At 36.3% G+C, this 72,089-nt stretch overlaps 2 protein-coding genes, 1 long non-coding RNA gene and 2 pseudogenes across 6 annotated transcripts; 3 read left to right on the forward strand and 2 right to left on the reverse strand.

Moving 5' to 3' along the window:
* Positions 1-3,454: 3,454 nt before the first annotated feature.
* LOC120121558 lies at positions 3,455-11,043 on the forward strand (annotated as a pseudogene).
* A 2,799-nt stretch (positions 11,044-13,842) lies between these two features.
* On the reverse strand, positions 13,843-16,377 carry LOC120121593 (UPF0496 protein At2g18630-like). Of its 3 annotated transcripts, none has more exons than XR_005515999.1 (3): positions 16,078-16,377; positions 14,378-15,628; positions 13,843-13,946 (listed from the first exon to the last, which is right to left on the reverse strand). XR_005515999.1 is itself a non-coding variant. In XM_039140912.1 (2 exons), the coding sequence occupies exon 2, from the start codon at positions 15,624-15,626 to the stop codon at positions 14,454-14,456; it is 1,173 nt and encodes a 390-aa protein (XP_038996843.1). In that variant the 5' UTR covers positions 15,627-15,628; positions 16,078-16,376; the 3' UTR covers positions 14,217-14,453. The 3 variants fall into 3 exon arrangements, 1 of the variants encoding a protein (XP_038996843.1); XR_005515998.1 differs by lacking the exon at positions 13,843-13,946 and adding an exon at positions 14,081-14,196; XM_039140912.1 differs by lacking the exon at positions 13,843-13,946 and having other exon boundaries at positions 14,217-15,628; positions 16,078-16,376.
* On the forward strand, positions 15,591-16,226 carry LOC120121594. Its single transcript, XR_005516000.1, has 3 exons — positions 15,591-15,728; positions 15,975-15,976; positions 16,075-16,226. It is a non-coding gene; the product is annotated as an uncharacterized LOC120121594 (long non-coding RNA).
* Positions 16,378-21,915: 5,538 nt separating the features above from the next.
* On the reverse strand, positions 21,916-55,755 carry LOC120121559 (annotated as a pseudogene).
* Positions 44,054-48,639, forward strand: LOC120121645 (G-box-binding factor 1-like). Of its 2 annotated transcripts, none has more exons than XM_039140963.1 (12): positions 44,054-44,458; positions 45,417-45,584; positions 45,710-45,757; positions 45,860-45,949; positions 46,047-46,184; positions 46,693-46,850; positions 46,958-47,012; positions 47,160-47,208; positions 47,465-47,664; positions 47,869-47,946; positions 48,043-48,168; positions 48,296-48,639. In XM_039140963.1, exons 2-12 carry the CDS (start codon positions 45,522-45,524, stop codon positions 48,365-48,367), a joined length of 1,077 nt encoding a protein of 358 aa, XP_038996894.1. In that variant the 5' UTR covers positions 44,054-44,458; positions 45,417-45,521; the 3' UTR covers positions 48,368-48,639. The 2 variants fall into 2 exon arrangements, with proteins under 2 accessions (XP_038996894.1, XP_038996893.1); XM_039140962.1 differs by having other exon boundaries at positions 45,421-45,584.
* Positions 55,756-72,089: the final 16,334 nt, after the last annotated feature.

Consider the following 72,089-nt stretch of genomic DNA (forward strand, 5'->3'; position numbering starts at 1 on the left):
CGGCTCTATGTAGTGGTGTCGCCGTTGTGATGAATCTTTTCAGAGTTTTAATGGTTAATTCTCTACATCTTTCATGATATTCATTACTTCTTTTTATACATTTTCTTACAAATGAAAACCCACCCAATTTGAATTTAAATAATTAAAGCTAATAATTAGAAACAAGAAGGCTATTGCAATAGAGCATAGATGTCTGAATAAAAAGTGGGGAGAAGATGAGTAATATTGGGGGTTGAGGAGAAAAATATTTAAAAAAATGGGTAAATTGAAATGTTGTCCCTAAACTAATATGAATTTACAAAAAGACTCATAATCAATATTTTATCTAAAGTTTAAGGATTAAAATAAAAATTAAACCATTTTCTACTAACAGATCACATCATCAAACTAGGATCATTCACGTCCAAGTGACAAAAACCTAATAAAATGATAACGTAAGTGACCAAAACTTAATAAAATGATAACGTAAGTGACCAAAACTTAATAAAACAATAACGTAAGTGACCAAAACTTAATAAAACAATAATGTAAGTGACCAAAACATATGCTTTTTGAAATTGGTGAGCAAAAGTGTACAAATATGAAAGGAAAGTGACAAAAACTTAATCTAAGTGGAAATGATGTCATTTTAATTTTATATATTTACTGTGTCATTTCAGCAAACAGTTAAAGGTTTAACGACCGTTAACATTCAGTTATCACATCTTAATTAAAATGAAACAAATGTGATCAAATCTTATGTTTTTTCTAATTCAGTGAGTAAAAGTTTATAAAACTCAAATGAAAATGACAATTTCTGTAATTTACATATAATTGAAAATTACCACATCATCATCTTCGCTAACTTTTTAATTGTGTGTAACAAAAAAAATGTAAGGTTAAGTAAGGTTTCGAAAAAGAATAATAATTGGATGACTAATATTAAAATAAAATAATAGATAAGTGACTAAATAAACAATTTATCCTTTATAATTACATGTGACTTTCATAATTTTGGGATTGAGCAAGCGTCTCTCATGTCCAGACTCAACTACGAGTGGTATGAATAAAGAATTTTGAATTGAATGAGTGGTTTATATAATACCCTTTTATTTTACTTGATACGAATTAGTCCCATCAATAAATGAAATATCTATATATTGATTTATACACTCCATTAAAGATAAAAGAATTCTTATATATATATATGTGCAATAAAATTGATTCCGTAAAAATCCACCGTACTAAAATATATGTTGGGCCATTCCATTTAAATCGTTGAATATGATCCCACAAACTTATCTGCGGTGCATAAACATCCATAATGTTTACTTAAATAATACAATCACCATTCGTGCTTATGTCAACAATCTTATCAATCAGCTTAGTGGTTTAAAACTATGCATACCCCATTGATGTAGTTTTATAGCCGTCCAATTAAATCTCTTTAAAGCACCAGATGTTGAAATTCTTTTGTTCGAATCGTTGGCTTCCTTAGCTCACTAGTTCCATGTGAAAAATAAAATAAAATTAAAGAACATGTGTTAATAGACAAGAATGTACGTAGGGTATATAGACAAGAACATGTGTTAATTCCTTTGTTTCTTGAAATAATTAAAGAACATCAGCGGTGGAACATGTTCATCTAATTACACAATCTTGGATGCTCAACACCTCAGATTTTTGTCTGTCATTTTTCTGGATTACGCTTAACCCAACTTGGTATGATGGTTTTGTTTGATCTTTTTCAATTGGTCAATTTCAGCTCAAAAGGCAGTTGGGAAAGTGCTGTACACAATTGAAATTTTCAAAAAAAAAGATGCAAACATGGATTCCACCAATGTTTAAGAATGGTGAAATTCCCATCATCAACCAAAATGATAACACTGGTTAAACATTTTACGTTCCAAGAAATATCTGGATAAAAAAGTTAAATCTTGGAAAAGACGTGAACCACAAAAGATAACGATGGAACCTGCAAGTTGCTTGCGTCTTGGTAATTCGCTAGGTTTGCTTAGCATTAATGGCTGCGGCAGGCTTTATTGAGTAAGCACGCCAAAAGAGAAAAAATATTACTTGTTTCTTTTATTCTTGAAAGTTGGCATTTTTTTTAAGGTTTAGCTGATAAATGAAGAAATACTCTTCTGAGCTGGCTCAAATTCATTGTATACGTTTGGGTATAAACAATTTGGTTTGCATGTTACAGATCATGAAATGAACTGATAATTTAAGTTTGTTTAGGGATCTTGTCAAGCTCTCCCCATACCTTCCGACATTCATTAAAATATATAATATTTTCATGTCGATAATCTTACCCAACAACATTTTATATCTAAATTATTAGTGATAGCAGGCGTTTTTCTCGAAAAATCATCGGTGATCGGTATATTTATCGATCTAACACCGGTCAGATTATATTTTTCGATCTAACACCCGTAACAGTAAAGCGTGTCCACTGTCCCGCGTTATATGTTGATTTAGCGCCACGTGGGGTATAGCGCGCTCCCTGTACCGCGTTATACGCTAACATGGGTTACACGTGTGTATAGCGCGCCCCCTGATCCGCGCTATACGCCACGTAGGGGTATAGCGCGGATCAGAAGCCACGCTATACCTGGTTATCTGACACGTGAGGTATAGCGCGGTACAGGGGGCACGCTATACCTTTAATTACCCACCCGTTCACATCCCAATCATCCCTATAAATACTTTCATCCTCAATCACTTTCATCACACCAAATTCTCTCAAATTTTTTCAATTTCTCTCAAATACTCTCTCTATTTAAGGTATATTTTATAATATTTTTAATATTATGTATTTAATTTATTTAAGTATTTTACTTTATTTAATATTTTACTAATATAATTTTTTTGCAGATATATAATGGAAGACTGTCTACTACGCTTGGATGGAAATCATATATCTCGACACTTTGTTGATACGGTAACATTTTAACGTTTTAATTTAATTTAAATTATTAGTAATAATTAGTTGATTTATTTAATACATGATTATTAGATTAAGAATTAATTTTTGCAATTATTTATTTTTAGGAGAAGGATCGTGTATTAGATCATTTTATTATGAATCTTAAGTTAGTGATACCTAGCAGTGTCTTGCCGTATTTAGTAGAGGTTGGATTTGGTTATATAGGTAGATATCAGGGTCACTGTAAGATAGAACCAGACCTTATTTCTACCTTAGTAGAGCGGTGGAAGCCGGAGACCCACACATTCCATCTTCCGTGCGGAGAGTGCACGATCACGCTTGAGGATGTTTGTATGCACCTGGGCTTCCGGTGGATGGAGATGTGATATCAGGGATAGCTTCCGGTTCTTGGACTACTTTGTACCGGGATAATCTAGGACGTGTCCCGGAAAGTTTTATCGGAGGTAGGATACCGTTAAATTGGTTAGATGCCAATTTTCGGGAGTTGAGCACATACGCCTCTAAGGATGAGGTTAAGATGTATGCATGGGCATGGATATTGCAGTTGATAGGATGGTTGCTGATGTCAGATAAATCGCGCAACCTAGTTCACTGCATGTGGTTGCGACATCTTAGCGACTTTCGTCTCGCCGGATCATTCAGTTGGGGCTCGGCAGTTTTGGCTTCGCTGTACAGGGAGATGTGTGGAGCCATTGACTACAGGCATAATGCTATCGGCGGATATCTCCTACTGCTGCAGTCTTGGGCATGGTATAGATTGCCTTTTTTATGTCCCGTTGTGAAGAACCCATTCGTATTTCCACTACTTCTGAGGTAATTATAAAATTTATTTTGTATATTAATAATTTTATACAGCGTATAATAAATTTTTTTCCTTGAATAGGTGGTCTACTGATAGGAAAAATCATCAGGAGCTACATGATGATTTAGAAAAAATTAGGGTGCTAATCGATCAGAAGGCTGACACACAGGTATGAATTTTAATGTTTAAAAATCGATTTTAGATTATAGTTATATAATTAGATTATTATTTTGATAAAAATTATATATTATTTGTTTTAGTTTGAATGGGTGTCATATTCTACTGATGATGTGAGGGCGGTGATCCCACCTAAGTTGAGGGGTCCATCAGATGTTTGGATGGCGATGGTCCCTCTGATCTGTTATGCGACCGTCGAGTGGCACTCCACTGATCGCGTGCTCCGACAGTTTGGTTGTTTTCAACCAATTCCGGAAGTACCTCGTAATATGGATGAGTTGCATAGCTTAGATAGACACGGCAAGACAGATACAGATTGGCTGGTGAGGCATCATGAGTGGGTCGTGTTGTGGGAGGATCGACATCGGCGCCTTCCCCGTAGAGAGCCCATTTTTACTGACTTCTTGATGGTTTCTAAGGGTTATTATGAGTGGTTCAATAATAACGGGAAACCGTTTCTACTTCCCGAGGATGCACGAGGGCGGACTTTTCCATGACGTCGACAGAGACGTTAACCGACACAACACCATCGTCCCCCGACCCGTGGACGGAGAGCATGTGCTTCTGGTTCATCCTCAGCTGCACCAGCAGGACCTTCACAGCAGCCACCGCAGCCATTTATCATGCCATAACCATATATGATACCGCCATCGCCTTTCCATTACCAGATGCCGCCGCCGCCGCCTTCACCTGGTTTTATGATCCTGTCGCCGCCACCGTCACAGATGACCCCTCTTGGAGACTATTATGGGTCTATGTTTACAGATCCGACTTGGGGTTCATATGCTAGATATTTGGCAGGTTCAACCCCATTACCCATGGCCACAGCACAGACACCTCCTATACAGTTTTCACACTCAGCGATGTCTGAGTTTTCCCAGTTTTCCTAGTTTTCGTAGGCTGGTGGGATAGTCAGTCATACACCTCCAGGGTCCTTATTCTATGGAGGTGCTTCATCGTCATCAGATCCTCATCAACTTAATGTATCTGCTCAGGACGACGACGACGACGACGATGATGACGACGGTGATGATGATGACAGCGAGGAGTCAGAACCAGTGATACGAAGAAATCCTCCTCGAGACCGACAGCCACCGCCCTGCGGAACACATTCGCGTCGCAGGCATCGATAGATTTTTTTTATTATATTTGTATTTACTTTATTTTGTTAAATTGTAATTTTTTATTATTTCTCATTTAATACTTACTTTATTTTGTTAAATTTGTTGGACTTTTTTTTAATGTATTTCAGTTAATTTTGTTTATTACCATTTAATATCAGTTATTGTAATTTGATTATCATTTAATACTTATTGTAAGTTTATTGTATTTAAAATTATATTCAAATACCAATTTGATTATCATTAACTTAAAGTAAATACAAATTAAAATACAAGAATTATTATTTGATAAACAAATACATCATTTCCTCATCAATTGTTACTTGATGACAACAGAAGTGGACATGTTTTTCTCGTGTGTCCTGGGTTTCTACAATGCCCATATTTTCTGTCTTGTCTAGATCTTTCTCGAATATCCATATCGTAATGAATTTGATTGGATTTTGGACGACCACGCTCCCTTAATAAACTCAAATTTGGTACAATCGGAAGCCAATCTTGAACCTCATCAGGGTCTTTTTCATTACCTATTGGGGGAAACTCAAATTCATATACCTTAAAAACTTCAGATAAGGTATACGGGATCCATAAATGGTTATAGTATTGACGTGTGTGCGAGCAAGCTGCTATCACATGAGAGCATGGATACTTCAGAGCTTGAAAAAACCCACAATCGCACGTTCTGTCCCTTATATTTACTCTTAATGACACAACTTCAATCCCTTGAAGTGGTCGCGGCAACTCTGTGACACGAAACATTTCATGCCTTCTAGAGAAGCTTGTTACAGACATTCCATTTGATGCAACAATTTTTTTCTGTAGATCTGCAACTAATCTAGGGTGATAGACATGACCGCCTTGCATCCAGGTTTGAGCTTGTCCCCCGAGCTTCGCAAAAAGTGCCCCCAAACAAAAATATATAGTTTTTACCAAAGCCGCAATAGGTAAGTGACGTGCACCCTTTAAGGTTGAATTGATTGCCTCAGCCAAGTTGGTCGTCATGTGTCCATATCGATATCCACCATCATATGCGTTCGTCCACATTTCTTTATCGATGAGGCGATGTAATCGTATCCTTCCTCGTTCTTCGTCGCAAATCTTGAAGCATTGATTCAACGTTCGAGGAAGTAGTGCCTCAGCCAAGTTGGTCGTCATGTGTCCATATCGATATCCACCATCATATGCGTTCGTCCACATTTCTTTATCGATGAGGCTGATGTAATCGTATCCTTCCTCGTTCTTCGTCGCAAATCTTGAAGCATTGATTCAAACGTTCGAGGAAGTAGTTCGCAACCTGATCAAAAAATGTATAACTTATTAACTTGCTTTCTTTGCAAAATTAAAATGATCAAAAAATGTATAACTTACTAACTTGCTTTCACTTACCCATGCGCACAATTAATTGACGCTCATCATTCTTCTTGACACAAAGTCTTCATTGCTGCTTTGATCCCAGCTCCGCGATCTGAAATAACACAGATGTTTTCCCTCGTGATAATATGTGCACGTAAATTTCGGAGGAAAAAACCCAAGAATATGTATCTTCTCCTTCGACAAGAGCAAAAGCAACTGGAAGAATGTTGCGATTGCCATCTTGGACAGCTGCCAATAATAAAACTTGCTTGTATTTTCCATACAATAAAGTCCCGTCGATCTGGACCACATGCTTGCAGTATTTGGCAGAATTAACACACTGTGGGTAACTCCAAAAAACCCAGTAGAATTGGCTTCGATCGCGAAGAACTCGATCATTACGGTATGCATAGAAGGTTTCGAAGTCCACAATTATCCAGGATTCAACGTCCGCACCAGCCTAAACCAACCTGGAAGTTCGTTGTAAGATGCATCCCATTCGCCATGAAGTTTGACAATGGCATTTTGTTTTGCCAACCAAGCTTTTTTATAGGAGACAGTGTGCCCATACTACGATTGTATAGCTGAAATCAACACTGCAACAGTTATATGAGAGCTTGCTTTTACCATGAGCATGATTGCTTGGCATATCATTTCAGAGTCCAAGTTGGGATGATCTTGGTTGGCCCCTCCAGCACAATATGTGTGAGGACCATCGTATACTGTTAGTTCCCATATGTTGTTTTTCCTCTTCATTTTCGATACGCGAACCATCCAATTGCATCCATTTTCGCGTCGGGCACAATATCATACATATTTTTCGGTCGTCAATCGGTTGACTCTGGACTGAACAGAATTACGGATATTGTAATTTTTGATAGCCATCATTGCTTTTTCTTTGCTTGAAAACTCCATGCCTAAAGATAACTCACCATTATTTATTGATGAGTAATATCCATAGTCACCGAGATGAGGCATATCCGCAAATTTTGGCCCGTACATTGCACCATAATCAGCTTCATACATGTGTGCAGGAGGGGTTAGTTTGTGTCACATTTCCTGGAACTTCATCTACATCATCATCATCAGAGTTGAATTGCGGTGATTCTGGGTGAATGAATAGTCCAGTCTCAGCACCATCCGCACCAGGCTCACGAAGCGGTTCTTCTGGTGGAGATGATGGTTCCTCCATGTGCTCCACATTTAGGTCGAAGAACCTACTACTTGCATGTCTTCCCCTTGAACTAGAAGGCATATCGACATTGAGATAGAAAAAGCTCGTAGTCGAATGCCTCCCCTGGAGCTTGAAGCCATCGTGTCAAATGGAAACTGCACAGATTGTTGCGTCGATGACATCTCCATATTAAGGTCAAAGAAATTTGCAGATGAATGTCTTCCCCTTGAACTGGACGCGGTGTTGCCATACGGATTGTTCGTGGACCCACCTCGGTACATATCGTAAGGAGTTGCGGATGAATGTTTCCTCATTATGACATTAAAATCATTACACATTACTGTAGTCGGGCTGTCAACTTGATCAACTTGTTCAGCCAGCCCATAGTGGGAGCTTAATGATTGACCCCGAACAACACACACTTGAACAAAATATGCATACATCTCAATAGCGGTGTCTGAATAATTACTTTGAGCTTCAACCATCATTTGAACATCATAATTGTTCGAAAGTTCGAACGTTGTATAAGTTAATAGTAACAATGATGTTGAAAATCTGTACTGCAACGACGACATTCTTCTACTACTTCCAACATGAATCTTCCTCGAAATCTTTGTTATCAGCTCCTCAAGAGTTATGTTTCTATTGAATGATATTTTAACACGCTCATTTGATACGAAAACAACGTCGGTTTCATCTTCTCGAATTTCACCATCATAATAAACAATAGCTGAAAGTCGCGCCATTCTTTGAGTTTAAAAGTGCGACAATATTATATATGTAAAAAAATAACTGAAACAAACCTGATTAAATAAATTATATATGAACGAAAATATAACACAATAAATTTTTTTCACATCAACGTAAATAATTTAAATAATATAATATTATATTATTACCTGTACCGTAAAATTATTTCGACGTATGTTCCCACTTTTCAATTTTACAAACATAAAAATTAATTGAAAATAATTAGTATTATATTTTTTCAAATAATGATAATAAACAATAAGTATAATTAAAAAATTATAACAAAATTACCTTATAACGAAAAATCGCACGAACTTCTAAACAAATATGAGAAGATTGCCTGAATTATTACTCGTTAACGAAATTGTTGTATTAATTTATAAGTTGAGAGGAGAGATGCGAGGAGATGTGAGAAACTTAACCGGCGGATGAGTGTATTTATAACCATATAAGGCGCGGTACCTGCACCGCGCTATATGTAATTATTCATAAAAGATATAGCGCGAACCAGAGACCACATTAAATATAATTCAGGTATAGCGCGACCGTGCTATAGCCCTACGTGGCGTATAGCGCGAATTAGGGGGTGCGCTATACACACGTGTAACCCATGTCAACGTATAGCGCGGTACATGGGGCGCGTTATACCCCACGTGGTGCCAAATCAACATATAGCGCGGGACAGGGGGCACGCTTTACTGTTACGGGTGTTAGATCGAAAAATATAATCTGATCGGTGTTAGATCGATAAATATACTGATCACAGGTCGCCGAGCGATGTGGTCGTGAATTGCAGCGGATCCGCGTCATTGTCGTCAGTAAATCGAAACCCGTCTCCCTCGTTCGCCAAGTGTACGACGCCGGTCATCGATGTTTCGGCGAAAACTACGTCCAAGAACTTGTCGAGAAAGCCCCTCAGGTTCTTCCTCCACTTCATTCAAAAGAAAAAACATCAAACTAGTCAAAAAAATCATTTCTATTTTGAAAATGATAGAGTACCGAAGTAATAATCATTTCCGTGCTTGCAATCGCAGCTTTCGGATGACATAGAGTGGCATTTTATTGGGAATTTGCAGAGCAATAAATTGAAGCCTTTGATTGGTAAGCAAAGCTACGTGTTTTTAGGAACTTTCGATTAAAATGTCTGTGTTTACATCATAGTTTATTATTACTGCTTTTAAGCTGAGCTTTTTTAATGGGTATCTGAAATTGAACTTTTACTTCATTTGGTTTTGCTGGAGGGCAATGTTTGTTGTGTGTTTACTTATTATTCATTGTTATGCAGCTGTTGTGCCGAACCTCGCCATGGTGGAAACTGTAGATGATGAGAAGGTAATTCTGTTCATTTCCATTAGTATAATTGCTATAAACTGTTCCTTTATGTATTGGAGACAGAATTAGACACAACTTTTTTAATTAATTTATACCTAATTTTGAATCTAGTTTTAGCGAGAATGACTTATATGATTTTGTTTTCTTATATCATTAATCATTATGTCAAAGCTTTCAATTGATAGTTTCAATAACAACATTCATAATGTGGCCAAGTATTTGTGTTTTTTACTTATTAAACTGAGCATCTTCCTTATTTTGGGCCAGATTACAAATCATCTTAATAGTGCGGTTGGAAACTTTGAAAGTCTTAGTCCAGGTGAACACCAATGGAGAGGAATATAAGTAAATTTATTTTTATTACAACGAAAATATATTGTTTTTCGTTGAGTTGTGTCAAGGCTTTGCACGTTCAAGCGTGTTGTCATGTATTTGTCTTTAAGTTTGCTAGATAAAACTGATCTTGTTTCTTTAGCTTCTAGTTCCGTACTATGCTCTATCAACATGGCTATTGGAACCTAGTTCATTGGGGCTAAGTACCTAGTTAGATTAGGTCAAGTATATTTGTTGACAAAGAAGCTCCTTTTATCAACACTTGGAGATCGTTTTCATAGTATTTTCCTGCATCATGTTATTGCAGCAAAATTTGGTGTTGAGCCTTTAGGTTGTGTGGAACTTGCAAAACATGTTAGTCTAAATTGCCCGAATCTTCAATTTTGTGGATTGATGACAATCGGGATGCCTGATTATACATCAACTCCGGAGAATTTCAAGGTGGCTGAACTTCTTATCTCGGTTTTCCATCCTTTTCAATCGATTCTTTATTTTTCTAACAATATTTATTTGATACCAAGACATTAACAAATTGCTGAAGTGAAGTCTGCAAGGCTCTTGGAATTCTAGAAGAACAATGTGAACTGTCAATGAGAATGTCTGGCGACTTTGAACTAGCTGTAAGGATTGTTTTCCCGTTACCATCTAGATAAGGAAAACTTTATATTTGTATGCAATTGGCTTTGTCTATGCTTTAGTACTAAAACATTGTTGTGCAATGTATGTGCTCCTGCCACATACCGTGCACAAAACCATGCTATGTTACTCAAATTTGGGTGTGTTAGATATGAGTATACTTAATTTTTTTCGAAGTTTCTCATATATTTCGAGAACTCTTGTAGGGTTGTACCTTTATACTCATGTATCTATTGTGTCATATTCCCTAACCAAACCCCATAGAAGTAGCATTCAATTCTTTTAAAGCTTACGAGAGAACGACTGTCTAACGGATTGTCTCATTGTTTCCGCAGATTGAAATGGGCAGTACCAATGTCAGAGTTGGATCAACCATCTTTGGGGCAAGGGAATATCCAAAGAAGAAATGAAACGCTGCATTGTTATTAAACATAATCATCGGGTTTTTATTTTGTTACACCGGGTTGATGTGGTTTGATCCGAGAGAAAGAATACACTAACTGATAGTAGAATCCATTTAACTTGTTTATTCCTTCTAAATAATGCTAATAAAATTGTAATTGTTTTATATGAAATTCGATTCTTATTGTTCGGTTGGAAAATTAACCTCAAGTACACGAGTTTGAGTCTTTCGTTAAATCAGTTTCTCCTCACAAGGATCCCACAATGAAGTCCTTGCCACCTGCATATCCACGCTCAAATCCAACACACCCAGATTCCCACGCATTCCCTGGCCTCCTCAAAGCTTGCACTTCTCTGTTAGTCTGTTACGCACATCCAAACGAGGTCTCGAGGTCTTTAATTCAATCAATCGAACCAATTCAATTGAGAGTCGGCTGATCTAGTGGTTATAAAATTGGAAATCCAAAAAACTGTACTTAAAAACCAAAATTGAAATAAAAAAGACGGATGAACAAGTTATTTTATGGCTGAGTTAAGTACAAATTAGATTAGGATTGAATATTATTGGCTTGCTTGCTTTTCGTAATCAAGAGTTAAGTACAAATCAGATTTGAACCGAGTATTAATAATTTTATTAAAATATTAGCAAAGATAATGATGAATGACGGTGAAATATAGAATTATAGACAATATGATTTTTAGTGTTATATTTTCTTACTTATTTGAAATATGTTTTTGCAATATAAATTAATGAGATAAATAATAATGATAAAGTATGCAGAATTAAGTATAAATATAAAAGATAAATAAATAAATTATTGTATATAGAAGATATAATAAATATTATATCTTAGATAACAAAAATAATTTACATTTTTTATTATTATGAATATCTATGAAGAATTTCCACAATATAAACATTTAGTTAAATGTTGATGTAAAATTTTAATATATTTTTACATAAATTATATAAAATTTAATATTAATTAAAATTAAAATCATACATGATATATTTAAATACTCAAGTAATATACTATCAACAAATAGAATTTTTAGATAAATAATTTTTATTTAAATATTTAGAATTTCACTTGTTAAAAAAACAAATATAGAACAAGGACAATTTGGTAAAATATACATTATAGTAATCTTTTATTCCTTCAACCAAACACTGTAATCTTACATTCCTGTCATACCAACCAAACACAGTAATGTAACATTATCAGTAATCTTATTCTCTGGTAATCTTTTATTCCCACTGGTAATCTTACATTCCGTGAACCAAACGCACCCTTATGGTTCCTCATAAAACTTCATGGAATCCGAAAATGCCTAAACAATAGAGGTTTTCAAGGAACAAATACCTAATGCACCCCTAATTGAAGACAATCGATCATGTGTTGTGAAAGTGAACAACAACAACAAAACCCAATTCCCATATGTAATGGGGTAAGTGAGAGGTAGGGTAGTAGGCTGCCCCCAACGCCAGGTTGAGAGTAGCTTCCGTGGAAGACCTCCAACAGTCAGAAAATTAAAAATATAGATAAAATGATATTAATAACAACGTCACTGAAAAATATTTTACAGGCCACTGTCTTTTTGTTCTTTTCATTTATATTCAATCATGTCATGTGTAAGTGCAATAATAAATTTAATAGTTTTCTGTGCCAGACATCATATTCATATACCATTCATTGGGTATATATCTAAGATTTTGAAAAGGCATCTTTCAAGCAAATCCAGTCATTTTAAATTAAAAAATACATACAACATTTTGGATTCTCAGCAGAGGGAAGGGATAATGCTGTACTTAAATTTGGACAGTAAAGGCCGATGTAGGAAGCATCCCAAAGTATTTGCATTCCTTTCTTTTATCAAATTATGATTTTCGACTAAACAATCTTTTAATGTAATCATTATATTTTAATTGCTATAATTTGATGGTATTGTTATGTCTTAATCTAAATCATTAACACTTTTTATTCTGTAAAATAGATAAATATAAATTTTGGTACTTAATTTAGCATTTATGTGTAATGTTATATCTAACTGTTTTAATCAATGTCAATAGAGAAATTGTATATTTTGATCATACTACTTTTATTTTATTGTTAAATCATAATAAAATAAATATTGATATATTATATAATAATATAATGTGATATAAATAACAATGAATGTTAAATTTAACTATAATAATTTGAAATATACAAACAATTATCAATATTAATTAGTACTTATATCACATCATATTATTATATAATACATAGTGTTTATATAACTATTAATAATGGTCTTACATTTTATCAAAAAAAATAATATTTTTAAATAATCTTATTAATAAAAGACGAGATACACATAACTATAGTTTGAGAATGAAATTGAAATATTTACAAATTTAAAAATCAATTTAAATTGAAGGTCATAATTTGAAAATAAAATTGAAATGTTTAAAAGTTTGAAAACTAATTTAAAATAATGATCATAGTTTGAGGATGAATGATACAATTAACTCATAGTTTAACGATAGAATGACGGTGACTAAAATGTGCAACGTCCTTAACAATGTTGACCATATTGTAAACTTTTATGACTAAAATAAAAACTTACTAAAGTTATCATTTTTTATAAAAAAATTACACATCAATTGACTAACAATATTTTGGTGACTTGAATTTAATCATCACGATGACTTAGAATATAATTTTTTATAATAATTATAACAGTTGATATCCTAATTCAAACCGATCAAGTTCAGCAACTGGAATCCAGATCACAAGCGAATGTTCCAATGCTGTCAACAATTCAGTATGAACAACTTTTACAACTTTATTACTATAACAGTGCCTCTCTCTTTTCGTCCCCCGCAAGGTAACAAAGAGTTCCGATTCATGATGGAATACCCATAGCACTGAACAGAGTGAAGCACAGCACCACCTGCTAGGACACGAAACAAACATGGAATTCAAGTGGCAATCAACCCTAAGCACATAAGAGCATTACATCACATATATGTTTTCTCACAGCTGAGTGCACACGTCACACCCTATATATAATCATATAGCATCGACTACAACACCAGCTAGGAACCAAGCGTGGTGATCAATGAGTAATGATTCAATCAACCCTATGTTCGTATATTAAATATCACCGAAACATCAATTATAACATCGGAATGGCGACTACACCGCAGAGTCGGCATGTTTGGGGTAAAAGCAGGGAAGTTTAATAAAATAAGCAAACGAATTCCCAACTGAATGTTTTTCATTCAACCAAATGACCCAATTAAGTCTAGTCCAAGGATGAAACAAAATTAGATCGGTTGAATAAGATAGTTACTATATAGGATCAATTTCACATATACTCACCTGATGAATAGAGGTGGAATTCCATTACCTGGAGCATAAAATCGGTACAACATGAGCACGGTGAGGTATGTCATTGTTAGAGTTCCCAAGGGCCTTCTCCAGTTGTCGATGTGCTAGAATGTCCCATCATCCGCTGCAAAATCACTGCCCTCGCCATCCTAATATCGTGGCTACACTTATCAGCTTGTTGACCCAATTTCTCGATGATTTCCATAAATTCTCCCAGCTTTCTCTTGATCTCATCCATTGCAAGCTTCAAAGAATCTTCTTGTCCAAGTACAAAATCAGCAGTCTGCAACAGTGACTCAATCTTGATCTCCAATCGGCTAACAAGCACCCTTATGTCATCTATATCATAGATTGTAATACGAGTAAAGAAATCCATTGTAGTTGTTATTTCCATCTGCTCTTTCACCTCTTTCTCATAGCGCTTCCAAAGCGAGTTGCACCATCTTCCAACTGAACCTATAGGAACTGACAATGCCCCTGCCAAAGCTGTCACAACAGGTGGTGCAGCTATGGCTGCTGCCACCACAGAAAATATCAACACAGAGACAAACGTAGCTACAAACAACACATTTGATACCCTCCTCCATGTTTTCATTGATTTCCATTTCTTATCGAGCTTTCTCTTCCGTGCCAGCAACTTCCCCAGCATTGATTCCTGCTGTCTACCGACCGAGTCTAACAGTAAAAAGAACTCCTTGGGGAATGGCTCTTCAGCAGCTTTGAATTTCCTTAGTTCTTCCAACGTCTTCACAAATTTCTTCCCCTCAAGCCCAACTCCTAATCCTACCTCTTCATCAAAACAATTAACAGCTAACTGAATAATTAACTGATTGTTTCGAGCACGTTTGAGACAATTCTCAAGGGCAGTACAAAAGTCTAAAGTCTTTTTGCTGTTCTCAAAGTATTCCTCCACCAAAGAAAACAAGTCCGGATTGTTCCATATATCTCTCTGACTTTCTAAAATGATTTTGGCCACTCCCTGGTTGGTTTCAAGAAGACTGCCAGTAACCACTTTGAGTGAGTTAAAGGACATGGACTGAACACCCGAACCGGCTGCAAGTGTGCTGATGACGTGGCTAGTACGTTCCTGGAGTAATGCATCGAAATTTTGCAGAGTTGAATCATGTCTACAAGCAGCCTCGTAGGAGCTCAAGTCAGCTTCCAACTGCAAATCTGGTTTGACTTGGGATGATGGTTCTGGACTACCCCCTTTCGTTTTGCTAGACTGACGTCCCATCATGGCTGATAAAGATTCAAATGGTAATGGCAAAGATTTTAGAAACCCAGAAGCACTTTTGACTTGTATCAATCGGTTTACATAGCTAAAATAACTTTCTTTTCAGTACCAGGGATCAATTCTAGGTAAAATGGCAGAGGAATGACAATCTTATAGGTTTCAGTAATCTATAGAGTACCAAAATCTCAAATCTAAGTGGAACCCAGTAACAAAGTGGTCTAAGATGGTGATCTCAAATTAAAATTTCAAAAAAAAAAAAAAAGAACACAAGAAAATCCATAAAATATGTCCCTGAAGTTCAACAAATGACCAAAATAAACAAGATTGAGTAACATCTTAAAACACCCATAGGCGTATACCCCAATGAGATCCGGGAAATAAAACCAATAATCCCGAAATTAAAAAAATGATTAAAGTTTTCAAATATCCTAGAAATTTATGAGATTAAAAGTACCTGAATTCCAGCTGGAAAGTTAAAGACCGACGGTTTCCCGATTTCAATTTCTTCTCAGTTGAAATCCTTAGCAGAATAAGCTCAAAACTCTAAGCTGACGACCAACAAGATATAACCCAGCCACTCAAGGAGCAATCTTGACAAAAAAAAATTAAGAATAAGAAAAGAAATGCACTGAGGTAATGCAAGATACGGGGTTGAAGGAGCGAGAAAATGGAATCACTTCTGTTTCATCGTCTCTTTCAACTACGCGTCTTCTGGAGGGTTCAAGGTCAAGCCTTGAGGGTAAAGCTTTGATTTTTCTCGGGATTGATGAGTTTTAAGAGTCGAATAAAGCGAGCAAATTTTGTAAAAATGAATGTTTGGCCCAAAGGCAACTTCCTACAGTAGTTGAATATCGGGTGGAACCCTGGGAGAAAATTTATAAAAGGGTATTTTTAATAAATGTATACGACAATAACCTAATACACCGACAATTACAGTTTCTAAACGTGTTCACCAACCCTTTTAGAATTTAGATTCTTTTATGAATTTGAAGTAATTATAATATATATTTGAATCTAAAATTTTAAAAAAATATTAATTATTTAACTATTAAAATCGTTTAACTAATCTAAATATTTTTTTATATGATTTGGACATTGTTTTCAAACTTTAATTTTTCGCTGCTTCTTTATTTCTTCGCCAACATTGTTTCCCTCTTATAAAAATTTGGCTTAATAATATACATTCTCAATTTTATTAAAAAATTAATTGGCCCTTAAATATTTTTACAGTCAATATAATTTTTAAATTAATAAATAATAATAATTTGATCTTTTAACCTATGAAACTGAATACTAATCGTTACAATATTAATGTGATAGTCTATAGTGCTAACGTGTTGATCCATGATGACTGATGACGATATGATAGATAAATTAAATTATTTTTTAAATTCGAAGGTTAAATTATTTTTTTAATTTCAACAACTTATTTATTTTTAAATAAAAAAATATTTTAAATTTTTTTTTAAACAATTAAATATTAAATATTAAAAATAAAAATAAAAATATTAAAATTTAAAAATACTAAAAACACTATTAAGAATATAAAAGCATAACACAACTATAAAATTATAAATTAATCAATCATATATTATACATAATATATACATATACCATATAGACACAAAAATAAATTAATCATATTCACATAGTCGAATTAACAAACTCAATATTCTTTTTAATTTTATATAAATATTAACTATCATTAAAATAACGTACACTTTTATATCATACACGTACTTATGTTAAACATAATTTTATTACCATACAAATATGTTATCAACAATTATACAATGTATTATTACTGGATGTTGAGACTTACAAATTTTGCAGCTAAATATAATTAAGAAACATTGTAAGTTACTCATATCAATACACAAATAATCATCTCGCATACAATTTTTAGATATTATTTTATATGTTAGGTTATTTTATAATGCGCAAGGGTTTGCAAAAAAACCTTTAGAATTACTCAAAATATGATTAGATACGTGTTTTGATACGAATAACTTATATTATCGTAAAACAAAAGAACTTGTGTTTTTTTTAAAGAAAAACTTTTCATTTAATTGATTTTAATTACTGAATAATTTTTCTTATATTTTAATTGCTTATATCAGCTTATTTCGATCGTCTTCAAGGACACTAGGTTTATTTTGACTTATAATTTTTTTCCTTTCAATTTTATACTACAAAGATGAATAAAAGGCCTTTCTACTCCAAGTGGATTGAAAGCTAAGCTATTCAATTAGTTAACGTAATTCATAATTTTAAAGATTGCTTTATTCATGTTTTAAAGTTTGAAAATTTCAAATAAAATGCATGTTTTATGTATAAATAATTTATGATTCAATACTATTACAATTTGAATGTATAAAAAGATTAATTTGAATTTACCAACAAATAAACATTGACGACATTTTAAAACTTAATGTGTAGTACAAGCAATGGTTCGACTGTTTAAAGTGAAGGAAACACAGAAAGAAGTTGCCCGAACCCCAAGCAAAAAGCAATCTGCAGGAGAGCTGCGTTTACACAAAGGTTAAGCTCAATTGAGTTATTTTTCTTGTTTGTTGCTCCATATAATTTCCTTGTTTCTGCAGACATTGCAGAGCTGAACCTGCCACAGTGTTGTACCATATCATTTCCTAATGGAAAGGATGATCTGATGAACTTTGAGGTTACCATTTCCCATGGAGATGGATACTATGTGTAAGGAAGTGTTTGCTTTTCATAAGTCTTTTATACGTATATATACAAACACATGGAGAAACTTGAAGTTATAAAATTTTAAAAAATGAAAACAATTTTTTAATAGAAAATACATAGAAAAAAATATAAAATATATAATAATTTTAAATTTTTAGGGGTGCGACTGCCCCACTCACCCTGTCTAAGTCCATCCATGCATCGATGGCAAGAAGACATGGGCACCAGATCTCAACTAGTACAATTTCAAGTTTTTGTCACGGCCTGCGAGTTGGGATCCGACGCATGTGTACTGAAAGCTGCCCAAGAGATTTTGTGGGGGGTTTTTTTTTTGAGCTTATCTAAGTTACTTAATTTGGCCCGATTCTTGAGAAATGCTGATAAATCATGTGTCTATCTATTTGAGTTGCATTCCAACTCTAGTATTTGCCTTATAGAATAATTGTGATAGTAGATAGGATAGGAAACTAATCTTAACCGCCCATGTAATTAGATTTAAGCCGTCAAATATAAAAAGAATTCATTATAAAAAAGGCTTTCCCCACCTCATTGTACATACTCATTTGTGAATAAATTTTAGACATTCACACTAAATTTTCCCTCATTTTTTTGTGTGCCACCAATTTCTCTCCTGTATTTTAACTTTCGCCTCATTTTAAGTAATCAAAATTAACGTTTTAGGCTGACTTAGCCGTCTACGCAACAACGAAACATCTAAAGCTACATGGACCAACTAGATGCACTTTAACCTCATGACACTTTTGCATAGAATAAGCGATACTAAGGCAGTCATAAGATTCTACTAGTTACAAATGTAAACTAAATCACACATAGCGAATGAGAACAATACTTCAGTTGCTCTTAGAGTTTGAAGAAGTGTTCATTGCACCAAAGGGTTTACCACCAAGGAAGGATACCGATTACACTATTCATTTATCACTTAAAAGTTCATTTTCTAATAGGTCAAGCTTTACGATCTAACATCGTAAAAAATTATTAGACAAGTTAAAGGCTATAAGATTAGTACAATTCTTGATTCAATCATTAAAAAATTATCATATAAATTGTTGTTAAAAAGATCGAATGAGGAAATCATAAAAAAGAACAACATATGATATCAACATCTACATATTTTTGCATGAAACACAATAATGATATCACTTCATTGTTAGGATTATATTGCCAACGATAGCGTAAAGTTATTGTTTAGGAATATAAAGGGAAAGAGCTAATACCTAAGAAATTTAGATCAATTTTTTTTCTCAGTATGGTGGGTATTGTGTAGTGACAACGACAATTGAAATAATATCATACGATGAAGGTGTAAACGAAAAAGAGGATGATGACTCTTAATTTTGATGAATATGCAGTTGATGACAATGATAGTAACAAAAAATGAATTAATAATTTGGTGATTGAATTGCGGGTTTTAAAAGTTTACTAACCAAATACAGATGTTCTAAAAGTTCAATGATTATTTTTATAGTTTACTATTGAAATATATTAATATATTAATAAACATTATCAATAATTTGTTATAATATATTGATCAATATTATAATTATAAATGTTTTATAAAATATTGTAATTGATGATATACTATTTTATAACATTAATTCAATTATAATATTTTTTTGATAAACTACAATAATATCTTATCTATTAATCAACTAATTCATATTGAGTATTGCATGGATCTATTATGAGATCAATCTTCTCAACCAAATTCGCTCCATTCACACCCTTAGAATTCAAATTTTTAATCTTTGCTCAAAAGATTTAGTACATCATCTCATTAGATTTATTAGTTATTGTTAATTAAAATATGATATTAATTGATATTATAATTAATTTTAACATTAGTTTAAAATTAAATTCAATTATTTTCAACCATATAATAAACCATATAATAAACCCCATCAGTTTGGTAAGGTGATAGTGTGTTGGAGATTATTGGGCTTAATTCTCAAGGTTAAAAAATATTCTTCTTTCATTTTATTACCATTGAAATAATATGTATTATTGTTTTATTAGAAGTTATAGAGATGGTTTGTTGTTAAAATCAGTTAGATAATTAGAAAACCGTTAGGCAAGTAAGTAGACAAGTTGATTAATGTTTGTATATAAAGGGTTACATACTTATTGTACATTTTAACTCAATACAAAAAAAACATTTTTAACATGGTATCGTATGACCATTCTTTCGATCTATTGGAGTTTTAGGCTTGTAAAAATGGGCTTTTCTTCATCGTCCTTGTGTTTGTTTTTTCTCAAATTCTAATTAAGTTTTTCCTATTTCCTCTTTTGCCATTCTTCTCCATTTGGCTAAGGATGAAGTTACTTTTCATCATCCCCTTTACCTTCATCCATCAGACACTCCGGACATTGTTTTGGTCTCTCATCAGTTGACTGGCCTAGATAATTATAATGTTTGGAGTCTTTCAATGTGTATCACTTTTCTTGCCAAGAACAAACTTCTTTTTGTTGATAAAGCTTGCCATCAGGAGAATTATGATGAGGCTCTTCATGCTCAGTGGTACCAATACAATGTTGTTATCCTTTCATGGATTTTCAACACTGTCAATCAAGAGCTCTCTGTCGAAATTGTGTTCGCTTTTGATTTTGCTACCATTTGAGAGGATTTCAAAGAAAGATTCAACAAGGTTAACGGTTCGTGAAGTTTTTTTCTTCACCATAAAATTTCTCTTTCAAATCAAGGTGATTCTTCTATTCCGTCTTACTTTACAAAGCCGAAATTACTTTGGGATAAGTTCACTGCTCTTGTATCGTTTTCAAATTGTGATTGTGAGGTTGTTTAGCAGAATTTGAGGTATTCTAATCAACAACGTCTTCTGTAATTCCTCATGGGTCTCAATGAGACCTATGTTGTTGTTCAGAGTCAAATATTGTTAATACAAGCTTTACAGTCAGTTAATTAAGCTTACTCTATGGTTGTACAAGAAGAGGCTCAAAGGGCGTTGGTGTCTGGTGTTTCTCCAATACCTGATCCGAGTGGTATGCATTCTATGGCTTTTAATTCTCGTAAATGTTTCATTGGCGTTCGTGATTATTGCAAGGTGAAAGGCCATATGAAAGACTCCTACTATTGGTTAATCGAGTTCCCTATTGACTTTAAGTTTGGCAAGAAGAAAGCTCATCGGGTTATTGCTGTTGCTTAGTCTGAATTCGATGATAACCCTCCAGCTGCTCTGGTTGCTCGCATGTTCACTCTTTAATATTATGCTTGTTAAACTTGTAAAAAAGGGTATATTTCATGCATTTTTACAGAGGTTATTGATTGTTATTAATCCCATTTAGTTGCATATAGTTGCATATAGTTCATTCATTTGCATATAGCTCATTCATTTACATATGATGGATTTTGATGGCCTTATTTCATGAAATTATGAAATTGATACTGCTTGAGAAATATTTGTTTCGACGTGGCACCTTGCCAGCTATTCCCTTGAAGGGTATATTCCCTTAATAATTAAGGCACAAAACCCTAGAAACCCTCATTATATAAAGAAAATGACATCATATTTATGGTATAATGGAAATTATGAGATAAGAAAGAGAAAAGTTAGAGGCGACCACTCTTCCTTCTTCTCTTCTTCATTGCTGTAACATCTATTGCTGGAGCTTCAAAGGGATAAAGCTTGATGGCATTCAAGAGAAGAAACAATGCTTGAGGTGGTTCACAGTAGTCCATGGCAATTGTTTTCATCCTCACAGACATTGGAGGGAAATTCAAGTAAAGTTCAAGCACCTAAATATAAAAAATGAATATAAACCGATATAAACAATTGTCAGAAATATTGTGGCAAGATTGAGATATGTGAAATGCTATAACAAAAAGTAAAATAAGAAATGCTCTAGCAAAATTGTGTGATAAAAAATGGTGCACAAGATAAGACAACGGTCTGACCTCACACGTGTAAAACTCTCAATAAGGCTAAACGAGTAAGTTTATCATGGAATCCTATGTCTTGCACTTAATGACTGTTAATGATTTCCAATTAATACAATACTCGATAAATTTTTCTATGTTGTTTCTAAGCTATCTCTAGTAAGAAACCTGACAGTGAAAATGCTAAGACAATACTTCTCAGTGTGAACCTTAGCAAATATTATCGAATAAGCTATACTCTTTTTAGTCGTTGAAAACTCTATCCTTACCTCTAAGGTGAGTTAGAGTTTTGCTATCCAACTCCATTCTATTGTTCACTTAGATTTAAACTTAACTCTCTTGATATCATGCATCAAACATAGGTAAATAATAACTCTCAAAAGCTTTCAACGATCTAAGCGACAAAACAGTGTAAAAACATGCACCTAAATTGGAAATGCTACAACATTCATTAAAGAAAAAACATAATCATCCAAAATAAACCCAAGCCAACTTATGTTAGGTCATGACTGGGTAAGAAACTTCAATATCATTCATTCAATACAACCTATTTTGAAATACAGATGGAAGAAATAACAAACAACAAAGGTAACGAATACTCCTAAGCTGAGAGCTATCGTGGACTACCGTGAACCACCTCAAACGTTACTGATTCTCTCAAAGGCTAACAAGCTTTATTCCCTTGAAGCTCCAGCAATAGAGGTCACCACGATGAAGAAGAGAAGAAGAAAGAGTGGACACCTCTAACTTTTTTCTTTCTTATCTCACACTTTCTATTCTACCATAAATGTACTGTCATTTTCTTTATATAGTGGGGGCTGCTAGGGTTTTGTGCCTTAATTCTTAATGGAATATACCATTCACGTCAGGGCATAGTTGGCAGGTGTCATATTTGGGTTGCTACCAATAAATATTTTTCTCGTTTTTTTCTAGTGCGCCTAGAAATGATGTCCCTTTTTTTTCAACATAAGTGTTCTCTCCAGGAAGTTCACCTTGAGTCACCTGTATATCACCACATCGAAACAAACCCTTTTCAAGCAACAAAAATTTCATAATGTCATGAAATAAGACAAAAAAAAATCCATCATATGCAAATGAATGAGCTATATGCAACTAAAAACACTCAATAACCTCAATAAAAAGACATGAAATATACCCTCTTTACAGGGTTAATAATGCTCAGATTATTGAGTTGCTTAACAAGGATCCTACTAATGAAACGACTATGAATCTGACATGTATTCTCTCTTCTTATTCCAAAGTCAATGGTTTTTTTCTTGAATTTTGGATACTGGGGCAATTGATCATATATCTTTTTGTTTTGGATTGTTTAAATTACTTGCTGCTTATCCTCCAAATTATAGGTTTGTTAGATTACCCAACGATCACTTGTCTTTTATAACACATATTAGTTTTATTTCTTTGACCAATGGTAGTTTCCTAAAAGATGTATTGTATGTACCTAGTTTTAGTCATAACCTTATCTCTGTCCATCGATTAACACATGATTTAAACTATGTTGTTCTTTTTTATCTTGATTTTTGCCTACATGATCTTTACACTGACAAGAGGAAAGATATTGGTAAACACTCCAAAGGCCTTTTTTTTACTCAACTAGAATGTTTTCTTATTTACCTTTGTTTGGCATTTTTGACCAAACTTCTTGTATGTTTTCTATTTCTAATAAAATTCTTTTGTGACATGTTCGTTTGAGGCATGTCATTGTCAATAAATTGAATCATATACCTTTATTTAATGATGTTGTTGTGGATAGTAAATTTCAATGTACCATGTGTCCTATGGCTAGGCAGTTAAGACTTCATTTTCCAATTACTACTTCTAGGGCAAAGGTTCTTTTTCAGCTAATATATAGGATCTTTGGGGGTCCTATAGAGTGTTAACACATAGTGGTCATTATTTTTTTCACCATTGTTGATGACAACATTAGGATGAAACAAGTGTGTTTATTAAAGCCTAAATCTGATAGTTTACTTGCTCTTAAGAAGTTTTTTTCTATGATTCGCACTCAATTTTTTGTTGTCATTAAACTTGTTCATAGTAACAATGGTTCTGAATTCTTTAGTTCTTATTATTCTTCCTTTTTTTTATTCTTTGGAGGTTGTTCATCAAAGTTCTTGTGTTGACTTCCCACAGTAAAATGGGGTTGCCGAACGTAAGCTTAAACACATTTTAAAAATTGCTCGGGCTTTGTATTTTCAATCTAATGTCCCGATTAAATTTTGAGTGAGTGTGTTTTGATAGCTTGTTATATTCGTAATAGGTTACATTCCTTTGTTCTTTCTTGGAAATATCCTTTTGAAGTTTTATATCAAAACCCACCTAATTTTTCTCATTTTTGGGTCTTAAATTGTCTTTACTATGTAGTTCAGTCCCGTTACAGTGATAAATTATCATCGAAATCTATTCTTTCAATTTTTTATGGTTATTCTACTTCTAAAAAAGGGTATCTTTTTTGTAGGTCATGATGTTCAATTTGTTGAGGATGTTTTTCATTTTCACTTGTCTCTATCATCACCTTTTCAAGTTTTGTTTCATCTTACACCTCATGTACCTAATTCTAATTTTTTGGTTATTTCTAATGTTGTGCATCATTTTCCTTCACATGTACACGATAGTTCTACAGCTTCAATAAGCACATCTACTTCTACCTTGGTTCTTTTAGTTGATTCTCCTAAAAGATCCCGTCATGCTATCAAAACACACACATGGTTGAATGATTATGTTCATCCTTATCTACCAACTTGTTCCAATTATAATCCTTCAACATGTGTTTTTTTCATTTCTGTTGATTCTGAACCATAGACTTATTATGGGGCTAGTAAACATCCATGTTGGGTTCAAGCCATACAGGAAGAAATGAAAGCCCTATAATCTAATCATACGTGGTCTTTTGAGCCTTTACCTCCCAGAAAAAGTTCTATCGAATGTAAGTGGGTTTACAAAATCAAGTATCAAGCTTCTAGTGAAATTGATCTTTTTAAAGTTTGCTTGGTTGTTGATCGCTTGTAAATGTATATGCTAAGGCAAGCAAACCTGTGCAAGCATACACAATAGATGCAAGTAATATAGTAGTGAGTGAGTATCGTCTCCACAGGGATTAGATTAGAAATATATTTTCACCACAACTAGAACTAATGTCACAAGCTAAGTCCTACTAAGTATTATCCCAAGAACTAATATTAATGAACTAAGAAAAATGATTCAATGATTTCAGAAAAGTTTGGTCGAGGCAAAATTAATATGCAAACTGATAAAATAAAACAAGTGATTTTTTAAAATATAATGCAAACAACCTCACATATTCAGACGTGTTATAGAGAACTTATGCTAAACTATTGTCTTGACAACAATTATTCTCAGTTTAGAATGAATTATTATGACTCACTAAAGCTGCCCGACATGATTACTAGGTATTCTTAGACGGTTGCTACATCAATACCTCTCAGCGTTAGCTATAGACGTAGTCTCTCTTACTCTAGCATTTATCACTTTTAGTAGTTAAAACTCACTCCTTATCTCTAAGGTAGACAAGTTAGAACTTCACCATCCCGGATTCATTCCATTGCTCACGTTGATCTATCTTAATTCTCTCGAATTTAAGAATCAATTATCTAGACAAAATGCTATCTCTCGATGCTCTTACAGTGCCAAGACATGTTTTAACAAAACCCAAGGCTATCTCTCGATGCTCTTATAGTGCTAAGGTAAAATATTTAAACTATGAGCAAAACAATCATAAGAAAAACATAATTCATTATTCATAAACATAAAAATATTGTTTAGGCAAAACAAAGTTTAACACCAAGTAAAGCATTCATGGTGCTATAAAGATCATCCAAGATTCAACGTTTAATACAACCCCAAATAAAATAAGAGTTAAAAATAAAGGAAGAACAACTCCCAAAACTGGGGGATCTATCGCGACAATCCTGATCAGCACCGCGCCTGCCTTGGTCATCACCCTCTCTCGAGGCCTGATCACCGCTCTGCTATCGTCTGGCTATGGAGGAAACCAAGGAAGGTTGGTGGGTAGACGGTGGGAAAGCACTGCAGTTGGTTGCTCATGCGTTAGGTAAAGCTCTTCTCTCTTCTTCCTTACCTCCTCTTTTTGGCGGCTCCGGCTGGTTATTTATAAGGAAATATATCCTAGGTCTTTGTCTACTTTTGGAGTTTCCTTAACTAGTCGCTATTAATTGCCCAGACTTAAAAAGGAAAGGCGGCTGGAGGGTGTCAGAATAATTAAGGCTTGCTTTCACGTGAAGTATGTTATCCAGCTAGCAAGTGACATAGGTGGTTTCACCACACCTGCTTCAGACTTCCTCAAATAACTCAAATAAATATTACCTCGGCAAGATAAATCTTCTCTTCACGTTCTCATTTGTTCTACTGGCCTTTGCACTTTTTCATTGTCACGATTGAAATGTTCTTCCTCTATAGTATTCTTGCACAAATATAACCCAAACAATACTTTCTCTTCAGCAGCATCAGTCAAACCAAATAAATCTTGCCTAAGCAAAACTTTATCCACCACATGCTAATATAACCTATATGCAACTAAATGCAACTAAAAATTCAGTGCATACTTTGTTTAGACGAACAACAACTTAAGTGAAAAGACTAGGAATTAAGTCTTTTTACGGAGTTATCACACCCCCAAACTTAAGCTATTGCTTGTCCTCAAGCAATGGATAATAGCTAGAAGAGAATTAAAATTGTTATGGCAAAGCAGTATTAAGAAAATCATATGGTTTGAGATTTCAACCCTCAATAAAAATTGTTTGGCCTCAATATGTTGACAGTCATATCAGTCAAGTTCCTTCCCTAGTCAGGATCCCTTGCTATTGTGTGTGCGTGATTGTAACCAGTCTATGCATAGAGGTAATTAGAAAACTTAAAGTAAGCACTCCTAGTTTCTCAAGGCAACAATTATTCATCAGGCTTAGTTTATACTCCTATTTATTTATCAACTTTTATTCTCTTTATTCATTTTTTATAGGGGAGTCAGCTCATCACACCTACTGTTCCACACTCTTGGTGAAAGGGAGCATACCTTCCACCCCCAAGCTAGTCGGGCAGAGTCATCCTGTGACTACTTTCATTCACTCATATGCCTTGGCTACTCTTAATTTCTTTTGGAGTTTTTCTTGATCATGCCTTTGCACAGAGGAGTGTCCATTTGTATTTTCATGTTTTTCAAGTTTTAAACACTAGAGAGTTTTCACTTTACCCTTAGAATATTTTTGAAGTCTCGACAAATAGAAAGTTCTTTCCTAAAAATTTTACAGATTACCTAGAGCAAAAACAACCTACAATCTTGTTTATACATTTCAAGGAATCAAGCCTACGGTTGGTTCTCTTCTTTAGACAATCTTAACAATAATTCTGGCCTAGGCAATAAAATTCTGCATTTATCATTGGGCATCCCTAATTCATTCATAACAATAATCTCAACCTGCTTATGTCATAACAACCAAAATTTTCAACCAATTATCATCAACTGCTTCCTAACAAAGTATGGCAGAATATGATACAATACCTCGCCCAAGCTTGAAGGATGCATTGTCCTCAATGCATGAAATTAAAACTATATGATGTTATGTGTATATATGAAAAAGAAAAATAAAAAATAAAAAAAAAACTAAAGTAAAGACTCACTGTGGTGGGGTGGCTTGACTGGATACCCTCGTTCGGCATCATTTGGGAGGAGAGGGACTATCAGATCCAGAGTCTACTAATGCTGGTGAGGGAGATGGCTGAAGTATACGGCCTGCAGTTCTCTTGTAGCGCTTCTTGCTGGATGAGGCTCGTGCTATACTAGATTACTCAGTCGTAAGAGTTGGTTATGCTGGGACTGGTGCTGGACTAGTAGCTGATGCTGGAACTGTCGATGTTGGTCGAATAGGGGACTGAATAGGATCATGCTCGAGTTGCTTCGGTGTTGGTGTGAAATCTTTATCAGTGAAGAAGTGGGGTGGAGTATCATCACTGCTTTCGGTGGTCGAGAAGGATGGGAAGCTGAAAAATTCTTCTGTGTCACCTTGGCCTTCCTCTGGTACATATGGTACTTGAGTTGCTAGTGGTGGCACATCAACGGGTGCTTTTGGGGGAACGTATGGAGGTGCATGTGATGTCGAGGCATGGAATGTGCTCCCGTATGTATTGTATTTGAGGATAACAGCGGGGAAGGTCGGTAGTCTAATGTTTGTGTTCGGGAGCAACTCCTTGAAGAAGGCGTTGAGTTGCATGTCCCTAGCCTTGACATACTCAAAGTAATTTTCCATGTGCTCCTTTAGGCGACTGATCTTTTCACGTGTTTCTCAAGTGTGCATGACCACAACGACCATTCTAGATGGGCAACCGATTTTGCTCCTAGCTCCCAACTTTCCTGTGGGTCATCGTCATTAAAACTCATTAGCTCGGGGACTTTTTTCTTGGTAATACCCTCTTTTGGTTTAATATAATCCTCAAAGTGATCCTCAGGAACTTTCTTCTTCTTGCATAGTGTGGTTATCATATTTGGAAACAATAAATTACCTCAACTCCTCTTGGCACATTCATGGATCTGCTCGAAGATGATTTCGCCCACATTGATCTTCCTCCCGTAAATAATCAAGTGTAGGAGCATCAATCACTTCACGAGGACAGTGGTGTTGTGAGACGTGGGCATGAGCTTGCCCTTGAGGAAGTGGTTCCATAACTTTACATTTAGATTTAGGGCTCGATGATCAACTCTCTTCATCGTGGGGGTCTTTCCTTCAAACTTGTCCCACCCGAAGCATAGATCTTGTAGTACGCTGTTGTATGTTTCTTGATCGGCCTCTGCCACAAATCGCTTGTGCTGCTCCTCCACTTTTCCCAAATTAAAGTATCGGTTAAGTGTAGAGGGGGAAATCGAATGAGCTTTCCTCGAACATAAATTGTGTGGTTAGACGGATCCTCGAGATGGACATAGAATTCCCGTACCATCGCCGATGCTACGGCTTTGAGATTGCGAGCAAACTTCTCCCAGTTGTTTTTATTTATCACGTCCACCACCTCCGATCCAAACAGATCCTCTTCCTCGGCTGGAACAACGAATCCATCTTCTAAATAGACTTGACGTTTCTGAAAATTTTGAAACGCGCTTCTTCTTTGGCTGTTTGGAAACGTTCGAAACTCTATGTTGGGGCTTTCCTTGTTCTTACCATTTTTCTTGGTTGATATCAATGGTGACAATGGGGAGAGAATAAAAAAATTTCTTGCTTAGTGATGAGAGGTTGAGGCACGATGAAGAAGAATAAGTTATTGAACAGTTTGTTTCTTGGGAAAGTAATGGGTGGTTTCGGGGTAATTTAGTCCTTTCATGGTAGGGAAAAGATTTCTCATTAAATGAGAAATATATGATTGGACATAAAGGGGGAGAAAAGATTTCTTTCCATCTTTATTCTACCGCTAAAACCATATACCCTAGGGCTTTTTCTTTCATGCATGCTTCAACTCCCCATGCTGCCACGTGTTCCTTGCTTGCCTACAATAAGAAAGAAGAAAATAATAAAATAAAACGGATTAAAAAAGAAAATAACTTAACTTATTTATGTACAGAATTCAAATTTTTGTTGCCTAGGCAACGAAATTTTGTTCAAGAAAGTAGAGCAAACTCTTGGGCATCATGTGCCAACGATGTCGGTTTGTCGCGCAAGACTGAGGCTCCTTTGTACTCCTTGAGTCTCTTCCCGTTCACCTTGAAGATGGAACCATCATTTTGGTTTTGAATTTTAATTTCTCCATTGTCATAGACTTGGTGAACGATAAACGATCCTGACCATCTTGATTTAAGCTTGCCTGGGAATAACTTAAGGCGTGAATTATAGAGCAGTACTTCTTGTCCAGAATAAAATTGCCTCAGCAATATTTTTCTGTCATGCCATCGTTTTTTTTGCTCCTTGTATAGGTGGACATTCTCGAATGCATATGCTCTGAATTCATCCATATCGTTAAGCTCTAAAAATCTTCTTTCTCCAGCAAGCTAAGCTTCCATGTTTAGCTTCTTGATGGCCTAGTAGGCTTTATGTTCTAGTTCAACTGGCAGATGACATTCATTTCCATAGACCAGTTTGAATGTTGACATTCCCAATGGTGTCTCGATTGTTGTGCGATAAGCCCATAGTGCTTCATCTAGCTTTGGCGACCAGTCTTTTTGACTTGGGTTGACCACTTTCTCAAGGATCTGTTTAATTTCCTGGTTAGACACTTCGGCTTGTCCATTCGTTTGAGGGTGATACACCATAGCAATCCTATGTCGTACTCCATATCGCTTTAGTGCCTTGGGAATCAATTTATTATCGAAATGAGTGCCTTCATCGCTGATGATAGCTCGTGGTGTTCCAAATCGGGTGAATATAATTTTGTGCAAAAAATTTTAACACCGTTTTGGAATCATTTTTAGGTGTAGCAATGGCTTCAACCCACTTTGATACATAGTCTACTGCCAAGAGGATGTATAAATCCTCAAAAGATGTAGGAAATGGTCCCATGAAGTCTATTCCCCATACGTCGAATAGTTCAATTTCCAGAATATTTTGCCATGGCATCTCATGTCGTTTCGAGATGTTTCCTGTTCGTTGACATCTATTACATGACTTGTAGAATTCATGTGCATCTTTGAACAATGTTGGCCAATAAAATCCAGACTGAAGCACTTTTGCTGCTGTTCTCATTCTACCAAAATGCCCTCCATATAGAGACGAGTGGCATTGGTGTAGGATATCTTACTGCTCTTTTTCTAGAATGCATCTTCAAATTATTTGGTCTCCGTGTTGCTTGAATAGAAACGGTTCATCAGAAGTAATGTCGCACATCATGTCGAAAACTCTTTCTGCCTGGCTAGATAAATCAGGAGGAACAATACCACTAAAAAGAAAGTTAACAATGTCAGCATACCACGAAGCAGCCGTGACAAATAATATTTTCTCGTCAGGGAAATCTTCTTTAATTTATGTGATGTCAGGATAATTAGGTTTGTTATCTAGCCTAGACAAATGGTCTGCCACTTGATTTTCTATACTTTTTATATCCTTGATCTCTAAATCAAATTCTTGTAGAAGTAATATCCATCGAATTAGTCTAGGCCTTGCATCTTTTTTATTAATCAGATATTTAATGGCAGAGTGATATGTGTGCACAATTACCTTAGTGCCTATTAGATATGGCCTAAACTTATCGAATGCAAATACTACTGCTAAGAGTTCTTTTTCAGTGGTGGTATAGTTAACCTGTGCATCATTAAGAGTACGACTTGCATAGCAGATAACATGAAAGATTTTACTTTTTCGTTGCCCTAGCACCGCTCTGACTGCATAGTTACTAGTGTCGTACATGAGCTCAAATGGTTCATTCTAGTCTGGTGGGATAATAATTGGTGCTGTCGAAAGCTTTTTCTTCAAATCTGTGAAGGCATGCAAACAATTATTAGTAAATTCAAATTGATGATTTTGTTGAAGCAAAAGATATAAGGGTTTAGAAATTTGTGAAAAGTCTTTTTATGAACCGCCTGTAGAAGCCTGCATGTCCAAGGAAACTGCGTACACCTCGCACATTAGTAGGTGGGGGAAGATTTACAATTGCATCCACCTTGGCTTTGTCGACTTCGATGCCATGGCATGAAATTTTATGACCCAACAATATTCCTTATGTTACCATAAAATGGCATTTTCCCCAGTTCAATACTAGGTTGGCTTCTTCACAGCGTTTCAACACCTTGGATAAATTGCCGAGACATCGGTCAAAATCATCACCCGATACGGAGAAGTCGTCCATAAATATTTCCATGCACTCTTCCACCATATCCGAAAAGATTGCCATCATGCATCTTTGGAATGTAGCTGGAGCGTTACACAGTCCAAACAACATTCTTCTAAATGAATAGGTACCATACGGGAACGTGAAAGTCATTTTTTCTTGGTCCTCGGGTGCTATGGCAATTTGGTTATACCCCGAGTATCCATCGAGGAAGCAATAAAATGCTTTTCCCGCTAATCTATCCAACATTTGGTCGATAAAAGGGAGGGAAAATGATCATTCTTTGTGGCTTTGTTGAGCTTTCTGTAATCCATGCATATGCGCCATCCCATGACTGTTCTTATGGTGAGGAGCTCGTCATGCTCGCTTTTAAACACGGTCACACCACCTTTCTTTGGTTATCATTGCACCGGGCTAACCCATGAACTATAGGATATAGGATAAATTACTCCCGCATCCAGCCATTTTATAATTTTCTTCATGACTACCTTCTTCATGATTGGGTTGAGCCGTCTTTGGGGTTCTACCGAGGTGTTGTGGCTATCTTCGAGATTGATTTTATGCATGTATATGGTCAGACTGATTCCTTTTAAGTATATCATCTTCCATCCTATAACTTTCATGTGCTGTGACAAAAAATTCAACAAACTACTATCCTGTTCGGAGGTTAGGTTGACAAAAATTATCATTGGTAGGGTTTCATCAACTCCTAGATAAGCATATTTCAAATGTGATGACAAAGTTTTAAGTTCCAATTTCGGTGCATGTTGTGAAGATGACTCATGAGATTTAACTTCCTCATATTCTAAGGGTTCAAATTTCATACCTGATATGTTATGAAGAAGTATCGATTGGTCCCTTGTCTTTCCTCTGCATCTTGCATTGGTATCGTTTTCTGGGTGTTCATTGCTCAGATTTCTGTGGTCGAGGCCATGATTTTCAGGAACGTCTTCTGAAAATAGTTCGTCTGGCCCAAAGTTTTCTACTTTATGTATCTCGGTTGTGGGTTCATGGTACAAAGTATTATATTCATCGAGCCTTAGGGATTTACCTCGTCCAAAGATTGCATTTTCTTCAATCTTGTTAATGCATTGGCATTCCTCTGAATCGTCCACGTATTTCATAGAGTTGAATACATTGATAGTGATGCTTTGCTCGCCTACTCTCATGGTGAATTCTACTTTTTCACAATCTATAAAAATTCTCCGAGTGACTAAGAAGGGGCGTCCGAGAATGATTGGTGCGTTTTCATCGGCTTCGCAATCCAGGATGAGGAAATCAACCGGAAATACAAATTTATCCACCTTTACTATAACGTCTTCTATTATGCCGTCGGGTCGCACATAAGACCGATCAGCCAACTGTAGGATGACCGAGGTGGGATAGGCGTGATACCCGTCCAACTTTATAAATATGGATTTTGGTATCAAGTTTAAACTTGATCCCAAATCAATAAGAGCTCGTCCTATGAAGTCATTACCAATGGAACATGGTATTATAAAACTACCATGGTCTTTTTGTTTTGGTGGGAGTTTGCTTACTGTTGAACATATTTATGTTACCATGGCGACACATTCTACCTTCCTCTTTTTTTGTAACAATTTCCTTAAGATGCTTGGAGTATGAAGGTATTTGCTCGATGGAAGTAAGGGCACATTAATATACAACTGATCCATAACATCAACAAATTTCTTGAACTCGATTTCATCATCATGCTTCTTCAACCGTTGAGGGAATGGTGGTGGAGGTTTCACATCGATTGTTGATGGTGCTGAGTAATCGCTGGCCTTGACCATGAATTTTTTGTTATCCGATCGATGCTCTTCTGAACCTTTACTTTTTTCCTTCTCTTCAGGCACTTTATCTCGATCAACATTCTCGGATTGATCATCCAGTTGTGTTACACCTTGGCAAGGATTGTTCAGGTGTTCTCCCCCAAACTTGTCATCTTGGTCGACTTGTTTTCCACTCCTTAGCGTAAGTACATTGCATTGCTCCTTCCCATGATGCTTAGTGACTGCAGTATCACTAGGGAGATTTCCATGTGGGAGAGAATGTAATGCCGTACTAATTTGTCCTACTTGATTCTCCAACGATCTGAGAGATGAACTATGGCTTTGCAAAAGCGTTGATTGGCTTTGTAACAAATTTCCTTGATTTTTAATTGTTACAGAATGTTCGTGCATCAAGGTTTTTGCGGAAGCCATGAAATATTTTGTCGAGACCATGAATTCCTGCAATGATAACTCCAAAGAATTAGTATTCAAATTAGTGTTAGAGGAAGAAACTATACCTTTATTGTTCTTCCAGGGCTACTGATGATGCTGATTCTGAAAATGTTAATGGTCAGAATTAGTTTGTTGTGGCCTATAATTTGCGGTTTGATTATTACTATTCCATTGATTACTCTATGAAAAATTTGGGTGCTGTCTCCAACCAGTATTATACATGTTCGAATAGGGGTTATTATTATTCTGATAGTAGTTGCCCACAAAATTGATAATCATTATTTGTTATCCTGTCGAGGATGTCAAAAGCTTCCTAGGGTGATTTGTCTAGTAAGGTGCCATTCACTGAGGCATCTAGCATCATTCGAGTTGGTGCATTGACTCAATTGTAAAACATCACCACTTTCGTCCAATTGTGAAATCCATGGTTAACACATTTACAAAGTAGACTTTTGTACATATCCCATCATTCGTATATTGATTCATCATCTCCTTGGCAAAAACTCGCAATGTCGTTCCGAAGCTGTGTATTCATATTGAATGGATTATATCGGAGTAGGAAACTCTTGCATAAATCTACCCATGACTCTATTGAGCCGGAAGGAACTCCGCTGAGCCAAGCTCTTTCTCTATCGCGTAAGGAGTAATGAAAAAGCTTCAGTTTAAGCACATCTTCATGTACTCCATGTTGTTGAAATGAATAGCATACTTCAAGGAAAGCACGCACATGTTGCCTAACATCTTCATTGGGTGTACCACCAAATTGGCCAATAGAGTTCAGCATATTAAACATCACCGGTTTAAGTTCGAAATGAGTGGCTTGTATCTCCTGTGCCACTATGCTTGGATTGAGGTCATCAAGAATAGGGTTTAAATAATCTCATATCTCTCTTGGTCTTGCAACTTAAAGATTAATTATTGCATCTGGATCTCCTAGATCTCCCATGTTGTGTTGTATTTGGAGTTGATTTGATTGTTCTCTGGATTTTTGGGTATGCAACCTTTATCTGAGTGATTGCTCAATTTCAGGGTCGAATGGTTCCAAAGGCTTACCAGAAGATCTCAGGGTCATGCAATAATAAAAACCTACAAAATAAAATAAAAACTACGTTTGACTAAGTAAATATAAAGTGACAAAAAAGAACTTGTTATGGCTAAAAATTTCATCAGTTGCGAATCCCCGGCAACGACGCAAAAAACTTGATCGCTTGTAAATGTATATGGTAAGGCAAGCAAATCTATGCAAGTATACACAATCGATGCAAGTAATATAGTAGTGAGTGAGTATTGTCTCCACATGAATTGGATTAGAAATATATTTTCACCACAACTAGAACTAATGTCACAAGCTAAGTCCTACTAAGTATTATCCCAAGAACTAATATTAATGAACTAAGAAAATGATTCAATGATTTCAGAAAAGTTTGGTCGAGGCAAAATTAATATGCAAACTGATAAAACAAAACAAGTGATGGTTTAAATATAATGCAAACAACATCACATATTCAGACGTGTTATAGAGCACTTATGCTAAACTATTGTCTTGACAACAATTATTCTCAGTTTAGAATGAATTTTTATGACTCACTAAAGTTGTCTGACAGGATTACTAGGTATTCTTAGACGGTTGCTATGACAATACCTCTCGGCATTAACTATAGACGTAGTCTCTCCTACTCTAGCATCTATCCCTTTTAGTCATTGAAACTCACTTCTTATCTCTAAGGTAGACAAGTTAGAACTTCACCATCCCGGATTCATTCCATTGCTCACGTTGATCTATCTTAATTCTCTCGAATTTAAAAATCACTTATATAGACAAAAGGCTATCTCTCGATTCTCTTACAGTGCCAAGACATGTTTTACCAAAACCCAAGGCTATCTCTCGATGCTCTTACAGTGCTAAGGTAAAATATTTAAACTATGAGCAAAACAGACATAAACGAAACATAATTCGTCATTCATAAACATAAAAATATTGTTCAGGTAAAAAAAAGTTTAACACCAAGTAAAGCATTCATGGTACTATCAAAGATCATCCAAGATTCAACACCAAATAAAATAAGAGTTAGAAACAAATGAAGAACGACTCCCAAAACTGGGGGCTCTGTCGCGACAATCCTGATCAGCACCGCGCCTGCCTTGGTGATCACCCTCTCTCGAGGCTTGATCACCGCTCTGCTATCGTCTGGCTATGGAGGTCACCAAGAAAGGTTGGTGGGTAGACGGTGGGAAAACACTGCAGTTGCTTGCTCATGCCTTATATAAAGCTATTCTCTCTTCTTCCTTGCCTCCACTTTTTGGTGGCTACGACTGGTTATTTATAAGGAAATATCTCCTAGGTCTTTGTTTACTTTTGGAATTTCCTTAACTAGCCGTTATTAATTGCCCATACTTAAAAAGGAAAGGTGGCTGGCGGCTGTCAGAATAATTGAGGCTTGCTTGCACGTGAAGTAGGTCATCCAGCTGGCGAGTGACATAGGCGGTTTCACCACACCTGCTTCAGACTTCCTCAAATAAATCTTGCATCGGTGAGACAAATATGCTCTTCACGTTCTCATCTGTTCTGCTGGCCTTTTCACTTTTTCATTTTCACGACTGAAATGTTCTTCCTCTGTAGGATTTCTACACAAACACAACCCAAACAACCCTTTCTCTTCAGCAGCATCAGTCAAACCAAATAAATCTTGCCTAAGCAAAACTTTATCCACCACAGGCTAGTATAACCTATATGTAACTAAATGCAACTAAAAATGCAGTGCATACTTTGTTTAGACGAGCAATAACTTAAGTGAAAAGACTAGGAATTATGTCTTTTTACAGAGTTATCAGTTGCAAAGTGGTATACTCAAAGAGAATGGATTGATTATCAGGACACTTTTTCCTTGATTGCAAAAATGGTTACTATCTGGATAATATTTGCTCTTACTACCTCGCATAATTGGTCTATCAATCAAATGGATGTTTCAAATGCTTTTTTACAGGGAAATATCCATGAAGAGGTTTTCATGACTTTACCTGAGGGGTTTCGCAGTAATGGGGTGCATATGGTTTGTCGATAGCAGAAATCTTTGTATGAGCTTAAGCAAGCATCTAGAACGTGGAATGCGAAACTTACTGAAGCCTTATTACTTGCTGGTTTTGTGCAAAGAATACAAGATTATTCATTTTTCACAAGAAAATAAGGTGATAAGATTGTTATGGTGTTGGTTTGTGTAGATGACTTATTGGTTGTTGGTAGTGATGATAGTATAGTTGTTGACTTGAAGGTTTTTTTTATTAAAAGTTCAAGATGAAGGATTTGGGAGAACTGGGATATTTTCTAGGGATTGAAATTTTAAAATCCTCTCTTTTTTTGTTCATTGTTCTTAAGGTATTAAAATAGGGAAATAAGGGGAAAAACAAGTTAGCTAAAAGTCCTATCTTTTCTTCTTCTTTCCCCGTGGATAACCCTCCTCCATAACCAAAGGTAAAATTTCAATTGGTGAGTTTATTCTTTCATTTTTGGTTTTTTTTGAAGCATTGATTATGTTAGATGCTTAATGAAATATTTCATAGGAGCAAAACTAAGAAATAGATGAAATATTGGTGATTTAAATAAATGAGTTTTTGAATGATATGTTAGAATATGAGTTTTTACTGATGTTTATTAGTAAATTTTACTTGTCAAAGAAGTAAATTAGATATTAGAAGCATTATATGGGTTTAAAAACAAGTTAGAAAAAGTGGTATGGTTCTTAAATTTGAATGTTCTTGGGAGATTTTAGATGTTTTAAGAAGCTAAATGAAGGAAATTTAGTAGGGTTAAGTAAAGAAGAGTTTAGTAGTATTGTTGGGAGTAAACATAAGGAAAATTGACCAAATTTGGGTAAGAATCGAGCTGAAAAATGGTAAATCTGGGTAAGGGTATCGATATTGATAGAACAATACCGATACTATAGGCTTAAATGGGTAGAAATGTGATGAACAGTATCGGTACCGATGCAAGTAGTATCGATACTGATGGGGTATCGATACTAAAAGGGAAAGTATCGATACCATGGATAACAGAATGCTAAAATGGTATCGATACCAAAAGGGAGTATCGGTACCATAATGTAGTAGTATCGATACTGAAAAAAAGGTATCGGTACCATAGTATAGAAGTATTGATACCATGGTAGGGGTATTGATACTATTGAGCCTGGAAATATAAAATAAGCTGAAATTGTTATAGAAATTGAAATAATAGTACTTTTGAGTATTATTAAAGTATAAATGTTAAGGAATATACTAACATTTGGTATGGTATATGTCTTTAATGGATGCTTGTGTAGATCATAACCAAGCTCCTGAATCTAGTAAGAAAAGGGACAAAGATAAAATTTCTAATAGTTAGACATCTCTACATCTTATTAGCGAGGATTAACAGGTGAGTGCATTAATTATTTACTAATATATTATGATAGTTATAAATGTATGTTGATTACTATAAGTATAGTGATTACCAAATGGCACTATGTGTGCAAAACTAATAAATTCATAATAAGTTTATGAATTCTGGTATTGGTAGTGTGTATGCAACTCAAGCAAATTATATAAGACTGTGAATTACTATATTGGTACTACGTGTTCAAACTATAGAACTTATATTGAATTGAAAGAGTTAAGTGATATTATGAATAATTATTAGAGTAAAAACTGTGTTAGAGTAAAAGATTAATGGCCTAGTTGTGCATTTGACAGAAATGTGTCAATTATGCCATTTAGACGAAAGGTTAAATACCTTTGAGTAAAAGATTAATGGCCTAGTTATGCATTTGACAGAAATGTGTCAATTATTCCAGTTAGATGAAAGGTTAAATACCTTTGAGTAAAATATTAATGGTCTAGCTGTGCATTTGACAGAAAGGTGTCAATTATGCTAGTAAGATGAAAGGTTAAATACTTTTGAGAAAAAGATTAATGGCCTAGTTGTGCATTTGACAGAAAGGTGTCAATTATGCCAGTTAGATGAAAGGTTAAATACCTTTGAGCAAAAGATTAATGGCCTAGTTGTGCATTTGACAGAAATGTGTCAATTATGCCATTTAGATGAAAGGTTAAATACCTTTGAGTAAAATATTAATGGCCTAGCTGTGCATTTGACAGAAATGTGTCAATTATTCCAGTTTGATGAAAGGTTAAGTACCTTTGAGTAAAAGATTAATGGCCTAGCTGTGCATTTGACAGAAATGTGTCAATTATGCCAGTTAAATGAAAGGTTAAATATCTTTGAGTAAAAGATTAATGGTCTAGCTGTGCATTTGATATAAAATTTTAATTATGCTAGTTAGATGAAAGGTTAAATGACTTTAGGTAAGAGACTAAATGCTTAACAGTGCAATTTGACATAAATGAAATGTATAACAATGCAGTAAGGGAATGAAAGGATGCCATTAATGAAATTAATGTATAATTACTAAGGAATAATGGGAAATGTAAAGAAAGATATGTATGTTGGACATACTAGGAATGTTTACGAATATAGTATGAAAGAAATTGAGTTTAAATAATAAGGACTTATATAATCCTTATAGATGATACGAAGAAGTTTCGAAACCAAATAAACATGATATACTTATGTATATAGAAATGTTTCTTTACAATGTTATGTCTCACTAAACAAGTATTTAACGTGTGTTGATTTCACGCATATGTAAAAACATAGATTAACCGAGTAAGGAGTGAAGTCGTAGCAGCAGTTATCATCAATTAAGGTTGACTCATCAATAACAATATGACAATCTTATTCATATTGAAAACTTATTTGGCATGTAATCGAATTCAAGTAAATATTTTGTAATGTATTTAAAGCGATAGTTCTGGTATTATGATTATATGAATATTATACTTTTGTGGTTTTAAAATTTAAACAAAATTTTACGGGTTTCCAAATAAGTATGTTTTAAAAGTGATGTGACATCTATATCTTGTGTACGGAAAGGTATACGGGAGATGAGTGTTACACAAAACATACCTCTCTTGAGTAAAACTAAGTTCATACACAAACTTCTTTATCCAAAGCATCTCCTTGTACACTTCGATCACTGCAATGAACTCTGATTTGATGGTGGACAAGGCAACACACTTTTTAATCTCGATTACCATGCTACAACTCCTCTTGCATAAGTGATCAAGTAACCTGAAGTATATCTCCTCAAGTCAATGTCTCCGGCCATATCTGAATCTGTATATCCAACAAGAACAAGTTTCTCATTACCGAAAAAAAGTTTTAAGTTGAAAGTGCCATGAAGATATCTCATAATCCACTTCACTGTATTCCAATACTCTCTACTTGGATTAGAAAGAAACCGACTAATTGTACCAACAATGTAAGCCAAGGCTGATCTTGTGCATACCATCACATACATCAAACTACCCATGAATAAAGAGTAAGGAACTTTCTACATCTCTTCCTTGTCTTTTTCTATAGAAGGACTATGCTTGACACTCAATCTAAAGTGCGTAACAAAGGGAGTGTTCACCGCTTCAGCTCTATCCATACTAAACCTTTGAAGTACTTTCTCAATGTATCTCTCCTATGATAACCACAATTTCTTGACTTTTATATCACGTGTCACACTTATGCCAAGAATTTGTTTTGTTGGCCCCAAATCCTTCGTCGCAAAGGATTTACTCAACTCTTGCTTCAATTTCTCAGTTCTAGTTAGAAATAAAGTGTTTGGGTTAACTTATTGTTTAGTGGAGTATTAGTTTCGAATTTGTTAGTATAATGTTGATAGTCATTCGGTTGTTACGATATGGGCTATAAAAACCAAATATTTCTAAATGGGTCGTACTCTAGTCTTTTGTAATCCATAATCAGTCATTTTCGTATTAATAAAAAAATCAGAGAATTTTTATCTCATTTTAATTTCTTTGTTTTGTTTGTTTCAAAACTTTAACCGCTAAATACAACCGTTAGTTACCCCACACCGGTCGTTCATCAACTTCGGTCACCATAGTTACTTTTTCACATTCTCAATCTCATGTTATGTCCTCGTTGCTCATTTCTATTGCACTTTAGATAGTTCAGATCGGATTGATTCAAGGATGAATTTTTACTTCAAAATAGATGAAGTTTTCAAATGTCAGATCAAATCATATAATCATCTACAATTTTCACGTCAAGATTAAAATAGTCAAAAGTCTAACCCAATTATCCTCTTTAACAGGAATGGATGCATCCAGTCATATTCATTATTTTAGATAAATTATTGATATAATTCAATGTATTAAGAGAAATAGAAATAAAAAAATGTATACAAATTTTATTAAAAAAAAGAGTATTGAAATTTTTTAATTTATTTTTAAATTTCTAGATCTACTATTTCATCGTCCCTAGTTAAAATGTAAAGTCTAGCAATAGTTAAAAAAATCTTCGAGGATCATAACCTTATAATATTTGTATATCGATATACCTTTTAAATAACGTATGTGATGTTGAAATTGTTAATTGGTCAATTGTTCAAGGAAAGAAAGAAATATAGATACTAATCGAGTAATTAATAGATTTTAAAGATGAAACTACACAATTGAAGAATGAAGAAATATGAGAATGAAATAAGTAAAAGATGATCGAGTAAAGATATGTGCTTGTTTAAAGAAGAAAAATTGTAGAGGAAGAAAGTAATAAAAAAAAACTAGTAGCATTTTCTATCGAGTGTCAGCACATCAAATGTTGTTGGAAACTTTTTTCTTTTAAAAGAATCAAAATAAAAAGAAAAGAAAAGCATAGTAAATGTTGGAAGAAATTAAGTAGAAGGGGTTTATTATTTTTTTTATAGATGATTATAGAGTATAGTATTTACTCTAAAATACTTTCTTAATCATTCGTGTTGCAATAGTTAACACTCTAACTCAAAATTTTTAAAAATAACAATCATTTCTTTAATCACTTAGGTAATTTGATTTCTGATATTATTTGATCTATTAAAAGGTTATTAGTGATTATTAGCTTGATCATTATAGGTGTGGTTATATTTATAACAAATTAGGATCCAATCCCTGATCCATTCGTTTATGATCCTTTAAGAAAAATGTTTAATATATTTTTTAGTGCCTAAATTATATTTTAAAATATGATTTGGTGTCTAATTTTTTGTTAACAGTAGGTGCCTAATATTTTTTCTGTTATACTTTTACGAGTCTAACGTTTTCTTCGTTACACTTTTAAGTGTCTAATGTTATATTTTTTATTTTTTAAAAGTTTTAATAAAAAATATTATTTTTGTAAAAAAGGGAAAAATATTAAAAAAAATCAAACCACCGCATCTTCTCTCTCCATCCTTTTACTCCATCGTCGACGACAAAAGGTTACCATCGGTTAGGTTTTGTTCAGAGCAAGATAAGGAACTCAACAATGCCGGCCATGTAATTTATGGACCGTTGTAGCCATCGAAAAACAACAACAGAAACCTAAAAATTCAATGATACTTTGTGACGTTTTTCACGGCGGTCGGCGTAGTTTCATGATGGGTGGGGGATTGGATTTTGGTTGCGGAGGCGAGACGGTTTTGATGGTGTCAATGATGACGACCACTGATCGACGATGGCCGATTGACGACGGAAGATGTAAAATTTAACATTTTTAAAATTTCGTTAATTATAATATTACTTTTTTCTATAATAAAATAATTTTTAAAATTTTATATGTGTGACATGTGTCATATAATGACCAAATTTAACGGTCGTTATGGTCACGATACCTAAAAGTGTAACATTGGAAGTGTTAATGTCTATTGTTAGCAAAAAATTAAATATAAACATCAAATCATATTTTAAGATATAGTTTAAACACTAAAAAATATATTAAGCTTAAGAAAAATATTATACTTTTATTTTTGAAAATTATACTTTATTCTTCATTTTGAAGCTTATATCCTTAACATAAACTACCACGACTACTCACCATCCATCTCTCACATCTCCACCCCCGCTGCCTGCGCCGCCAGTCCCCATTCTCATAGTCCTTAATTTTTGCATTAATTTTTTCCTCTATATTTTTTTGGCTGATCAAAGTAAGGATCAACTTGTATCGAGGAGTGCAGACCGAGTGGTATGGTGGCAATGGGAGGCTGTGTCGGCGGTGTTTAATGACAATTGGTGGAAGTTTGATCAAATTGATTAGTTTTTAGTTATAGATAGTAAAACTAATTAGTTTATTTAGAATTAAAACTAATTCAATTAATTATATAAATATTAAAAATTGAATATAATATTATATCGACTAAAATAAATGTTATAACATTATTTTGTTAATTGTTTATAGTAAAATATTGAGAAATAATTTTTTTTTAAATTAAATGATTTAAATATATAAACTTAAAGTTAAATAAATATTCTTATACTGTATCTTGTATTGTATTCGAATTATCTCTGGTAAGTTATATCTTTAAGAACAAGTTAATAAGTTAATAATTTGTCGTTATTGTAGTATAATGTATACATTAATTTTGTTGTTATGTACAAAATTAGTCATGTTTCAAGTTTCAAGTTTCAAGTTTCAATGATAATGCAGGGCCAATCAGAATGAGATTAAGGACTAAATTACTGGAGGATTACATTTACACAAAACAAATGGATAATATTTCTGTGACGTGGAAGCCACACAAGCCCATAACCAGAAACGTTCAGAACAAAGCCTCAAAACCCAGAAAAGGACATCCAGAAACGGTGTCGTGTGAAACGAGATCTCCATTTTTATCGCTTCTTTAATTTATTGATGAATAATCAATCAGTGATCCAGTTGGATGCTATGTCATAAAACCTAATCCACTCCAACATATCCCACCTGTCTTCCCTTTCCTTCGCACGTGTCACCTGCGAAACCCTAACGCCTCTCTCTCTCTCTCTCTCTCTCTCTTCCCCCCTTCTCTGAACTCACTATTTCCGCTCCACCTACGCACCCGACCACACCGGATTATTCTCCCCCATCTCTTTTTAAGATAACATTAACAACAACGACCTCGTCGTACTTCAAATTTCCGTACGGCGGTTGTTTGTTTCATCCTTAATTCTCAGCCGTCGGATAAGGGAAGTGGAAGTGGAAGAAGAAAGCAAAAACGAATATTTATCTCTCCCTCTCTCTCTCTCTCTTCATTATCTGTTTTTGTAAGTTTTCCGGTTAGACTTCCACCTCACTTCCTTCTTCAACCCCAGGGAAACAGGTCTTTCTTTTTTCCTTCTTATTTTGCTTTGGAATCTTTTTCTTAATTTTAGGTACTTATCTGACCTTTGTTTGTGTTATGGCTATTGAGCATCTGTGTGGGTTTAGGTTTGAAGACTAAGATTAGCTCTTGATATTTGGAGAAAAAAAGTAGTTATTTAGCAATTTATTGATAATTATGGTCTTTTTTCTCTAAAATGTCGGAAAGGAGATTCACTGATTCCAGATTTAATATGTCTACTTTTGGCCAGCCTTAGGTTTTTTATATAATTTATAGTGAAGAATAAGAGGACTAAAAGTTGACTGGCTTTAACTCTGGTCTATTTAAATCAGACACTGTAAATTTTGTTGTGGGGTTTTCCCCATCTATTATTTGTTAAGTTGGATCTTTTATGGCAGGACATTAGAGGGAATATTGTGTTTTGATTTGGGAAAGGTAATTAGGCGAATTGAAGAGTTACTTTCTATTTTAAGGTTGTTTGCGCCGCTTTGTTTTCCATATTAATAAAATCAATTACAATCCTGATGCTTTCACTTGTTTGAACAAGGATGAATGTTTTATATTTTAAGTTAGGTTTATGGAAGATCAAAATAACTGAAGATCTTGATATTAAATGAGTTTATTTCTAAATTTAGCTCTTTTGATGGTTATTAAGGTGTTCCGTGCTGGTATAGGATGTACAGTGTATACAATATTCTTGTGACGGTCTTGTCTGCAGATGGATCATTATCTTTCTATTTTGAAAATGTTTCATGATAATTTGCTGATACTGAAATTTGCATAGATTTATGTTCCATGAATCTTGTTTTGACTCGTATAACATAAAAACCTTGTGAATACTCTGAAGTGGTCACATTTTATCCGCTTCTGCATATCATGAATTCTGAGCTGTAGTTGCTTTTCCCCCTTATTAGCTTCATTGGTTGATATTTTTCTTGTTATCTTTTATTTCTGGAAGACAGGGTTACTTGTAATCAGCTTCTGGGGTGCTTCGTAAAGTTTGTTGAGGATTTACGGATTTCATTCTAATTGAGCTGAAATTCAGAGGTTTACCAAAGTAATTATGGGAACGGAAGAGGAGAGCTCACCTGCCAAGCCTTCTTCCAAACCTACTGTTTCAACACAGGTCTGTCATTGTTGCCACCATCCCACAAATTGGGAAGAACAAACAATTTACCCATTTCATTCTTCCCTTCTCATCACTAACTCATGGATGAGTTTTACTGACATTTTTTTTCTTTGTACTTATAGGAAATGCCTACAACACCTTCATATCCTGATTGGTCATGCCCGGTGCAGGTTTGTATACTTTAGTACATAAATCCTGGAGTTTTATTTAGTTCTTTTAACTGTTGCTCTTGTAAGTGATTATTCAATCTTACAATCCAACTTCTTGTTCAGGCTTATTATGGTGCTGGAGCTGCCCCACCTCCCTTCTTTGCTTCAACTGTTGCTTCGCCAACTCCACATCCATATATGTGGGGAGGCCAGGTGATACCGCTTTTGAAGTCTCCATTGTACACCAATGTGTTGTTTTCTTATATTTGATCAATGTTCTTACTTTCTTTCGATTTTGATGATCTTTTAGCATCCTTTAATGCCTCCATATGGCACCCCAGTTCCATACCCCACTATGTATCCTCCCGGGGGAGTCTATGCACACCCTCCCGGGGGAGTCTATGCACACCCTCCCGGGGGAGTCTATGCACACCCTCATATGGCCCAGGTAATATTCTCTCTCTCTCCCTCTCTCTCCCTCTCTCCCCCTCTCTCCCTCTCCCTCTCTCCCTCTCTCTCTCTCTCTCCTCCTCTCTCTCTCTCTCTTTTCCCTCTCTCCCTCTCTCCCCCTCTCTCTCTCCCTCTCCCTCTCTCTCTCCCTCTCCCCTCTCTCTCTCTCCCCTCCCCCTCTCTCCCTCTCCCTCTCCCTCCCCCTCCCCCCCCCTCTCTCCTCTCTCCCTCTCCCTCTCCCTCCCCCTCCCCCTCCCCCTCCCCCTCCCCCTCTCCCTCTCCCCCCCTCTCCCTCTCTCTCTCTCTCTCTCTCTCTCTCTCTCTTTTTGCCATTTGTATTCCTTTTGATTCACAGTTATAAAATAAATGCCCTTCCTCTTGGCAATTTTTTGTATAGGTCTCTCTCTCTCTCTCTCTCTCTCTCACTCTCTCTTTTTGCCATTTGTATTCCTTTTGATTCACAGTTATAAAATAAATGCCCTTCCTCTTGGCAATTTTTTGTATAGGGTCCAAGCGTTGCACAGAATAATACTGATCATGAAGGGAAAGATGCCAATGGGAAGGATCGAAGTGCCGCCAAAAAGTCGAAGGGAACTTCAGGAAGCAAAGCTGGAGAAAGTTCAAAGGGAGCTTCTGGCTCTGGAAACGATGGTGGCTCTCAAAGGTGCACTAGGCTTTTGATTCACTTTCATTCATAACATGGGTTTTGGATAAGAAGTTTATCCATTTTTTCTGCCATGCCTTTTCTAATTCTAAGCATTTTCTTAACAGCGGTGAAAGTTGTAGTGAGGGTACATCAGATGGAAGTGATGATAATAATAATCAAGTATGTGCACAGATATCATTATTAACTGTTTGCATGGACACCGAATGCTTTCGAAATTCAGTTTCCCTCGTCAACGTTGCTTATCGGCTAGCATGTTAATATGATGAATTGTGTTTTCTAACGAATATGTCTTTTTTTCCCCTTTAGGAACTTGCTACTGGTAAAAAGGGAAGCTTTAACCAGATGCTTGCAGATGGTATATTATGCTTATCGAGTTTCTGCTTTTATTTGTCGGAAAAAAAAGCTTCAGATTACTTTGAAATATGGTTTCAATTTATTGTTTTAAGTCGCAGAAACTTAATTTCTTGTGACTGGGAGTGAGGGACTAAGTTAATGAAAATTGAAAACCAAAATGAAAAAAACAAAAGTTGCCAAGTGTGTTTTTTCAGATGAACTTAGGGTTGATTTTTCTACCGTAATAATTTTCTACTTACAAATCACTCTTGTTACAGCTAATGCACAGAGTAACGACACCGGGGCCATAGTTCCTGGTAAACCAATAGTCCCAATGCCTGCAACCAACCTGAATATAGGGATGGACCTATGGAGTGGACCCTCTGCAGCCACAGGAGCTGCAAAAATGAGACCCAACTCGTCTGGTGCTGTAGCTGCAGTTCCTACCGGAGTTGTGATGCCTGAACAGTGGGTTCAAGTATGAGCTTTTTGCAGCTATTTTTGTTTCTTATTTTACATGTTCATATTACTATTTTCTCTGATTCCGGCCCAATATTCTGTCCCTGAGTTGTTAAAATTCACCTTAGTCCTTTAAGGTCTAACTTTTTTTTTTGCTACATTTTGCATCCTTTCAATCAGCTTGAACATTTTGGATATGACACAAGGTCTAATGATCTTCCAGGATGAACGTGAGTTGAAAAGACAGAAGAGGAAGCAATCTAATCGGGAGTCTGCTAGAAGATCAAGATTACGCAAGCAGGTACACTGGTTATGCCTGTTTGTCTACCAAATGGCTCTAGAACTTATCTCCTTAGTCGAAGCCTGACATCTATAGCTTGTATTGTGTGTTCCATAGGCCGAGTGCGAAGAGCTACAGGCCAGAGTGGAGAGCTTGGCGAACGAAAACCATAATCTGAGAGAGGAACTAAAGAAGCTTTCTGATGAATGTGAGAAACTTGCATCAGAAAATAGTTCTATTAAGGTATAGAACAGCTTGCGCTTGCTATTCTTCATTCGACGATAGTGTATTAATAATGTGTTGAGTTCACCTCTAGTTGCAAATTCTCGAGTGTGTTATTGATAAATATGTTTTGCTGCTTCTATAACAGGACGAGCTTGCACAGATATGTGGACCTGATGCGGTAACTAATCTCAAGCAAGGCGATGAAGGGAAGAGTTAATAGGAAACTACAAGGGGTAACAGGCAGCCAATGCAGCAGTTTCTTGGCATCCAGGAACATAATTTTCACCATGGATTCGGTTTAGTCACTAATTTATACCCTTAACCCGTTATAGCTGTAATGTCTATTTTTACAAACAGAAAAATGTTTTAACCAGATTTGAAATAGCTGTATTGTTTGTAGTTTATTGGGAGCGAAAGAATAATTGGGGATTGATTCAGAATATTTTCCCTTTTATTTGAAATAAAAGGTTAGATTTTTAGTTGCGTTTCTTTACTGAACCAAATCATACCTCAACTATTAAGATTTAGATAAGTATGTTGGATTGGTTTGGGTTTTCTTATCCTTGTTAAATTTAAAAAATTTTAGTAATATATGCTATTACAAGCATGGGTACTGTTCCCTTACACGAAAATCACTGTCCAAACAATATACACTCTTGGTTAGTATATATATATATATATATTATATAATCAGTGTAAATATATATTTACTATAATTGTTGGACGTAGTAGTAAGATATTTTATATTAAAGTTGAATTAAAAAAATGATTTATCAAAAGGCAAGGCAAAAAAGTGAAGAGAATTTACCCCTTGGATACATGAGTTTTTGGTACAAGCATTAAATTACAGGGAAATGGAACACCCAATTATTATACTGTTATATGATAAGAAGAAACTAGGTAAGCCTGATGGTACTCTCCATTCTCGCAGCTCTATTACCTGCCATAATTAATTTACTACAACTGAATTTTAATTACCCAAAATAGAAAAGCCATGAAATCCAGCTAGGCTAATTTCATATCAAACACCTCCATGCTGACATGGCAACCAAGGCGCTCTCGTACCAGCTAAGAACCAACTCAGCCTGTCGCTTAGTCACGTGGAATCCCCGAACTTGCACCCTCCCTAACAAACACTCTGCTTGAAACTCTGCCAACTGACTCAAATGCACCACCCTCATCCCCGCCCCACGAAACCTCTCCCTCCACGGAGGTGCCTTATTCCTCGCCGTCCTCCACGACCGCCAATATCCTCGGCCGCAACAACAACGTCTCAATCTTCCTCACCCATTCCTCGTTTGCCACTGTCGCATCCAATGACTCGAACATCATGGCATAGAACTCCAAACTGTAGACGAAATTCTTTCTAAACGACGTCGTCCCAGACTCCATCCACACCTCACTGTCTACAAATACGACGATGCTCGGGTTCACCCCCCGGAGATCACTCAAGAACGGTGTCACGTCTAAGCTGAGACATCAGAATATAGACAGAGACAAAAGGATCGCCGTTTTCTCTCCGTCTATGAACTTAAAAGCTTTAAATGACAACATTTTAAAGCTTCGAAGCAGAACGAACTCAATCTGGAACCTTAACTTAAGGTCTTGAGCGAACTGAACAAGGTTGTCTTTAATAAGCCCTGTCTCAATTGCATATTCCTCGGGAACCACCACAGTTATACGAATAAACTTGCAAGAGTGATCGTTTCTTTCGACCATTTCTCTCATCAAAGAAGCGTATTGGCTACCCAATCCGATGTCGAAATCAATTATGTGAATCAACGGTGCCGGTCCATCCAGGGATTCCAGGAGAGCTTGATTAGTCGTGAATTGGCTGAACATGGGCATAGGGTTGATCCCAGAGAAGGCCTTGTAGGCTTTGATGGTTTGAACGATTTCATTCCATGAAGACAGACGAGTCGAATGAGTTGGTCCGGAGAGCAGAGGCTGGAGAACTTCCCTGAAGTAAAAAACGGCTCTCTATAATGGCTTCTCGTACGGTGATCGTAGCCGTTGACTGAGCCGCGCCAATATCACCTACGCCAGTTGCAATTCGTGGGTGTCGAAACTGTTAAGATAGAAAATAATCAGTTAGTTTGTTAGAAGTTGGTTAGTAGGCTATTAGAGAATTAGTTAGGACCCGTTATTTTTAACTCTGGTATTATTGCTTGTAAAATGTACTATATATTGTAGTTCAACAGAGTAATAATATACGGGGCATTATTTTAACATGGTATCAGTTACCAGACTTTCTCCTATTGGGTTACTCTACTTGGCCCATTTCTAAACCAAGTAAGTGTGGTTCAGTTTCGTTTCCACACCAGCTCTCTTCTCTCTCGTCTTTCCCCAAATCAGTCTACTAGGGATTTTGTTCGACGATCTTCGTTCCCATGCCTCCAGCGAACGAATCATCTATTGTTGATTTCAATCATCCTCTCTTCTTGCATCCATCAGATACTCTAGGTACTCTGCTAATCTCTCATCAACTCGTTGGATTAGAGAACTACAATGTCTGGAGCAGATCGATGCGCATCACGCTGTTAGCGAAGAACAAACTCAGCTTCGTGATGGTACTTGCCAGAATGAGCACTATGATCTTGATTTACATCCTTAGTGGGAGAGGTGTAATGCCATTGTCTTATCCTGGATTCTCAACGCCGTGAGTAGGGAACTTTTGGCTGGCATAGTTTTCGTCTCAAATGCGGCTTCAGTTTGGAGTGACCTGAAGGAACGCTTTGATAAAGTTCACGATTCAAGAATTTTCTTCCTCCATCATGAAATAGCCACCATTTCTCAAGGTGAGTTGAGTGTTTCGACTTACTTCACTAAATTGAAGATACCGTGGGATGAATATGCTACGCTTGTGTCGATTCCATCATGTGAATGTGTAAGCTTGCAGCAGTACTCCAGGCATCTTGCTCAGCAGCAACTTCTTCAATTTCTGATGAGCTTAAATGAGACCTACTCGTCGGTTCGAAGTCAAATTCTACTGATGCAGCCCCTTCCTTCGGTGAATCAGGCGTACTCCGTGGTTGCTCAAGAGGAGTATCAGCGAGTTCAGTTCTCTGTTGCGCCTTCCAGTATTGATTCGTCGGTGTTTTACTCCAAAATCTCTGGGACTCCTGATCGTCATCGGTTTCAAGGTGTTTGTGACTATTGAAAGATTAAAGGTCACAAACGAGATAGTTGTTATCGTCTTATAGGGTTTCCACCCGATTTCAAGTTCTCTAAACGCAAGAACGCCCAGGCTGCAGTAGTTATCTCTGACCTTGTTGCTGCATTCAACCCTACTGGTGCCTCTGCCAAGTCGCATTCATTTGTTCCCTTGGCACCGACCTTTACTCAGGAACAATACAACCAGATCATTAGTCTTCTGTCATCTGCTGCTTCGGTTGATTCCGCTGTGAATCTTGCAGGTATTGTTGATAATTGTTTACCTGCCTCTAGCAAGTCACTGACATGGGTCTTAGATACAAGTGCTACAGATCACATATTATCTGATTTACAATGCTTGCAATCTCCTATCTTGTGTTCCTCCCGGTCAATTTAATTGCCTAATGGTAAAACTGTCCCAATTAAATATGTTGGTTCATGCTTCCTAAATTCTACCACAAAATTGTCTAATGTGTTATATATCCCAAATTTTACTCACAATCTACTCTCCATTTCAAAGCTTACCCGTGACCTGCATTGTTCTGTTATTTTCTATCCTGACTTTTTCCTTCTGCAGGACATCTCAAGTGGAAGGATGAAGGGGATTGGTAAAGAATTTAGGGGGCTTTATTTTTTTCAGTCATCAGCTTCACCTACTGGTTTGTCATCTACACATACTTCCTCAAATGTGCAGTCTTATAGTGTTTCCTCTAGTTTGTCTTGTGATTCAAAATTGGTTGATTGTAGTCCTGTATCTAAATGTATGATTGTTGTTTCTGGTAATAATAAGAGTCTTTGGCACTCTCGTTTGGGACATGCTACTTTTTTAACCATGAATAAACTACCTTTGTTACATTCTGTTAACTTGGATTCCAAATTACTACACTCTTGTCCCATATGTCCTTTAGCCAAACAAACTAGACTCTCATTTCCTGTTAGCCTCACTTCTTCACTAGCTCCTTTTAGTCTCATTCATATAGATTTATGGGGCCCTTATCGAATTGCTACACATAGTGGTCATAGGTACTTTTTAACTACAGTTGACGACTTTATTCGTATGACTTGGGTGCACTTGTTGAGATTGAAGAATGACACTATCATCTCTCTTAAAAAATTCATCACCTTTGTCAAAACTCAATTTTCAGCCGTTGTTCAAATAATTCGTAGTGACAATGAAACTGAATTTTTTAATTCTGAATGTTCTGAATTTTTTAGTTCACTTGGAATTTTTCACCAAAGCTCATGCGTTCAGACCCCCAACAAAACTGGGTTATTGAACGCAAACATAGGCATATTCTCGAAGTTGCAAGGGCACTTCGTTTTCACTCAAAAGTTCCTATTAAGTTTTGGGGAGAGTGTGTTACTACAGCTTGCTATATAATAAATCGGTTACCTTTCTCTATTTTGAATTTCAAAACTCCTTTTGAAGCCCTTCATCATAGAGTTCCTGATCTTTCTCATTTAAGGGTTTTTGGGTGTCTATGTTATGCTACCAGGCTTAACTACTCTGACAAGTTTTCTTCTAAGGCAATTCCTTGTGTTTTCATGGGATATTCTTCAACTTAAAAGGGATACCTTCTGTTTAGTCTTCAATCAAACAGTTTCTTGTGAGTAGAGATGTTGTGTTCCATGAAGTTATCTTTCCCTTTCATTTTCCTATTTCAGAATCTTCTCATTTTTTTCCTTCACATTCTCATATTCCTGATTATGATTTTCTTGTCCTTGATTCTTCAATCCCAACTAATATGTCTCATGTTGATAATTCTTCCCAAGAATTTCATACTATGTCATCTATTCCCTCAATTTCTCCTTCTGATTTCTCAACAGGTGCATCTGGTAGTCCATCTAATTTTTCAACAAGTCCTCATCAAGATAGTATACCTCCTTTAGCACAAGATATTATTGTGTCTAGACGTTCCTCTAGTGTCTCCAAGCTTCCACATTGGTTAAACGATTATGTTTGCACCTGCCAATCCACTTCATCATCTACTGCTTATTCCATTTCTAAGTACATTTCTTACTCTCATTTACCCTTACCTACTCAACATTTTTTAGCCTCTGTTTCTCATTTTCATGAACCCACCACTTATCATGAAGCTTGTTAACACCCGCAATGGCAGCAGACCATGAGAAAAGAGATTCAAGCATTGGAATTAAATAATACTTGGACTGTGGTACCTTTGCCTTCTGGTAAAGTTCTCATTGGCTGCAAGTGGGTTTATAAAATTATGTACCATGCTTCGGGTGAGGTGGAAAGATTCAAGCCTAATTGGTGGCCAAAGGATACAATCAAAAGGAGGGGGTTGACTATGTGGAGACATTTTCTCCTGTTGCTAAACTCACCACTGTGAGACAGATTTTGGCTCTTGCTTCCATCTTTGATTGGCCGTTGTGGCAAATGGATGTTCACAATGCATTTTTGCAAGGAGATTTGATTGAAGAAGTCTACATGCAGTTGCCAGAAGGTTTTTCCAGCCAGGGGGAGCATATGGTTTGTCGGTTGCAAAAGTCTCTATATGGACTCAAGCAGGCTTCTAAACAATGGAACAAGAAGCTGTCTGAAGCCCTTATATCTGCGGGTTTTCAACAAAGCAAACATGATTACTCGTTGTTTACAAGGCGAGTAGCAGACAAGTTGGTTGTTGTACTGGTTTATGTAAATGATTTGCTAATTACTGGAAGTAATACTGATATGATAGAAGAGCTAAAGTGTATACTGAGTTCAAAGTTTAAAATGAAAGACTTGGGAGAATTGAGATACTTCCTTGGACTTGAAGTTTTGAGGTCACAGAAGGGGATCATATTAAACCAGCGTAAATATGCACTGGAATTAATAGAAGATAGTGGGATAGGGGGAGCAAGGCATGCTTTAACGCCATTGGAACAAAATAATAATATTTCTTCTGTTTTGAATACAAAATACTTGAAGCATAATGAAGAAAGTATGATAGACAAGACACAATTTCAGAGACTCATAGGCAGACTTATATACTTAACTCACACCAGGCCTGACATAGCTTATTCAGTACAACATCTAAGTCAGTTCATGCATCAGCCTGGAAAAGAGCATATGGAAGCAGCCTTGAGAGTTGTACGATATATTAAGAAAAATCCAGGGCAGGGAGTTTTGCTGGACTCCTCAAGTACGTGTGATCTAATTGCCTTTTGTGATTCTGATTGGGCAACTTGTTCAATATCAAGGAAGTCTGTAACAGGATATTGTATAAAACTTGGCAATTCCCTGATTTCGTGGAAGTCAAAAAAGAAGAACACAATAGCTCGTTCTTCAGCTGAAGCTGAGTATAGAAGTATGGCTATGACTACAGCAGAATTAGTTTGGCTAAGTGGACTGCTAAGTGAGCTAGGTGTGAAACAGGATCAACCAGTCAAATTGTTTTGTGACAGTAAAGTTGCATTGCATATTGCTTCTAATCTGGTCTTCCATGAGAGAACGAAGCACATTGAAATTGATTTCCATTTTGTTAGAGATAAGATTCAAGAAGGGTTCATCACTGCTGAACATATTTCCTCAAGGGAGTAGCCTGCAGATATCTTGACAAAGGCACTCGGAACACAATAGCACGAGTATTTGACAGACAAGTTAGGGTTTTCAAATATGTTTAACCCACCAACTTGAGGGGAGTGTTAAGATATCAAATAATCAGTTAGTTTGTTAGAAGTTGGTTAGTAGGTTGTTAGAGAATTAGTTAGGAGTAGTTATTTTTAACTCTTGTATTATTGCTTGTAAAATGTACTATATATTGCAGTTCAGCAGAGTAATAATATACGGGGCATTATTTTAACAGAAACAATCCGCAGCTCTTACCAGCTCTTTTATAAAATCAAACCCCAAATTGGAGTTGCCAATATTATGAAAACCACTACTAGTTGACATAACAAGGTTGTTTGTACCACCAGGAAAATTACTTTGATGAGATGGGTTTTGATTTAAACCCGAATAAAAATAGTAAAGATTGTTAAACTCAGAGTGATGAGTAAACTCGCAGGAGGTGAACTCGGGGAGGTTCTGGATATGATTCTCGCAGGAAGGAGTAATAGCTTGAGGAGGAATAGTTTTGATAAACGGTACTGATTCGTCATCTAATCCCAAATCCTTCATGATGGAATCCCAATCCATGTTTCGTAGCACATGTTCGTCCCACTCAAGAGGCGTATAACGGTGATGAGGTGGAGGATCGGATACCACGATACAATCAGAAACATCGACTAGATTACATATCGACTTTTCGGGTACCGGACTCGGGCTTCGACGAAGATCGAGAACCGAAGTTGGCTCATAGCATGAGTTTGGCACACTGTTAACCCCATGGAAACTTACGTTCCTACCTGTACTATTACTATTAGTAGTTGTAGTAGCAGTACCAATATTATTGTTGTTAGGTTTAGGGCTTGGCAATGGTTGCTTTGTGGAGAAGAAACTGCGACTCTCATAGCTTTTGAAAAGAAAAAACAAAAACAAACAAGGTATTTCTTTTGTTTGCTTGGATTTGGGGATTAATGTGGAATTAGGGTTTGAAAGTAGGAGAAGAAAGGTTATAATTGCAGGCTTTTATATTTGCATGGGGGTATGGGTGGAAGCATGGATGAGGAGTGACATATATACATGCTGGAGACAATACCACACATTTCTTTTCCATCAAATTTGATGCTTCTCACTCAAGCTTTTGCTTTCTTACATTGTATTTTTTTTGATGTAGGATTCCCACCCTTACATTTTCTTTTGTTGTTATTTCTTTTCAAGGTCCATTTTTTTTTATTTATGTCAAAGTAAAAAAAAGTCCATTTACATTAGTCTTTTTTCTTACTGTTTTCATATCATTTTTATTTATCTAATTTTATTACTATTTATTTTATTTTTTTCGTGTAAATATGAAATGATAATCACTTAAAAGTTAATTATGAGTGAATCAGTGATATTAAAGAAAAAAATAAGATGAAGATTTTTACTTATTAAAATCATAAATATCGTAACAAAGCTATTCCTATAATAATTCACTTTTTACGTGCCACGTAAATTGATGCTACCTATATAAATACAATTAGCCACTTGTATAATAATTAATGAAAGGTTATATCAAATATAGTTTTAGATGATAAATTATGTTATCCATGTAGATGCTTAATTTGTCTGGGGCCTATATTATTTTCAAATGAAAGCAGTTCTGGGGAGTTAAAAACCAGAAAAAAAAACGTGGGGGGAGGACACGATCAGATAACAGAAAAAAGGAGACAAAGAAGGGGCAGAAGGGAATTAACCGAGTGGTCACGGGGAGTTAAAAACCAGAAAAAACATGGGGAGAGAAAAAAAACAGAAAGCATTGAAGAATAATTCCATTTTAAATTCTTTCTCAACACAAACCTCACAGATTAACAAAATAGGGTAAACTTAACAATCAAACAGAAACAAACAGTAAAAAGCATCCTCAGTCATCGACATCACAATTGAAGAGGGAGGAATTCAATCGTTACTACCTGAGTTCGAGGCCTCCATTGTGTGAGATTTGTCGCCGTTTTCGTCTGGCTTTAAGGGAGCATCCAACCACCTAAAGGTAATACTTTTAATGTTCAGCCGAGGGTTTTGTTAGGTGTCAAGGGTTGTATCTTCGGGGCTAGGTTGGGATATAGGGCTAGATGGTGTCCTGTTGGCTATTTAGGTAAATCTTACACGGATTTAGACCCTCATCGGAGCTTCTAGGTGGTGGTCGTTTGTTTTGGTTGAGGGCTAGAGAAGGAGAAGACATGGTAGCTAGGGGGTGTTCGTCTAGGGTTTGAGGCGAGAAGAAAGGAGAGCGGTAGAGAGGAACGACAGGGTCTGGTTGGTGAGGCTAAGAGTGAGAATGAATCAGGTTTAGGTTTTATCCTAAATATCCCATATAATCATATGTCAAAACGGCGTCGTTTCGGGCAACACCAAAATGGCAGCGTTTAGTGGGCAAGGGGGAATCCGTGTTTTAGGTATAATAGCTGATTAGGCCCTTGTAGCTTCAACCTGTTCTGTTGTGGTCCCCACTTCGAGTTTTTTTTTTGGAATGCTAATCTCGTCTCCTAACTTTCAGCGTGTTTCATTTTAGTCCAGTTACATATTAGGGCCATTTTTGCACTGTTTTTACATTGGTTGTGTAATTTACGAAACTTTCATTTTGGTCCTTGAACGAATCTTTTGTGCCTTCTTAATTTGGTCTTCATATTTATGAACACTTTTCATGTTAGTCCTGAAATGTTTTTATGTTTTATTTTTGAAATTTAATTTGTAATTTTGGTTGTTTGACAATTTAGGCACTTAGCATGTTTTTTTAATTTAATGGTTAATTCCTACTTTGCATGCTTAGTTTAATTTTATTTTATTCTGGTCCTTCATGGTAATTTTGAATATGAAATCGAGTTACTAATAGTATGTTTTATTGTATATATTGTTTTATTCTAATGTATGCCAATGTCGTTGTATGCATGTATATACCATATCACCATACTTTATTTTAGACTTAGGTGTTCATTTGAATATAGGATATTATTTAATTAGTTTTTAAATGACATTATTTTGCATAATATGCATGATAGCCTCACGTGCATAACTCGACCATATGACATAATTGGATTAAGGGTAATATACTTTTAATTTAAAATTGTTTTAAGTGGGCAGTCATAACTGATTTGAGGTCCGCTTTTAGTGATTTTAAAATAAAAGTGTATCCCGAAAGTGAAACCAAAAATTGATTCGTCACCTAAAATTTGGGAACGAAAGAAAAGGAAATGTTCGTTTATTTAAATTTATCGAGAAAAGGTTGTTATAACTTTTAAGATCTGGTCTCGATATTTGTAAATAATCGAACATTCTTTATCTTTCTAAAACGACTCGGTAATTTTAATTTAATTTATTTGAGTGCTTTTGAATGTTTTAAATTTACATTTTATTTTATGGGATCAAAAATCAGAATAAGTCCGAATTTGTAAAGTTCATTGCAAAGACGTTAATTAATCGATTAGGTACCAATTTAGGGCGTTGTGGGGGTGCTAATCCTTCCCCACACGTAATCGACTCCCGAACTCATTTTTTGGTAACGCAGACCTTAATTTGTTGTTTTAATTAAAATTAATTTTTATTTAAAATAACAAAATATTTTTGGGTGCCCAATCACACCCTAATCAAATATTGGTGGTGACTCTTTGAACAATATTTTTTTTAACGTAAAGAGAATTTCAAAATTTTCGAAACGAGAGGTTTTTAAATCGTATTTGTTTTTAAATTAAAAATCAATTGAAAGAGATAAGTTAAAAATTGATGTGGTTTTCAAAATCTCACATTTTCACCTTTTGAGGTAATAATCGTTTCGACAGCTTGGCAACTCCGCCGGGGACTTTTTTTAGAGAGTCAGGCCGATAGTCGATTAATTAAGTGTCTTTGCAATTGAAAATTACAAATTCGTTTTAATTTGGTTTTTGATCCCTTTTTTGGTTTTTAATAAGTTTCGTTTGTATTTTGATTTCTTTAATTTAATTCGATTAACAATTAAATAGTCGTACTAATTTGTTTGCTAATGATTTCAGATTAATTGTGTGAATTTAGGAAATTTTGAGTGTTTTTATAGTGTTTTTTCGCTTTTCCTCACACACTGCACAGTTGCATTTTCATGACATGAGCTAAAACCCCGCTCCGTCCTAATTAAGTAGGAGTGAGAGACTATGCCCTCGTGTGGTTTTCACCTCCGCATGGGATAGTGGATCGCTCCTGGAGCTCACGCCTTATGGTCCTCGTGATGGTAATCACCTCCGCATGGACATAAGGAGGTGTGTTCACTTGAAATTGAACTCGATCCCCTAAAGCCTGTGATGGGCCAGGATTGAGGGTTCGACAGCCCAAGGGGGCACCGGCAAGAACAATTCGAGAACCTATTACTTTAGAACCTAACCCGGCATATAGTGAACTTAGAGCCCGAACTTAGGTTGAGCCAAACCCGAACCTTAAGAATCCCGTGAGGAGGGTACACAAGGAAAAGCTTTTTTGAGTCATTTATTTTTGTTTTTTCGAATAAATGCATGCGAACTAGATATCATGTGGTTAGGTTTATTTTTTGAACAAGCATGCGAATTAGATATCATGCGGTTAGGATTTATTTTTGTGAATAACAAAGCATGGGGGTAGATATCATGTTGGGTAAGATCTGATAAAGCATGATTGGGTAGCCAGCATGTGAGTAGGATTCTTGAACAAATTATTATCCCGATTTAATTGCTTTATGTTTACTAACCGATCTTTTGTTGTCTTTGTCTTGTTTCTCTTGTGTTTTGCATTGCACTATCCATTACATGGTGTTGATTTGGGATCGATGTCCATATAGAAGGCCAGTAATATGGAACGAACGGTTCAGAAAAAGGTTGAGGATAATGCCAATGTTCTGAGGTGGTCGGAACAGTCCCAACTGACCAATGGGGACAGCGTGATGCCTGGATACGTGTCGGAGTTATTTGGTTATACTCACATTAACGTGCGTCAGAATGATCTAAGTGAGCTAAAGGAGATATGGGGAAGATGGACAGTAGCCGATAAGGAGATGTTTTATCAGTTCTACGGCGATATTCCTTATCTTCTGGATGTTCCTATTGATCAAAATTTGTTTAGGGCATTGGCGCAGTTCTGGAATCCTTCTTATAGCTGTTTCACATTCTGTAGAGTGGATATGACACCAACAATAGAGGAGTATCAAGATTTGGTCCGTTGTTCGAGGTCCCAGATGGATAGAGTATATACCAAGCTGCCAGTCACTTCTTCGTTTAAGAAGAAATTACTATTGATAACCGGAATGAGTGAAGATTGGGTAATCAGAAACATTAAGAAGAAGGGAGGCAGTGAGTGTATCTCTTGGGCTGCTTTGAAAGAAGTAATTGATCATCACCCTGATAAGAGAAAGAAGCTTGACTTGTTTGCTTTAGGGATTTATGGGCTCGTTATTTTTCCAAAGGTGCTAGGATATGTAGACGTATCAGTCGTTGACCTGTTTGAAAGATTAGACAAGCACGTGGATCCTGTTCCAGCCATTTTAGCTGAGACGTTTCGGTCTTTGAGTTCTTGTAGGCGTGAGGGAGAAGGACGCTTTATAGGATGTGCGCCTTTGCTGCTAGTATGGATTCTGAGTCATTTTAAACATGTTGAAAGAGCACCAGGACGAGTGTTTCTAGAGGGGTTTTCGCCTTTGAAAGATTTTCTTTCTAAAGAATGGCCTGGGGGCTTCACCGAAGAAAAATGGATGGTCATCTTGAAGGATATCAGAGATGGAGATATTTTGTGGCGAGCTTCATGGAATACCTCTTCGGATATACTTTACCGATGTGGAGAGCGAGATTGGGTTCCTTTGCCAGGTATATGGGGTTCTGTTGGGTATGCACCGCTACTAGTTTCCAGACAATATGGATCGATGTAGTTCATTCCAGCCACGTGGGACTTGGTAGGATCGGATTTTACATTCAAAGGAGATCAGTATAAGGGTAAAGTTAAAGGGGTTGCTGAGGCCTGGAAGCAAACTCGTCGCGTGAATTTGTTCACCTATGATCTCGAGTTATCTCAAGAGTACGAGTAGTGGAGAAGTGGTCGAGTAAATAACAACATCCCAATAGTGAATCCTGAAAATATTCAGCCGGTGGAGGAACAGTTGAGAGTGGTGCCATCTCCATTAGAGTTAGCCAAGCGCGATTTCGAAGAAGAACAAAGACAATGGAGAATGACTTTACAGAAGCTAGAAGATGAAATGTATCAAAAGGGATTGGAGATTGACATTCAGAAGAGTAGAGCAGATCGAATTGAAAAAGTAGAGAAACAACTTCGGCTAGACTTTGACGATCTTCGGTCAACTTATCAGCGAATGGTAAAAGCTCAGACAGGTTCTAGCTCGAGTAAGTCATCTGTCGAATGGAGGCAAGAGGTGGCAAGCCTCAAAAGAGTAGCCGGAGAGAGTCAAGAAGAGCTCAAGCAAAGCAGGCACCAAGTGAAAATTTTATCGAAAGAAAATGATTCTTTAGAGCAGCGGTTACAAAAGAGTCAAGCCCAGAATGAAAAGTTGAAGGAGAAAATTTCAAGTTTAGAGACCGCATTACGACGATACCGAAACAGGGAAGGTAGCTCGAGCCAGGGGGAGGTTGAAAGTCTGAAAAAACAAGTGAGCAAGCTTGAAGCCATGGTTCAAGATTTTCAGAGGCAAGCAAGTGAGCTATCGATAGTTCCTTATGAGGGGGATATACAATGGTGTTTTCGATGGGAGCGAGCTCAGGCGAGAGTTAAGCAAAGAGAAGATCTTATTGCTTGTTACCTAGAACACGCACAGAGAATAGCTCAATATTTGGTCATTTTATCCGAGGAAGCTGCTGATGTGACTGAAGAACTGGATCCCGAGGCTGAAGAAAACCAGAAGATCGTGGAGTTGCTAGCACATGTACAGTAAATAGGAGAGATGGTGTAGATTTATTTGTGATGTTTTTCAACTTTGTAATTGAACGTCGTTCTAATATAAAGAGTTGTTCTAAGGAATCGTTCCAGGATCAACACCCTGCATTTTGCATATGCATTTTTAATACATTTAAATTTTTGCATTGCATTTTATTCATTCATAATCATATATATCATAAATATCAGCGATAACAAAATGACTTTGCAACAGAGTAATACTGGAAAATCCCAAGCATATCTACAGAACCAGGAAGAAAGTTATGGAAGACAAACTTGCCCAAATTGAGAAGGCTCAGCTGGAGTTACAAGATAATATCAAGAAAATGCAAGAAGATATGATGAATGCCCAAAAGGAGATGTTTGCCAAGTTTGCGAGTATGTTGGAAGGAAGAAATCCAGAACATGGGAAAAGCCCTATGCCAGAAGGTGTAACTGAGAACCCACTTCATCATCCAGGGTTAACTCCAGAACAATCTCAGAATGTTCAAGTGACCCCTGTTCATGTCGGGAAGCTGCACATTAATCCAGTCGGTGCTTCTGTTAACGTACAGCCTGGATCTAGTTCGTATCAGGAAGAACATCAATATCATCAAGTTCCATACCTTGATGAAGAAGCAAAGAAAAACCAAAACGATCCGCTGGAAGAGAAATGGAAACAACTAGAAAGAGAAGTTAGAGCCATGAAGGAAGATACTAGTGTCTATGGATTTGACGCAAAGGAATTAAGTCTAGTTCCTGATATGGTCTTGCCTCCAAAGTTCAAGGTTCCTAATTTTGAGAAGTTTGATGGTACCAGGTGCCCCTCTGCGCATATCACAATGTTTTGTAGGAAAATGACCGGATATATAGGGGACGAGCAATTGTTGATACATTATTTTCAGGAAAACTTAACTGGCTCAGTAATCCGGTGGTATAATCAGCTGAGTAGAGCTAATATTAAATCGTGGAAAGACTTGGCTAAGTCATTTCTTGAGTAATACAAACATGTAAAAGATGTTAGGCCCAACAGTATGATGTTGCAAGGAATGGAAAAGAAGTCTAACGAGAGTTTTAGACAATATGCTCAAAGATGGAGAGATGTAGCGGTGCAAGTCCACCCGTCATTGGAAGAGGAAGAAACAAATATGCTTTTTGTCAACACCTTAAAGGCTCATTTTTTCTCGCATCTTATCGGTAATCCTTATCGAAGTTTTGCTGATGTAGTTACGGCGGTAGAAATGATTGAAATGGCTGTTAAGAGTGGGAAGCTCGAGGGAGGAGAGTCTAGTAAGAGGCCACCATCGAGGAAAAAGGAAAACAAAGTCAGTAATGTGAGGCAGTACGATTCTAATAACATCACTGTTTCCCGTCCTCAAGAAGCAGGGCCATCAACACAAAATGACAATAGACAAGGGGCAAGGGACCAGAGGAGCGAGAGACCTCAATTTGATCCAATTCCGATGACTTATAAGGAATTGTTTCAGATTTTGTATGATCGACATGTGGTTTTGCCGTATCATGTGACTCCAATGCAACCTCCTTTTCCCAAATGGTATGATGTTAGTGCTCAGTGTGAGTACCATGCAGGGAACCCTGGGCATTCCATTGAGAATTGTACTGCTTTTAAGAAGGTTGTCCAAGCTTTGATAACGAGGAATGTCATCAACTTTGGTGACAGTGAGCAGCCAAATATAGCTCAGAATCTGTTGCCAAGCCATGCAGGGGCAGGAGTTAACGCGATTACTGAAGAGAAAGGAAAGAGAATTGTAAGGAATGTTAGTGAGGTGGTATCACCCATGAGTTGGGTGTGGTGCCAGATGGTCAAGGTAGGATTGTTGAAGCCCAGTTTGATAGGTGAACAGTTTAACAGTGGAGGGGTGTGTCAGTATCATAACAGTGAAGGACACAATATTCAGCAATGTCCTGACTTCCTATCTTTGGTACAAGACATGATGGACAGTAAAGAAATTGAGTTCTTTAGAGATATTGCTGAAGAAGAGGAAGCGGAAGTTTGCGCTTTAGAAGGATCGTCTAAAGGGGTATACAATGCCAGTTGTCCCCTAATTATTATTCCCGAAAATCGAGTTGCTGAGAAGGTAGCTCCGAAAGTGGTTATTACACCTCCATCTCCATTCCCATATCGGGATAATAAACAAGTACCTTGGAGATATGATTGCCAGATGGGAGATGCAACAAAAGAGAATGATGAAGTAGATGAGGTAGGACACTTTAGCAGAAGTGGTAGGTGTTATTCTCTTAATCCACCTAAAGAGTCTGAGAAGAAGGTTGCAGTTGATAAAGGGAAAAAGGTTGATGTGCAGATAGAAGAAGATAAGCCTGTTATCAATGAACCAGTAACCGAGAATGAAGCGGTAGAATTTTTGAAATTTCTGAAACACAGTGAGTACAGTGTTGTGGAACAGTTACACAAGTTGCCTGCCCGTATTTCTGTTTTATCATTACTTTTGAGTTCAGAGGCCCATAGGAATGCTCTATTAAAGGTTTTGAACAATACTTTTGTTCCGAAAGAGTTGCCCATTGAAAAGTTAGATCGTTTAGTTTCCAATGTACAAGCTGATAATTTTTATCTTTTTCTGAGGATGAAATCCCTTCTGGGATGATGGGTAGTCAGAAGGCTTTGCACATTACAGTTAAATGTAAAGGGTATGTGTTGTCCCAGGTCTTGGTTGATAATGGTTCAGCTTTGAATGAGATGCCCTTAGTGACTCTAAAGAAGCTTCCATTAGATAGTACACTTATGAGAACCTGTCAAAGTGTGGTTCGAGCTTTCGATGGGACTAAAAGAGAAGTGTTGGGCAAGATTGATGTTCCTCTGAATATTGGTCCAGCAACTTATGAAGTAGAATTTCTCGTAATGGACATTATGCCTACGTACAATTGTTTGTTGGGAAGGCCTTGGATTCATCAGGCCGGTGCAGTTCCGTCCACATTGCACCAGAGACTGAAATTTGTGATTGATGGAAGGTTGGTATGTATTCATGCTGAAGAGGACATTATTGCTTCTGTTTCTACTACTGCTCCATACATTGAAGTGGATGAGCAAGCGGTCGAGTGATCTTTCAGATCGTTGGAGTTTGTCAATGCTACCTTTATGGCTGAAGGCAGGAAGATACCAAAGCCTAGACTGTCAAATTGTACTAAAATGGGACTCAAGCTGACCCTTGGAAGAGGAGCAAAAGTTGGGAAAGGGTTAGGAAGTCAGTTACAAGGACCAATGAATCCAATATGCCCTGTTACTAAAAGAGATCGATTTGGTTTGGGGTATCAGCCAACTCCGAGGGATAAGCTGAGGGGAATTAAAAAGGGTCAGGAAATGAGAAAGGCCAGATTGGCTGGTGAAGACCTTAGCTGGGAACCCATGACCTTCCCGCCGTTGAGCAGCATTTTCATATCTGGAGGGTATATGTTTCAAGGGATTTCAAGGAACACTGAGGTGATGATTGAGGATGCCTTGGGAGATTTAGGCATTAATGTTATAACTGATGGTGAGTTTGAGGAAATGAGAGCTATGGGCATTTATCCTGCACCGCCGGGCTTCGTGTTAAACAATTGGACTGCGGAAGAGCTGCCTGTAGTTTACAAATCTTTTACAGAGTAATGCACTGGAACTTTCTTCCTGTTGTTCATACCCTGGGGCAATAGGTGATTTTATGTAAAGGGTTAAGCTGTTTGTTTTTTCTTGCTTTCAATAAAAGATGCATTTTGTTAGCTCCAAATGGCAAACATTCTCTCATGCATTTCATTCATTCATTCTTTGTTGTATATATGTATGTATTTATTTATTTCTATTTATTTATATGGGAAAAGATCCTCCCATATGTATATATGTATATATATCTTCTCTTTCATTATTTTTTCAGGAGCTCAGATATCAATAATATGAATGCCAATGACTCTGACCCGGAGATTGATTTCGAGAAGCCTATATGTCAAGGAGAAATCGAGGATTGTGATGATGATGAGGGATGTGAACTACCTTCTGAATTGCTGAAAATGGTGGAGAATGAAGATAAGAAGATTCTGCCTCATAAAGAGTCTATTGAGATTTTGAATTTGGGGATAGATGAGGATAAGAGGAAAGTAAAGATTGGTACCACTCTGTCAGTTGGAGGTCGACATGATTTGATAGAATTGCTTCAAGAATACAAAGATGTGTTTTCTTGGTCATACGAAGATATGCCGGGTTTAGATACAGAGTTGGTTGTTCACAAACTGCCAATAAAGCCTGAATATAAACCGGTACAACAAAAACTGAGAAGAATGAGACCTGAGATGCTGCTCAAGATTAAAGAGGAAGTGAAAAAACAATTTGATGCCGGGTTTCTTAAAGTGGCCAAATATCCTGAATGGGTGGCTAATATTGTTCCAGTACAGAAGAAGGATGGGAAAGTTCGAATGTGTGTTGACTACAGGGATCTCAACCGAGCTAGTCCAAAAGATAATTTTCCTTTGCCACATATAGACACGCTAGTGGATAATACTGCTGGAAATTCTTTGTTCTCTTTTATGGATGGTTTCTCTGGCTATAATCAAATTAGGATGAACCCTAAAGATATGGAAAAAACGACGTTCGTTACCATGTGGGGAACGTTTTGTTATAAAGTAATGCCGTTTGGATTGAAGAACGTCGGGGCAACATATCAAAGGGCCATGGTGACGTTATTTCACGACATGATGCATAAAGAGATAGAAGTTTATGTCGATGATATGATTGTCAAAGCTAAGACAGAGGAAGAACATATTGGGAATTTGAGAAAACTCTTTAAAAGACTAAGAAGATGCTAGCTAAAACTCAACCCAAATAAGTGTACTTTTGGGGTGACATCTGGGAAGCTGTTGGGTTTCATAGTAAGCCAAAAAGGAATTGAAATAGACCCAGATAAAGTAAAAGCTATTCAAGACTTGCCACCCCCACGAACACAAAAAGAAGTCAAAGGATTTTTGGGGAGATTGAATTACATAGCTCGGTTTATTTCGCAGTTGACTGAAAAGTGTGATCCCATATTCCGCCTTCTTCGTAAGAATAACTCAGCGGAATGGAATGAGGATTGTCAAAGAGCTTTTGAAGCAGTGAAAAGATATTTGTCGAGCACTCCAATCTTAGCACCACCCATCTCAGGCAAACCCTTGATTCTTTATTTTTCAGTTTATGAAAATTCAATGGGGTGTGTGCTGGGGCAACGTGACCAAACTGAGAAGAAAGAAAGGGCTATTTATTATCTCAGCAAGAAGTTCACTGAATGTGAGACAAGATACTCACCCATTGAAAAGTTGTGTTGTGCTTTAGTATGGGCTACCTGAAGGCTTAGACAATATATGTTGTATTATACTACTTGGCTTATATCCAAGCTTGATCCCTTGAAATATCTAATGGGTGTGCCTGCATTATCTGGAAGATTAGCTCGTTGGCAGATCTTATTGTCCGAATTTGACATCCAATATGTAAACCAGACGGTAATTAAAGGAAGTGCTATAGCGGAATTCATTGCAAGCAGGGCTTCGGAAGAATATGAGTCATTGAGCTTTGATTTCCCAGATGAAGATTTAATGGCTATTTCGGTAGAAGAAGCAGTTGCATCCACTAGTAAATATTGGAAGTTGAACTTCGATGGTGCTTCAAATGCCATGGGACATGGAATCGGCTTAATTTTGATTGTACTAACAATATGGCCGAGTATGAAGCTTGTGTTATGGGTCTTAGAGCTGCTGTTGAACGTAAAGTAAAAATGCTCAAGGTGTATGGGGATTCAACTTTGGTAATATACCAGCTCAGAGAAGAATGGGAGACAAAAGATCCTAAGCTTGTAGAATACCGTAAGTTGGTTATGGAACTTGTTGAAGAATTTGAAGAAGTAACTTTCAATTATCTCCCCAGAGAAGAGAATCAAATGGCAGATGCCTTAGCCACACTGGTAGCAGCGTTTAAGATGAACGAGCATTCGAATATGATGCCCATTGAAATGAAGGCTTATGAGTATCCAGCCCATTGTTTTAATATCGAAGAGGAAGAAGATGGAAACCCTTGGTATTATGATATCTTGCAATATATAAGGTATCAAAGTTATCCAGAACAGGCCACTGAGAATGATAAGAGAACCATTAGAAGAATGGCATCAGGGTATGTGCTTGATGGTGAGACTCTATACAAGAAAAGTCTGGATCAGGTCTTGTTAAGATGTGTGGATGCGAAAGAAGCCAAATTGATTCTTGAAGAAGTGCATGAGGGAATATGTGGTACCCATGCTAATGGGCATGCTATGGCCAGGCAGATTATGAGATTTGGGTATTATTGGTCAACTATGGAAACAGACTGTATCAATTATGCCCGAAAATGTCACAAATGTCAGATTTATGGAGATAGGATACATACTCATCCTCATCCGTTGCACGTAATGACAGCGCCGTGGCCATTCTCAATGTGGGGCATGGATGTTATTGGACAAATTTCGCCCAAAGCTTCAAATGGTCATCGCTTCATTCTGGTAGCCATAGATTATTTCACCAAGTGGGTAGAAGCAACTTCTTACGTAAATGTTACCCAGTCTACAATATGCAAATTCTTAAAGAAGGAAATCATTTGTAGATATGGTTTACCAGAGAGGATTATCTCCGATAATGCGTTGAATTTAAACAATAAGATGATGGACTCGGTCTGTAAACAGTTCAAAATAAAGCATCATAATTCCACCACTTATCGCCCAAAGATGAATGGGGCAGTAGAGGCGACTAATAAGAACATCAAAAGGCTCATAGAGAAGATGACTGAGACCTATAAAGATTGGCATGAGAAGTTTCCATTTGCTCTGTTTGCCTATCGAACTTCTGTACGAACGTCAACTGGAGCAACTCAATTTTCTCTGGTATATGGGATGGAAGCTGTCTTACCTATTGAGGTGGAAATTCCCTCACTTCGGATTTTGTCAGAGGTAAAGCTCAATGAGGCAGAATGGGTCCAAACTAGGTATGACCAGTTGAATTTGATTGAAGAAAAGAGATTGAAAGCTATTTGTCATGGTCAGATGTACCAAAAGCGTATGATACGGGCACATGGTAAGAAAGTTCGCGTTCGAGAATTCCATGAGGGAGATTTGGTGCTTAAAAGGATTTTGCCTATTCAGAAGGATTTCAGAGGAAAATAGATGTCCAATTGGGAAGGACCTTATGTTGTCAAGAAGGCCTTTTCTGGGGGAGCTCTAGTTCTAACTGAAATGGACGGATCAGAATTACCATATCCAGTGAATTCTGACGCTGTTAAAAGATATTTCGCTTGAAGAAGAAATAAAAAAAAGAAAAAGAAAAAGAAAAAAGGAGGAAAATGAAAGAAAATGAAAAATGAGAAAAAAATGAAAAATGGTGAAAAAAAGAAAAATGAAGAAAAATGAAAAATATAAAACGTATGAAAAACAAAAAGAGAAAAATGAAAAAAAAAGAGAAATAAAAGGAGGGTTCAAGACGAAAACCCGAAAAGGGCGTCTTGGAACCAAAGGAGGTCTTAAGTTGAAAACCCGCAAAGGGCGACTTGAGTTGAGTTTGAAATTCAGAATTCGTGCATGGTGGAGGTTCTGAATCAATTTTGGAAGTGGAAAGAGCTCCTGATATGGTTAGTAACAATGACAGTTGGTGATCAGGAATGAGACTAAAGATTATTGAGTCTCGATTGAAATAACCAAGAGAAATTGAATGCACATGAGATTCAATACTGGTTTAGGGCATCCAATGATAGAGATTTGGGAGCTTAGAAGTAGCTTCATACTCTTAAGCATCATAATTTTGGAGTTCTTTTTGACAAAAGCTACACTCGAGACATTCTGATGGCGTGCCAATTCAAAAGCATTTGTATTATTGATATTTGAAGACGCCTACTCTTTTGTTCTTTTACTGTTTCCAGTTAAAAGTTTGCCATTTAGTTGCCTAAAATTCTCTGTATTTATATAAATAAAGAGATGTCTCTTTCCTTGTTTGTTTCCCTTTTGTAAGCATCTTATTTTGAAAAGTTAAAACATATAGCTTAACTTGAAGTACATGAGATCATTTTGTATTATTGTGCAAAAGGTTTTGGAAAATACAGGTATTCTGAAGCTGGCGATGGTTTATACATGTAAGCTTGTGTGGCTACGGAAAACTAAAACCTTGGAGTTCATAGAAAATCTCAGCCATTAAAAGTTGACCTAAGGAGATTGTCATTAATTAAGAAGTTGGTTATGGGTACCGATGGGTTTTCAGAAAGAAAGAAGTCAAGGTCCTGTTAAACCGAAGGATATGATATTGAGATTGTTAATTGGGGTGAATTGGTCATATGTTCTGTGCCCAAGACAAAACCGAGTTCTATCGAGATCAAAAGGAGATAGAGTTCCTTCGAAGAAGAAAACACACTGAATTGCATAATTGCATACATTTTAGGCATGATTAGGATCATAACATTCATAATTGCATTATGACTTAAGCATTTGCAGGTTTCCCAATAATAGTTGAAGATTGAAGATATTGAAGCATCGAGATGAAGATAACTGGTCTTGAGATTTTGACAAGAATGATGTTCATACGAAAATTGAGTCAAAGCAGAATCAAATATCCAATGGCTTTCAGACAAGTTTTCATGATAGAGATGAATTTTTAGAAATTTTCTCAAATTCTAAATTTTTGAGTATAATATTTTCAAACATACATTAATGATTGGTAATGTTTGATTTTCAGGTTGGACCTTTGAAACAATTCAAACTTAAGCCTTCACGGAAGAGTAGTGAAGCCAATCATCTGTAAGCCTTCACGGAAGAGTAGTGAAGCAAACTTGTTTGTTGAAGATTGAGTCCTATACTCTCTGAAGGAATAGGGAGCGGACAAGTTCGTTGAAGATTGTTCGAGTTCTATACTCTCTGAAGGAATAGAGAGCGGACTCGTTTCATGAAGATTGTTCGAGTTCTATACTCTCTGAAGGAATAGAGAGCGGACACGTTTATTGAAGATTGTTCGAGTTCTATACTCTCTGAAGGAATAGAGAGCGGACCCGTTTTATGAAGATTGCTCGAGTTCTATACTCTCTGAAGGAATAGGGAGCGGGAACGTTTGTTAAAGATTGAGTCCTATACTCTCTGAAAGAATAGGGAGCGGACCTGTTTATTGAAGATTTCTGAGTTCTATACTCTCTGAAGAAATATAGAGCGGACCCATTTTTTTGGAAGATTGTTCAAGTCTTATACTCTCTGAATGAATAGAGAGAAGACACATTTTATGAAGATTGTTCGAGTCTTATACTTCCTGAAGGAATAGGGAGCAGGCTCGTCATTTGAAGATTTTTCAAGTCTTATTTATCCTGACATAACATTCTCATGACCAGACAAATTCGATCATCTTTTGATCTTTGCCCTATTCTCGTTACACGACAATGAGCAAAGAGGGGCAGTTGTAGATGCTTAATTTGTCTAGGGCCTATATTATTTTCAAATGAAAGCAGTTTTGGGGAGTTAAAAACCAGAAAAAAAAACGTGGGGGGAGGACACGATCAGATAACAGAAAAAAGGAGACAAAGAAGGGGCAGAAGGGAATTAACCAAGTGGTCACGGGGAGTTAAAAACCAGAAAAAACACGGGGAGAGAAAAAAAATAGAAAGCATTGAAGAATAATTCCATTTTAAATTCTTTCTCAACACAAACCTCACATATCAACAAAATAGGGTAAACTTAACAATCAAACAGAAACAAACAGTAAAAAGCATCCTCTGTCATCGACATCACAATTGAAGAGGGAGGAATTCGATCGTTACTACCTGAGTTCGAGGCCTTCATTGTGTGAGATTTGTCGCCGGTTTCGTCTGGATTTAAGGGAGCATCCAACCACCTAAAGGTAATACTTTTAATGTTCAGCCGAGGGTTTTGTTAGGTGTCAAGGGTTGTATCTTTGGGGCTAGGTTGGGATATAGGGCTAGATGGTGTCCTGTTGCTATTTAGGTAAATCTTACATGGATTTAGACCCTCGTCGGAGCTTCTAGGTGGTGGTCGTTTGTTTTGGTTGAGGGCTAGAGAAGGAGAAGACATGGTAGCTGGGGGGTGTTCATCTAGGGTTTGAGGCGAGAAGAAAGGAGAGCGGTAGAGAGGAACGGCAGGGTCTGGTTGGTGAGGCTGAGAGTGAGAATGAATCAGGTTTAGGTTTTACCCTAAATATCCCATATAATCATATGTCAAAACGGCGTCGTTTCAGGCAACACCAAAACGGCAGCGTTTAGTGGGCAGGGGGAATCCGTGTTTTAGGTATAATAGCTGATTAGGCCCTTGTATCTTCAACATGTTCTGTTGTGGTCCCCAATTCGAGGTTTTTTTTTGGAATGCTAATCTCG

Source organism: Hibiscus syriacus, unplaced genomic scaffold (assembly GCF_006381635.1).
Source record: "Hibiscus syriacus cultivar Baekdansim isolate YM2019G1 unplaced genomic scaffold, ASM638163v2 tig00110377_pilon, whole genome shotgun sequence".
Taxonomy (NCBI): domain Eukaryota; kingdom Viridiplantae; phylum Streptophyta; class Magnoliopsida; order Malvales; family Malvaceae; genus Hibiscus; species Hibiscus syriacus.

Coding starts and splice junctions, on each gene's coding strand:
- LOC120121593 (XM_039140912.1), bottom strand. CDS start 15,626: ATGATGGGACGTCAGTCTAGCAAAACGAAAGGGGGTAGTCCAGAACCA.
- LOC120121645 (XM_039140963.1), top strand. CDS start 45,522: ATGGGAACGGAAGAGGAGAGCTCACCTGCCAAGCCTTCTTCCAAACCT. Junction 45,758..45,859: donor ATTGGTCATGCCCGGTGCAG/GTTTGTATACTT, acceptor CTTCTTGTTCAG/GCTTATTATGGTGCTGGAGC. Junction 45,950..46,046: donor CATATATGTGGGGAGGCCAG/GTGATACCGCTT, acceptor ATGATCTTTTAG/CATCCTTTAATGCCTCCATA.